This window comes from Aegilops tauschii, chromosome 4 (genome assembly GCF_002575655.3).
Source record: "Aegilops tauschii subsp. strangulata cultivar AL8/78 chromosome 4, Aet v6.0, whole genome shotgun sequence".
Taxonomy (NCBI): Eukaryota; Viridiplantae; Streptophyta; class Magnoliopsida; order Poales; family Poaceae; genus Aegilops; species Aegilops tauschii.
The window spans coordinates 490,404,502-490,475,764 of NC_053038.3; the positions used below are offsets into that span (position 1 = coordinate 490,404,502).

Consider the following 71,263-nt stretch of genomic DNA (forward strand, 5'->3'; position numbering starts at 1 on the left):
TTTCCTTAGACCATGAGATTGTGCAACTCCCGGATACCATAGGAGTGCTTTGGGTGTGCCAAACGTCACAACGTAACTAGGTGGCTATAAAGGTGCACTACGGGTATCTCCGAAAGTGTCTGTTGGGTTGGAACGAATCGAGACTGGGATTTGTCACTCCGTATGACGGAGAGGTATCTCTGGGCCCACTCGGTAATGCATCATCATAATAAGCTCAATGTGACCAAGTGTTTGGTCACGGGATCATGCATTACGGTACGAGTAAAGTGACTTGCCGGTAACGAGATTGAACAAGGTATTGGGATACCGACGATCGAATCTCGGGTAAGTAACGTACCGATTGACAAAGGGAATTGTATACGAGATTGATTGAATCCTCGACATCGTGGTTCATCCGATGAGATCATCGTGGAACATGTGGGAGCCAACATGGGTATCCAGATCCCGCTGTTGGTTATTGACCGGAGAGTCTTCTCGGTCATGTCTGCATGTCTCCAGAACCGGTAGGGTCTACACACTTAAGGTTCGGTGATGCTAGAGTTGTAGAGATATTAGTATGCGGTTAACCGAAAGTTGTTCGGAGTCCCGGATGAGATTCCGGACGTCACGAGGAGTTCCGGAATGGTCCGGAGGTAAAGATTTATATATGGGAAGTCCTATTTTGGCCACCGGAAAATGTTCGGGATTTTTCAGTATTGTACCGGGAAGGTTCTAGAAGGTTCCGAAGTGGGGCCCACCTGCATGGGGGGATCCACATGAACGTGGGTAGTGGGGGCAAGGCCCCACACCCCTGGTCAAGGCGCACCAAGATCCCACCTTAGAAGGAATAAGATCATATCCCGAAGGGATAAGATCAAGATCCCTAAAAAGGGGGATAACAATCGGTGGGGAAGGGAAATGATGGGATTTCTTTCCCCCACCTTTGACAACGCCCCAATGGACTTGGAGGGCAAGAAACCAGCCCCTTCCACCCCTATATATAGTGGGGAGGCGCATGGGAGCAGCACCCCAAGCCCTGGCGCCTCCCTCTCCCTCCCGTGACACCTCTCCTTCTCGCTGAGCTTGGCGAAGCCCTGCCGAGATCCCCGCTGCTTCCACCACCACGCCGTCGTGCTGCTGAATCTCCATCAACCTCTCCCTCCCCCTTGCTGGATCAAGAAGGAGGAGACGTCTTCCCTAACCGTACGTGTGTTGAACGCGGAGGTGCCGTCCGTTCGGCGCTCGGTCATCGGTGATTTGGATCACGACGAGTACGACTACATCAACCCCGTTCACTTGAACGCTTCCGCTCGCGATCTACAAGGGTATGTAGATGCACTCTTTTCCCTCTCGTTGCTAGAAGACTCCATAGATTGTTCTTGGTGATGCGTAGAAATTTTTTAATTTCTGCAACGATCTCCAACAGGGTTTTCATTGCTTCCGGCGATCCTCCATCCTGGAGGTCGCCGATATGTTCTTGGATCGTGTCATGTCATCATCTCCTTGGTCCATAGCTGATTCCGAGCTGTCCGGCTCCTGGTTATCCTTTACTGTCTTCGTTCTTTTATACTCCTTCCTCGGTGAAACATACACAGGTGGAAGGGGAGGGACCTGCACCTTATCCCTGATGATTAGTGCTTGCGTGCCCTCTGACCCTCCACCAACCACAGCAGCCTCCAAAACATACACATGTGGAAGGGGAGTGATTAGTGCTCTATTAGCCTCTCTAGTGTCACCCTTCACCTTGAGTCCAATCTCGAAAGAGACGGGGTCAACGTAGATGATTGTGCGCGATGGGCCAGTGAGCGGCAAGAATGGATCCTGCAATGCAAGCATAATAATCGTTTGGGGGCGACTTAATTAGTAACTATTTGTGACTGGGCCGTAGCAAATCGAATGCAATGTAACTGGGGGATGAGTAAAAGAGGAAGAGGAAGACACGTACATCTTGGGGGATGATCTGACAATTTTCCCTTGAACGGCCGAAGAGAAGGTTACGGTTACGGTCCACGCTGTCTCGGGCGCGACATCGCCATACACCTCCAAGGGAAATGAGAGAAGGCCGCGCCGCAGCTTCATGACTTTGATCGAGTAGATCTGCAGGGCGCTGAATACACCGGGCATTCGTGGCATGGGTTCTAATGTAAAAGTAGCTGCATGCACCAAACAAGCAAAATGCACGTCATATACCTAAATCTTGATCTGATCAGGTCTTGTAACAAATGCTTCTATCCGATCAAGCCCATGAATCATCTTATTGACTGGTTGATGGGTTTCTAGTTGTTCCATGGAGGGAGAATAAGGAAGAATATTACATGGAAATCAACATTCAATTTTTTTCATGGAAACCATATTTGAAAGTTTTTAAAAAATCTAAAAAACACAGGATGTTAAGAGGGCCATATTTTATTGCCATGCAAAATTCTAAGTTGAAACATATTACGAGACGTGAGGTATGTAAAAACGAATTCAACAATGAATAGTAATGTTACTGTTCGGCACTATTCAATGATAATTTTGTTATTTTCATATATAGCTCACTTCCATTAATGTGTTTGAACTTGGAATTTCGCATGTTAATAGAACATCATCCTCTCATATTTTTCTAAGATTTTTTCAAAACTTCAAAACATCTTTTATGTGTGGTTTTCACTGGTTTCACCAAATGTTGATTTCCATGTGATATTCTCTTGGAGAATAAGTATTTGATTCAGCTGGCTGTAAATAGTTATATAATGTGATGTTTGATTATACAATCTGAAAGATGAAAATCACATAGGATAGAAATAGTATCCTGACTCCTATCTTCGAAGTCGCCGGATCGGCTGCGCACTAGATATATCCGGTTCTCACGGTACTGTTCCATCTCCTCCAACTCCATATCCGTGACTGATTTCCACCCGGTTGTCCTCCACGATCGCCGATGGACTCCTCCGTGGTCTCCTCCATCGAGGTTTCCCCCTCGTCCGTCTCCTCCTTTCACTCCTCTATGTCTATATCCAGATCCGTCGTGGTTTTTTTTTTCGAAAAGGGGGGATTCCCCGGCTCTGCATCAGAACAATGCATACGGCCATCTTATTGAACAAATAAATAGGTTCCAACAAGGTCTTAAAGTCTTCAAATGAAAATAAAAAGGAGCTCACACAGGGCTAAAAGGGCTAGAAGACAAACTAGCCAAATAAAGGACGCCACAACCGGCTGGCAAAAGAGAGATAGGTAAACTAATTGCCTATCCTATTACATGACCGCCATCCAAACCGGTTGAAGATATCCCGAGCTACCATCTCCCAGCGAATAGATCCAGTAACCAAACGTTGCATGGCCTCCGTCGGAGTGAGTAGCGAACACGAACGGATCAACGCCGTGGCTCGGAAAATAACCTGCAAAAAATGAATGCGTGTTGTCCTGTTGAAAACCAAATCATTTCTGCAATTCCAGAGTGCCCACAACAAGGCACAGACTCCTACGCGAATATGTCTCGCTAATTCGGGCTCTATCCCGTTAAGCCACGTTCCAAATAACGTGTTGACAGAACTCGGTGGAGTAATATTAAAAGCAATATGGACCGTCCGTCATAAAACTTTGGCTAGCGGGCAATCAAGAAAAAGGTGTTTGATCGTCTCATCCCGATCACAGAAACTACACCTAGTAGGTCCTGTCCAATTACGCTTTGTCAAGTTGTCCTTGGTTAAAATAACTTGTTTATGGACAAACCACATAAACACTTTGATTTTCAAAGGGACTTTGACAGCCCAAACATGTTTGGAACTAGGAATCGAGCTTGAATTGATAACATCTAACTGTAAATACTCCAGACCTAGTAACTTCCAGCGTAATTCATCGGGTTGTTGAGAAAGCTGAACCTCCATCAGTCTACTTACTAGATCCGCCGTGGTTTATCCGCCGGTGTTGCTGGACAAACCGTGCTCCATTCGTCGGCTCTTCTCGCAGGCATCCAGGTCACCATCCTCTTCCATCTCGCTCGCTGCCGCAGTGTCGAGGTGCTAGGGATCCTTTTGAACAGAAAAATGTTTTTCTAAATCATTGCGAGAAAAACCAAACCCGGAAGAAAAAGGGTAAAACCCGAAAAAGCAAGAGAAAAAGAAAGGAAGAAAAAAGACGAAAAAGAGAAGCAGCAGCAGCGCAAGGAACCGCCTACTGGCCCGGCCCAGCTCACCTCGCCTGCGGGCGTGGCCTCAACTATTTGACGCCCGTTTGACGCCAACGGGCGTCAAATAGGACTTACCGTATCTGAGACGAGGTCTCGCTAGGAACTCTTGTCTGACACGAAGGAGGGGTGTCGATCGTCCGTGTCGCAAAAGCTAATCACCTGTTCATCTCGTCTCGCTGCTGCCATCGTCTCCCCCCGGCAAAATTTTCCGTTCGTCCAACTCCATCCCAGTCAGAGTAGAAAATCGAGTCTTTGCCCTCCTGCTCCAGGCGAGGGGGCTGCGAGATTGAAGGTCGATCCGTAATCGATTCCTACCGGTGGTACGGTACGGAAGCAAACCCTAGCCCGTTCGCATCAACTACCAGATCGATTTGCAGAAGTCCATGATTGTTACTGCGTGCGGAGAAATAGTCAGTTTCTATGATTATTTACTGAAAATATATATCAAATGATCATCGAGGTCGTCCACCGTGTGATGATTTTATTGCCGACCAATTGATCGATTCGAGTTGAGCCCTTTGGGATACGTACGTACACGATGAGTAGCAGCAAGAGGATGATGGCCGATGTATCCGGCGGTGGTTGGCTCCCGGACGAGATGATCATGGAGGTGCTGCTGCGGCTCCCCGCCAAATCCCTCCTCCGCTTCCGGGCCGTCTGCCGCTCCTGGGCGGCGCTCTTCTCCACGGAGCAGTTCCGCGGCCTCCACATGGCGACCCCCAAGGCAGCGCCGCCCAAGCTGCTCTTCGTCTCGCCCACAGCAACGTCCGACTCCTCGACGGAGGTGTGCTCAGTCTCCCTGTCAGCAGGCCCCGAAGATGACCTGAAGCTCTTCACCCTCGACTCTGCCTGCGGCGACTCGATGCAGCTGCTCATGCCGGCACCCTGCCATGGCCTCAACCTTCTGTTCGACGCCGTCGCGCCGGCCTACTACATCTGCAACGCGGCCACACGAGCCGTCACACGTCTCCCACCTTTCCCTCGCGGGTTCAGGCATGCATCTGCCGGGCTGGGGTTTGATGCCCGGACAAGAAGGTACAAGGTGGTCAGGCTAATCGGAGGGACACACGATGACATCGAGTCCGTCAGGTGTGAGGTGTACACACATGGAGACCACGTAGGTGGTGGTTCTCCTATGGATAGCTGGAGGCCGCCCGCCGGCGGAGGAGTGCCCCTTGGATTGCGCAGGTTCGCGGGTGCTGCTGTTAGTGATGCACAATTTCACAATCTACCGCCTGTGTTTGCAAACGGCTCCCTACACTGGTCGCTCCACCCTCTCTCCTCCAAAAGGCCAAGGGCTGCTGTGATATCATTTTCTCTTGCAGACGAAACCTTCAGTTTCATCGGACCGCCGCCGTTCTGGACATCGCCCGCACCCTTATTGGCATCAGATCCAGAGAGCATCCCCTATCGCAACGCGGAATTAGAAGGGCATCTTGTGCAGATGGATAACCAACTATGTATGGTCCGAGACCTTCGATATGATGGTAATACCGGTGGTTGCATTTTGGAGATCTGGAAATTGTCGGACCGTAGCTCCGGTGCTTGGTCACTGTATCATGCCGTTCATTTGTTCGGGCGTGTGGCGAGAGATCTATGTCGGCCGGAGGTTATGAGAGTTATCGGTTCCACTAGCGGCAATGGCAGGTTAGGGAAGAAGATAATCATCATTACTAGCGAGCACATAATGTACGATGAGTTTCGGAAGAAGGCTCACACCTATGACCTTAGCTCTGAATCTCTAGAGACCATTCTTTCAATCGAGGAGACACACGCATCACTTGAAGGCGTCACTCCAAGTTCAAGATTTAGTTTATTTGAAGAGAGCCTTGCTCCAGTGCATCGATTTGCTGAGCATGCTTGATCAATTGTCCTCCATACGACATCGCTTCTAGCCTTGAACCGCTTTCATTTTGTTCGAGGAAGGCCCGACCTCTCTATGATGTACACTTCTTAGCCAGAGTGCTCTCACACACATTTTGCAATGTTGAAGCTTTGGTACTTTGGTGCGTCCACACTACTGCTATGTGGTTTCCACAATTGTAGTCTTTGTTGTTGTACAATCATGTGAAAGATAGGTGACGTTCTGTTGTTTGGTTTAAGGTTGCCCCTAGTTGGGGAGACCGAGAAGAGAACCAATAGAAAAGCGATACAAATGGTTGTGACTGCTTATTTGATTATTAGTCATTCATTTCCAAAATCTTAGGCGCCTACGCTTTTTCAGAAACTTGTTATTTTATTCATTTAGCTACATGTTTTTGAAACCATACAAACTTGTTATTTTATTTGTTTTGTACCAGATAATTTCCTGGTCGTTCTTAATTAGAAAATAGTAGAAGAAAACCAAATCTATGAGACACCCACGATGGATCATCGTGTAACTGAAAATTTATGAAAATTTAGAGCACCATTGAGCAGTGGCGGAGCTTCATGGGGCCAACCTAGGAGGTGCCCCCCCAACTCAAAGAAAGATTGTGTATATATCATTGTTTTGGACCATTTTTTCACTAAAAATCAGCATATATTGATTTTGTTTGCCACGCAGCCAATGCCCCCCCCCCCCCCCCCCCCAATGATTTTAGCGCAAGCTCCACCACTGCCACTGAGAGATATGGATGGGAAATGCACGCTCACACCAACCAGGATCACCACAACTTTTTTGTCTCCATCACTTGCCATCGTCATCTTATGCCACACCATCACCAATTTCAATAAAGAAAGAAAAATATTCATGTTGAATGGTAGATTCAACAACTAACTGAAAAGGCTATTTGATATCTCTTGTTTTTTTATAACGGAAGAAACGCCTTGAGGGACCACACCTTATTATAGTTGTTGGTATGTTTTGTAAAAACATGAAGTTGAAGTTTAGTTCAACTTAGAAATTTATCATGGTCGAGGGGTAATTTTATCACCTCAATCAAAAGGTCATCACAACCTGTATCCGCTCCTCACCCCTTAAACCAAACACTCAAATAGTTATCCCCAACCACCTTTCACATCCTTCCAACCAAACAAAATATTGATTCATCTTACCCAGCCAATCAAAAGGAAAAAATGACTATCCTAACCAGTTGGTCGGGGATACCTACAACCATCCAAACATACCCCAAAGCAAACACAACCTTAATCCCGAAAGTTGATTGTACACAACATCTCACAACAGGATCATAGTAAATTGATCCATGAATTTTTTTTGTAAAAAAAGTAACCCAATAAGCGGATGAAGATTGCTATTGGGTCCCTAGCAGCTCCCTCAATAACCCGGTCTCGTCGTCCATGGAGACAACATTACTTGGATGGACAAACTTCCATAGCACCACACCATGGACTTTGTGTTGCCTCCCATCTGGTATCTTGGCCAAGAGGAAGAAGATTGGCCACCTTAGACGAGAAGATTCAATGGCATGTCATAGACAAACTGGCAATGGATCAATGCAGCAGGCGTCGTACCTTCTCTCAATGGCAAAATTTCAAAGAAAAAGTTGGGTAGGCCAAGGTAAAGAAGAGCATAAAATTTTAGGCATTAGTCACTACTGTACCTTTTGTTCTCACTCAATTTCCAGCCTATATACAAACAAGTTACCGGCAAGATAGTCATCTTCTTTGTTTCAGTGATCTTCATACACTCTTCTAACTTACTACACAAACTTGTTTCATTGATCTTCATACACTCAAACACAGTTAACAAAAAAAATAAGCATTAGGTGTGAATTCTCAAATAAAAAATATCTCTTTATAGTCTATTTCCACATATAAATTGGTAAAAAAATGCATTAATTATTATTAGTTTAACCAATGGACAACATAAACACACTACCCATGGAGTAATTAAAAATTACTAGTGGCACCATTGTCAAGAGGTGAACATCGAGATCTGCTCAGCGTTGTCAGCAAACTGGCAATCCTGGTTGGTAACACAACGGACTGCAGCAGTGAGGTAGGGGTCGGAGGCATCTGGATGGTACAACGACATGATCCCAAGGGCCAGGGACATGACTGGCCGACGCATAGGCTGAAGCCCGAAGAAAAGGGCGGGTGGCACCATGGCGAGCTCGCGCAGAGCCGTGAAGCAGGCATCAAGAAGCAAGCAGCCCCGGAAGGGCGGCGTCGTGGCAGTACAACACAGGAGGTGGCAGCGGATGACAAGGTCGAGAGGTGGCACGCGCATAGTCTTCCATGTGTGCATTTAGCTGCGAGGAGGCTGTGCGATCTGTGTGGATATGGGATGGTGGTTGGCTGCACGCCGCGATATTTGCGCCTGCTTGAGCTACCAACGGTGCTGACGTAGTCCTGGCCGGCTAGCGGCAACTGCTCCTGTGCACTCGTGCGAGACCTTGGAGGCTTGGCTCGATTTGTAGTGCAAAGTGATGGACTGGTTCAGTGCATATGTATATAAAAATCACAAAAATCATGGGCGGGCCATGGCCCGGTTCGGCCCCAATGAAGCTCCGCCCCTGCCTTATGTACAATAACCATTGATGACGAGCACCTTTCCCGATTTGTAGCCATCATATGTCCCTCTCTCCTATGCTCGTCTTTCACCACTATGTCGCCCTTGCGACCAGGGTGTGAGCCGATGATACTAATACAAATCAGGAACCAAACGTGTTTATTCAAGGAGTCGCCAACATTGACCTCCTGCGTGCGACTGACACTCAACCAACGCAACCAAGAATACAACCGTCGTTGCTTGGGTGTGGTTGTGCACTCTACACCGGCATAACGCTATTCAACATAGTATTTGCGGCTCCTCAGCACTTCTCTCACGTATCCACATTGGATGTACATCACTCTTGTAGAAGATTAGGGATCAAGAGGGCTCTGGTTCTTTAAAAAATAATTCCTAGTGGGAGAGCTGTCTCGAAGGGGTCCTTCCCCATACCCGAAATTGGAGACATTTACCATCTCATTGTTTTTATAAACCTCGTCAAATCGATCCTAAGGAGAACTAGATGGGTGAGCAGTGAAGGCATCGCGAGAGCACTGTTTACCAACCCTAGCTGCCACCACCACCAAAGGTCTCCCTCACGCAAGAGGAGTGTGGACGTGTCCATTTTTTCTTTATGTTTTTGTTTTCCCGACAGCATCGGCGATGTGGTGGAGACGATGACATGTTGGAATAAGGTATATCCGGCCTCTTCCTACCTCGACGATGTCCGATCTGGCATCAATGAGTTTGTGTCACCATATCTATTGGCTCTCTTATCTTGGCAATTGGTTTGTTTGTCGAAGATAGAAATTGACCGGCCATTGGTGCAGTGACATCGATGTCTTCCTTAGTGATGTTCGGTGGCATGGACCGGTTTCTCTAGCTCTCTAGACCGGTGGTGATGGATTGCAAACCTATACTGCATGGGGTGATGCTTCAACCGCTGTTTCTTCTGTCATTTCTAGACCCCGTCTCAAGAGGCGAATGATTATTACTATCTGTAAAATCTTGTACAATGATCACATTGTTGGAAATCGTAGCATAATTTTAAAATTTTCCTACGCTCACCAAGATGCATCTATGGAGTATACTAGCAACGAGGGGAAATGAGTGCATCTACATACCCTTGTAGATCGCGAGCGGAAGCATTCCAATGAACGTGGATGACGGAGTCGTACTCGCCGTGATCCAAATCACCGATGACCGAGTGCCGAACGGACGGCACCTCCGCGTTCAACACACGTACGGTGCAGCGACGTCTCCTCCTTCTTGATCCAGCAAGGGGGAAGGAGAGGTTGATGGAGATCCAGCAGCACAACGGCGTGGTGGTGGATGTAGCGGGTCTCGGCAGGGCTTCGCCGAGCTTCTGCGAGAGGGAGAGGTGTAGCAGGGGAGGAGGGAGGCGCCCAAGGCTGAGATGTTGCTGCCCTCCCTCCCCCCCTTTATATAGGCCCCCTGGGAGGGGGGGCGCCGGCCAAACCCATCTAGGGTGGGGGCGGCGGCCAAGGGGGGTGCCTTGCCCCCCAAGGAAAGTGGGAAGCCCCCCCCCACCCTAGGGTTTCCAACCCTAGGCGCATGGGGGGGAGGCCCATGGGGGGGCGCCCAGCCCACTAAGGGCTGGTTCCCTTCCCACTTCAGCCCACGGGGCCCTCCGGGATAGGTGGCCCCACCCGGTGGACCCCCGGGACCCTTCCGGTGGTCCCGGTACAATACCGGTAACCCCCGAAACTTTTCCGGTGGCCGAAACTTTACTTCCTATATATAATTCTTCACCTCCGGACCATTCCGGAACTCCTCGTGGCGTCCGGGATCTCATCCGGGACTCTGAACAACTTTCGGGTTTCCGCATACACATATCTCTACAACCCTAGCGTTACCGAACCTTAAGTGTGTAGACCCTACGGGTTCGGGAGACATGCAGACATGACCGAGACGCCTCTCCGGTCAATAACCAATAGCGGGATATGGATACCCATGTTGGCTCCCACATGTTCCACGATGATCTCATCGGATGAACCACGATGTCGAGGATTCAATCAATCCCGTATGCAATTCCCTTTGTCAATCGGTATGTTACTTGCCCGAGATTCGATCGTCGGTATCCCAATACCTTGTTCAATCTCGTTACCGGCAAGTCTCTTTACTCGTACCGTAATGCATGATCCCGTGACTAACGCCTTAGTCACATAGAGCTCATTATGATGATGCATTACCGAGTGGGCCCGAGATACCTCTCCGTCATACGGAGTGACAAATCCCAGTCTCGATCCGTGCCAACCCAACAGACACTTTCGGGGATACCCGTAGTGCACCTTTATAGTCACCCAGTTACGTTGTGACGTTTGGCACACCCAAAGCACTCTTACGGTATCCGGGAGTTGCACGATCTCATGGTCTAAGGAAAAGATACTTGACATTGGAAAAGCTCTAGCAAACGAAACTACACGATCTTTTATGCTATGCTTAGGATTGGGTCTTGTCCATCACATCATTCTCCTAATGATGTGATCCCGTTATCAATGACATCCAATGTCCATAGTCAGGAAACCATGACTATCAGTTGATCAACGAGCCAGTCAACTAGAGGCTTACTAGGGACACGTTGTGGTCTATGTATTCACACATGTATTACGATTTTCGGATAACACAATTATAGCATGAATAATAGACAATTACCATGAACAAAGAAATATAATAATAACCATTTATTATTGCCTCTAGGGCATATTTCCAACAGTCTCCCACTTGCACTAGAGTCAATAATCTAGTTACATTGTGATGAATCGAACACCCATTGCGTCCTGGTGTTGATCATGTTTTGCTCTAGGGAGAGGTTTAGTCAACGGATCTGCTACATTCAGGTCCGTATGTACTTTACAAATATCTATGTCTCCATTTTGAACACTTTCACGAATGGAGTTGAAGCGACGCTTGATATGCCTGGTCTTCCTGTGAAATCTGGGCTCCTTCGCAAGGGCAATAGCTCCAGTGTTGTCACAGAAGAGAGTCATCGGGCCCGACGCATTGGGAATCACCCCTAGGTCGGTAATGAACTCCTTCATCTAGACTGCTTCCTGTGCTGCCTCCGAGGCTGCCATGTACTCCGCTTCACATGTAGATCCCGCCACGACGCTTTGCTTGCAACTGCACCAGCTTACTGCTCCTCCATTCAAAATATACACGTATTCGGTTTGTGACTTCGAGTCATCCAGATCTGTGTCGAAGCTAGCGTCGACGTAACCCTTTACGACGAGCTCTTCGTCACCTCCATAAACGAGAAACATATCCTTAGTCCTTTTCAGGTACTTTAGGATATTCTTGACCGCTGTCCAGTGTTCCATGCCGGGATTACTTTGGTACCTTCCTACCAAACTTACGGCAAGGTTTACATCAGGTCTGGTACACAGCATGGCATACATAATAGACCCTATGGCCGAGGCATAGGGGATGACACTCATCTTTTCTATATCTTCTGCCGTGGTCGGGCATTGAGTCGTGCTCAATTGCACACCTTGCAATACAGGCAAGAACCCCTTCTTGGACTGATCCATATTGAACTTCTTCAATATCTTGTCAAGGTATGTACTCTTTGAAAGACCAATGAGGCGTCTTGATCTATCTCTATAGATCTTGATGCTTAATATATAAGCAGCTTCTCCAAGGTCCTTCATTGAAAAACACTTATTCAAATAGGCCTTTATACTTTCCAAGAATTCTATATCATTTCCCATCAATAATATGTCATCCACATATAATATGAGAAATGCTACAGAGCTCCCACTCACTTTCTTGTAAACACAGGCTTCTCCATAAGTCTGTGTAAACCCAAACGCTTTGATCATCTGATCAAAGCGAATGTTCCAACTCCGAGATGCTTGGACCAGCCCATAGATTGAGCGTTGGAGCTTGCATACTTTGTTAGCATTCTTAGGATCGACAAAACCTTCCGGCTGCATCATATACAACTCTTCGTTAAGGAAGCCGTTAAGGAATGCCGTTTTGACGTCCATCTGCCATATCTCATAATCATAGTATGCGGCAATTGCTAACATGATTCGGACGGACTTCAGCTTCGCTACGGGTGAGAAAGTCTCATCGTAGTCAACCCCTTGAACTTGTCGATAACCCTTAGCGACAAGTCGAGCTTTGTAGATGGTCACATTACCATCCGCGTCCGTCTTCTTCTTAAAGATCCATTTGTTTTCTATGGCTCGCCGATCATCGGGCAAGTCAGTCAAAGTCCATACTTCGTTTTCATACATGGATCCTATCTCGGATTTCATGGCTTCTAGCCATTTGTCGGAATCCGGGCCCGCCATCGCTTCTTCATAGTTTGAAGGTTCACCGTTGTCCAACAACATGATTTCCAGGACAGGGTTGCCGTACCACTCTGGTGCGGAACGTGTCCTTGTGGACCTACGAAGTTCAGTAGTAACTTGATCCGAAGCTTCATGATCATCATCATTAACTTCCTCCCCAGTCGGTGTAGGCACCACAGGAACATCTTCCCGCGCTGCGCTACTTTCCGGTTCGGAAGGGGTGACTATCACCTCATCAAGTTCCACTTTCCTCCCACTCAATTCTTTCGAGAGAAACTCCTTCTCCAGAAAGGACCCGTTCTTGGCAACGAAGATCTTGCCTTCGGATCTGAGGTAGAAGGTATACCCAATGGTTTCCTTAGGGTATCCTATGAAGACGCATTTCTCCGACTTGGGTTCGAGCTTTTCAGGTTGAAGTTTCTTGACATAAGCATCGCATCCCCAAACTTTTAGAAACGACAGCTTAGGTTTCTTCCCAAACCATAATTCATACGGTGTCGTCTCAACGGATTTCGACGGAGCCCTATTTAAAGTGAATGCGGCAGTCTCTAAAGCATAGCCCCAAAATGAGAGCGGTAAATCGGTAAGAGACATCATAGATCGCACCATATCCAATAGAGTGCGATTACGACGTTCGGACACACCATTTCTCTGAGGTGTTCCAGGCGGCGTGAGTTGTGAAACTATTCCACATTTCCTTAAGTGTGCACCAAATTCGTGACTTAAATATTCTCCACCATGATCTGATCGTAAGAATTTTATTTTCCTGTCACGTTGATTCTCAACCTCACTCTGAAATTCCTTGAACTTTTCAAAGGTTTCAGACTTGTGTTTCATTAGGTAGACATACCCATATCTACTTAAGTCATCAGTGAGAGTGAGAACATAACGATATCCTCCGCGAGCCTCAACACTCATTGGACCGCACACATCGGTATGTATGATTTCCAACAAGTTGGTTGCTCGCTCCATTGTTCCGGAGAACGGAGTCTTGGTCATCTTACCCATGAGGCATGGTTCGCACATGTCAAATGATTCGTAATCAAGAGACTCCAAAAGTCCATCTGCATGGAGCTTCTTCATGCGCTTGACACCAATGTGACCAAGGCGGCAGTGCCACAAGTATGTGGGACTATCGTTATCAACTTTACATCTTTTGGTATTCACACTATGAATATGTGTAACATCACGTTCGAGATTCATCAAGAATAAACCATTGACCAGCGGGGCATGACCATAAAACATATCTCTCAAATAAATAGAACAACCATTATTCTCGGATTTAAATGAGTAGCCATCTCGAATTAAACGAGATCCAGATACAATGTTCATGCTCAAAGCTGGCACTAAATAACAATTATTGAGGTTTAAAACTAATCCCGTAGGTAGATGCAGAGGTAGCGTGCCGACGGCGATCACATCGACCTTGGAACCATTCCCGACGCGCATCGTCACCTCGTCCTTCGCCAGTCTCCGTTTATTCCGTAGTTCCTGTTTTGAGTTACAAATATGAGCAACCGCACCGGTATCAAATACCCAGGAGCTACTACGAGTACTGGTAAGGTACACATCAATTACATGTATATCACATATACCTTTGGTGTTGCCGGCCTTCTTGTCCGCTAAGTATTTGGGGCAGTTCCGCTTCCAGTGACCACTTCCCTTGCAATAAAAACACTCAGTCTCGGGCTTGGGTCCATTCCTTGGCTTCTTCCCGGCAACTGGCTTACCGGGCGCGGCAACTCCCTTGCCGTCCTTCTTGAAGTTCTTCTTACCCTTGCCCTTCTTGAACTTAGTGGTTTTATTCACCATCAACACTTGATGTTCTTTTCTGATCTCCACCTCCGCTGATTTCAGCATTGAATATATCTCAGGAATGGTCTTTTCCGTCCCTTGCATATTGAAGTTCATCACAAAGCTCTTGTAGCTTGGTGGAAGCGACTGAAGGATTCTGTCAATGACTGCGTCATCCGGGAGATTAACTCCCAGCTGAGTCAAGCGGTTGTGCAACCCAGACATTCTGAGTATGTGCTCACTTACAGAACTATTTTCCTCCATTTTACAGCTGAAGAACTTGTCGGGGACTTCATATCTCTCGACCCGGGCATGAGCTTGGAAAACCAATTTCAGCTCCTCGAACATCTCATATGCTCCATGTTTCTCAAAACGCTTTTGGAGACCCGGTTCTAAGCTGTAAAGCATGCCGCACTGAACGAGGGAGTAATCATCAGCACGCTGCTGCCAAGCGTTCATAACGTCTTGGTTCTCTGGGATTGGTGCATCACCTAGCGGTGCTTCTAAGACATAATCTTTCTTGGCTACTATGAGGATGATCCTCAGGTTCCGGACCCAGTCCGTATAGTTGCTGCCATCATCTTTCAGCTTGGTTTTCTCTAGGAACGCGTTGAAATTGAGGACAACGTTGGCCATTTGATCTACAAGACATAGTGTAAAGATTTTAGACTAAGTTCATGATAATTAAGTTCATCTAATCAAATTACTCAATGAACTCCCACTCAGATAGACATCCCTCTAGTCATCTAAGTGAAACATGATCCGAGTTAACTAGGTCGTGTCCGATCATCACGTGAGACGGACTAGTCAAGATCGGTGAACATCTCCATGTTGATCGTATCTTCTATACGACTCATGCTCGACCTTTCGGTCCTCCGTGTTCCGAGGCCATGTCTGTACATGCTAGGCTCGTCAAGTCAACCTAAGTGTATTGCGTGTGTTCTGAGGCCATGTCTGTACAAGCTAGGCTCGTCAACACCCGTTGTATGCGAACGTTAGAATCTATCACACCCGATCATCACGTGGTGCTTCGAAACAACGAACCTTCGCAACGGTGCACAGTTAGGGTGAACACTTTCTTGAAATTATCATAAGGGATCATCTTACTTACTACCGTCGCTCTAAGAAAATAAGATGCAAAAACATGATAAACATCACATGCAATCAAATAGTCACATGATATGGCCAATATCATCATGCTCCTTTGATCTCCATCTTCGGGGCACCATGATCATCTTCGTCACCGGCATGACACCATGATCTCCATCATTGTGTCTTCATGAAGTCGTCACGCCAACGATTACTTCTACTTCTATGGCTAACGCGTTTAGCAACAAAGTAAAGTAATTTACATGGCGTTTATTCAATGACACGCAGGTCATGCAAAATAATAAAGACAACTCCTATGGCTCCTGCCGGTTGTCATACTCATCGACATGCAAGTCGTGATTCCTATTACAAGAATATGATCAATCTCATACATCACATATATCATTCATCACATCTTCTGGCCATATCACATCACATAGCACTTGCTGCAAAAACAAGTTAGACGTCCTCTAATAGTTGTTGCAAGTTTTTACGTGGTTTGTAGGTTTCTAGCAAGAACGTTTCTTACCTACGTATGACCACAACGTGATTTGCCAATTTCTATTTACCCTTCATAAGGACCCTTTTCATCGAATCCGTTCCGACTAAAGTAGGAGAGACAGACACCCGCTAGCCACCTTATGCATCTAGTGCATGTCAGTCGGTGGAACCTGTCTCACGTAAGCGTACGTGTAAGGTCGGTCCGGGCCGCTTCATCCTACAATGCCGCCGAAACAAGAAACGACTAGCAGCGGCAAGAAGAATTGGCAACATCAACGCCCACAACTTCTTTGTGTTCTACTCGTGCATAGTAACTACGCATAGGCCTGGCTCATGATGCCACTGTTGGAAATCGTAGCATAATTTAAAATTTTCCTACGCTCACCAAGATGCATCTATGGAGTATACTAGCAACGAGGGGAAAGGAGTGCATCTACATACCCTTGTAGATCGCGACCGGAAGCGTTCCAATGAACATGGATGACGGAGTCGTACTCGCCGTGATCCAAATCACCGATGACCGAGTGCCGAACGGACGGCACCTCCGCGTTCAACACACGTACGGTGCAGCGACGTCTCCTCCTTGATCCAGCAAGGGGGAAGGAGAGGTTGATGGAGATCCAGCAGCACAACGGCGTGGTGGTGGATGTAGCGGGTCTCGGCAGGGCTTCGCCGAGCTTCTGCGAGAGGGAGAGGTGTAGCAGGGGAGGAGGGAGGCGCCCAAGGCTGAGATGTTGCTGCCCTCCCTCCCCCCCTTTATATAGGCCCCCTGGGAGGGGGGGCGCCGGCCAAACCCATCTAGGGTGGGGGGCGGCGGCCAAGGGGGGTGCCTTGCCCCCCAAGGCAAGTGGGAAGCCCCCCCACCCTAGGGTTTCCAACCCTAGGCGCATGGGGGGGCGCCCAGCCCACTAGGGGCTGGTTCCCTTCCCACTTCAGCCCACGGGGCCCTCCGGGATAGGTGGCCCCACCCGGTGGACCCCCGGGACCCTTCCTGTGGTCCCGGTACAATACCGGTAACCCCCGAAACTTTCCCGGTGGCCGAAACTTTACTTCCTATATATAATTATTCACCTCCGGACCATTCCGGAACTCCTCGTGACGTCCGGGATCTCATCCGGGACTCCGAACAACTTTCGGGTTTCCGCATACACATATCTCTACAACCCTAGCGTTACCGAACCTTAAGTGTGTAGACCCTACGGGTTCGGGAGACATGCAGACATGACCGAGACGCCTCTCCGGTCAATAACCAACAGCGGGATCTGGATACCCATGTTGGCTCCCACATGTTCCACGATGATCTCATCGGATGAACCACGATGTCGAGGATTCAATCAATCCCGTATGCAATTCCCTTTGTCAATCGGTATGTTACTTGCCCGAGATTCGATCGTCGGTATCCCAATACCTTGTTCAATCTCGTTACCGGCAAGTCTCTTTACTCGTACCGTAATGCATGATCCCGTGACTAACGCCTTAGTCACATAGAGCTCATTATGATGATGCATTACCGAGTGGGCCCAGACATACCTCTCTGTCATACGGAGTGACAAATCCCAGTCTCGATCCGTGCCAACCCAACAGACACTTTTGGAGATACCCGTAGTGCACCTTTATAGTCACCCAGTTACGTTGTGACGTTTGGCACACCCAAAGCACTCTTACGGTATCCGGGAGTTGCACGATCTCATGGTCTAAGGAAAAGATACTTGACATTGGAAAAGCTCTAGCAAACGAAACTACACGATCTTTTATGCTATGCTTAGGATTGGGTCTTGTCCATCACATCATTCTCCTAATGATGTGATCCCGTTATCAATGACATCCAATGTCCATAGTCAGGAAACCATGACTATCCGTTGATCAACGAGCCAGTCAACTAGAGGCTTACTAGGGACACGTTGTGGTCTATGTATTCACACATGTATTACGATTTCCGGATAACACAATTATAGCATGAATAATAGACAATTACCATGAACAAAGAAATATAATAATAACCATTTATTATTGCCTCTAGGGCATATTTCCAACACACATTTGCATGCGTCTCCTTTGTTTGATGTTGGTTTAATGCAATTTTTAATCATCGGCAGACGAAGCACAAAGTGTGATTTTCAATATAATTTTATTTTGGATTTTCATATAAATATGTTGTCAGATTTTTAATCATGAAAAAATTGATGTTTATGATGGCAAATTATGTTGTCGGAAACATGGCAAATTCTTTCAGCGGACATGGCAAATTATGTAATCAGATTTTTAACCATGGCAAATCGAATATTTTTCATTACAATTGTAATTGTTTTTTTTCGCGAATACGCAAAGATTGCGTATCATTGCATTGATAGGAGGGGTGAAAAATACAGAGGGTGTATGCTACAACGGCCACGCGTACACAAGTTGGTGCGGGCTCAAGTAGCAGGAGCAGTTGGGGTAAGGGCTGCTCATCCCCGATACAACAAGCTAGAGCCTATCTCTCAGAGATCATCGTCGCCAAGCCGTTGGCGCCGGCGCTAGCCCATAGGCGAGCGTCTTCCTGAATAGACCGAAGCAAGCTAGCGATGGAGGGGTGCAGCTGATCGAAGACACACCCATTCTGGTGTTTCCAGAGAGCCCAGGCGGTGAGGGCAATGATGGAGTTTAGTCCCTTGCGTAGAGCAGCGGGCAATGTGGAGCACGCGTCGATCCACCAATCCACAAAGGGCGTGTCCGAGTCCGGGATCGTAGCGGTTGATCTGCACCAAGATAGAACCTCGTGCCAAATTTGGCGGGAGAAGGGACAAGCAGCGAATAGATGGTGCATGTCCTCTGTGGCCTGGTCGCAGAGCACGCACCGGTCGTTATGAGGCAACCCACGGCGGGCGAGGCGATCAGCCGTCCAGCACCGATCCTGTAGGGCCAGCCAGATGAAGGCTTTGATGCGGAGGGGGGCCCATGTCTTCCAGGTAAGCTTCCAAGATGCATCCGAGATAGAGCCGTGGAAGAGCGCACGGTAGCAGGTCTTGGCCGAGTAGGCGCCGGAGTCTGTCCACCTCCAGCGCAGCTCGTCGTGCCCGGCCGCGAGGGTCCTGGTCTGAAGAGCGCGCCAGAGGTCAATGTACTGGACAAGGGCGGCGGGGCCGAGCGCGCCGGCGATGTCTTGCACCCACGCACGCCCGGGAAGGCCCTCAGCCACCGTCCGGACGCGGCGATGCCGTCGAGAGACCATAGAGAAAACCAGGGGCGCAATCTCAGAGATGGACTTGCCCTCGATCCAGGGGTCTGTCCAGAACTTGCATGAACGCCCATCTCGCACTTCCCAGGTGGTGGAGGCTCTGAAAATCTGCGCGGCCATTGGGTCGTGGGGGGGGGGGGTGAAGCTGACTCCAGGGACGCGAAGCGTCTGTGCGCTGGAGCCATAGCCATCTGGCGCACAGGGCAACCCCAGTGCGCTGCAGGTCGCGGATCCCCATGCCGCCGAGGGAGGTGGGGCGGCACACTCGGTCCCAGTTGACGCGACACTGCCCGCCGCGCGCATCCTTGCGGCCAACCCCAATTGTAATTGTTACGATGATGGCGATTCTTTTAAGCAAGTATGGCAAATCCAAAAGAAATTGACTCTCCTCGCGATAACTATAATTGATACGAAAAATGTTTGATTTGCCATGGTCGAAAATCTGACGTTGGATTTGTAGCAAAGTCCTTGTATGCTTGCTACCGTTTTCTTTAATAATGGTCAGATCTGGAAACTAACCCAATGAAAACCTCTGTTTTTTTAGGGAAACCCAATGAAAACCTGTTTTATCCTTAGGAAGGCGTACTACAATAAGCGGCGCCTTTTTCGTCTAGCATCCCTCGTGTGTGTGTCTCCACGGTCAAATCGGGATAAAGCAACGGCGACGTCATGGCCTCGCCGGCGACGCCGAGGCCGGCGCTGATCCGGCCGCGGGCCTCGCGCAGCCGCTCCCAGTTGGGCGCCGTCAGCCTCGCTTCCGACCACGCCGCCGCCACGGCCTCCTCGGGCCGCCGCCGCGACTTCGTCTTCGTCGTCAACCCCTCCGGTACGCCCCACCCGGAGCCTCCCCCTCCACCCCACCCCGGCCACGTATTTCCACTCTAAACGCCATCCTCGTCGCGCGGATCCCGCTCTGCAGGCGCCAATGGCCGGACGGGCAAGCAGTGGAAGCAGCTGCTCCCCTTCCTCCACACCCGCCTCGCCGACCAATGCAACGTAAGCCTCCGAGAGCTCCTAGATCCCCGCAGACCACCTCACTCCACAACGGCAAGCTCCGATTGCCGTGCGAGACCACGCTTGGGCTCAGATCCGGCGGTAAATAACTCGGTGATCTCACAGAATATTTTGCTTTGTGCCTTTGTGGGTATCGATCGGGCGATCAGATTTGCGAGTGCATCACATCGGGCCCGTCGCACGCCATAGATGTCACGAGGGAGGTGTGTGTGCCTGGCTTCATACCAAATTCAATCATCACCTGTTAATTTTCCCACTATGGGGTTCCCACTGTTCTGTGAACACTGGTCCTCTTGTGCGTGCCTTAGGCTATAAAGGACGGCGCTGATGCTGTGATCGCCGTTGGCGGGGATGGGACGCTTCATGAGGTATTTGTGCGTCGCGTGTTGGTACGATATTGCTGCAAATTGTTGACATTTCCTGCAATTGATACTGGAAGCACATGTGCAGGTGGTGAATGGCTTCTTTTGGAAAGGAAGCCCGGTCCGTGCTCTTGATCGAGGGCCTGACCACTTGACGGCGCTTGGTGTGAGTGGCATACCTTGTTGCTTTGCTGAAAAAAAGGAGATTGCTCTTTTTGTCTTTTGAGACATAACTGTTAGGGTGTTCTGTAATGTTTACGTGCTGGAATTTGTTCGGTAGTGATGCACTTTGTTTTTCTTTTGCAGCTCATCCCACTTGGAACTGGCTCAGACTTTGCTAGGACATTTGGCTGGTAATTTTGTTTTCATTCTTGTATGTTCTATATATGCCCTTGTGGTTTGGTAACCTCCATTTTCATTGGAACATATTATTGCTTGTTAAACCAGGTCAAATGATCCCCGTCAGGCGATTGATCGAATTGTGAGAGGTTTCTTCCTTGCTACTTTATTCTCATATAGCATCTATGTTGATTCGTTCTCTGTTAGCAAGTAAAGTACACAGATATATAGTAACCGGATTAAACTAATTTCGTATCTTCTATCTCATCATTGCGGATAGCCATACAACAACAAAACAACAACAACAACAACAACAACAAAGCCTTTAGTCCCAAACAAGTTCGGGTAGGCTAGAGGTGAAACCCATAAGATCTCGCTGCGGATAACCATACCAGATGATAAATTTCTAGCCACTCTAAACTCAACATTTCAGTGACAACTTCCCCAGTTTTGTGACAATTATGAAACCACGACCAACATGATCAAATACCTGTGTACTCAGACTCGGTGGAATTGTATGCCCAACATCTCAGACTCACAGGTAAACCTTTCCTGCAGGAGTTAAATCAAAACTAGACATTGGCATGATGGAAGGTCCAAATGGAGATCCACATTTCTTTATAAATGTTGCTGATATCCATCTGTAAGTGGATAATGACAATTTGAAACATGAAATTCAGTGTATAGATTGGAATTTGAAAAATTACTATGCCTACAGGAGTGCCAAGGCAGGTTATTTTGCTTCTATGTACAAGAGATTTGGCAACTTATGTTATGTTCTGGGAGCTTTAAGAGGCTTTTGGGGACATAGTAATCGAGATTTGAGAATAAAGGTGAGCCTTTATCTAGTTTTTGCTTCGAAGTGAGTTGCACTATACAGCTTTTTCTGCCCATGTAATTTTGAATCTCTGCAATTTGATAACACGTATAATAGGTGAATGGAGGGGAATGGAGAACAGTTGATAAAGTCACTGCTCTATGCGTAGGAAATGCCAAGTACTTTGGAGGTGGCATGAAGATTACTCCAACAGTTGATCCTTTTAGCGGTGACCTTCAGGTGCCTAAGCCAGTCAAAATTAATTTTACAATTTAGAGTAAATGACACGCTTGTAGTAATTTGTAAGGTGTTTTACAGGTTGTTATTATACAAGATTTCAAGTGGTACAGTTTTCTTCTTAAGCTACATAGGCTTTATGGAGGCACACACTTAACGGTGAATGGCGTGTCATCAATAAGGTAAACAACATCGGGTCTTGTTAAGGTTCTTGCACTTGAGGAGTGAAAAGGACATTACTATCTAAAATGATTCTGTGAACTGGGATGATGTGCCTTTTGTACAAGTTTTACCTGCATGGGAAACACACAGATACTGCAGAAAGCATATTGCTTTTTATGCTCCCAAGGAAGGTAGTTTGTCCCTTAGAATGTTTGAACATATAGGCCAACCTCCTAACACATCTTTATGTTGATCGATTACTCTAGTATTTCTCTTCATTAGTACTGCTTGCTATAATATCTTAATGTCTGGCAAAGGTCCAAGAAAAGTTTGGTGTTCTATCTGAGCCCTCTGACCGTTTATGTAGAAACTAGCCAAACACGAAATTGTTTTGAATGGAAGCGCGTGGGTAACGTGAAAATGCTTTGCTAAGCGCATTTGGTTAGTTTTCAAAACACTAGTTCGGTCAGTTGAAGTAGTAATCGTGGTTCTGAGTTCTGAAACCTTCCCGAAACACAACCAGCACAGTTTAATTCAGAATTCTTGATAGATATCTTTATCTGACCAACAATATTGCTATTGCAGAGTTCAATCAATTGAAGTGGTAGAGGTGGTGCCTAACGGCGACGTCTTTGTGCAATCTGACGGGGAGCATTTCGGTTTTCTTCCGACCAAATTCTCAGTTCTGCCTGGTGCAGTAGATTTCTTCAGCTAGATCGCTGTGCTGTTTCTTCCTGTTGGATGTTGACAGACAGAAGATGCATGATCCTTGGCCGACTTGCTCTGTTCACCTAGATCACGACGTTCTTCCTCCTGTTACGCTAGCTTAAGATGACGCGGCAATCAGGTTGCTCCACTCACTCATCTTCTGGTCTGATATGGTAGTACGGACATGAAACAAATTACTGCTGTGCAGCGGCACCCACCATGTATTTCTATGCCTGCATGCAGCATACAGTAGCCGAGTCGTCGATGTTCATAGACAAGCCGTAGAGTCACAGCACAGCGGCCATGAGTGTAAATTTCACAATTGTTTCTTCAGTCTTGTGAGTACCGTGTGCAATGATACGGCTGCTTGTTGTTCGAACAGCTGAAGTGCCTGCAGATCCAGTGTGAAGTTGATGCATTTCCCAACCTCCAAGGTAAATGCTGTCGCGAAAGCTCTGTAACTTTTACTCTGCCCCCTGGTTGAGTGTACTCCACAAGTGTGAGAAAATAATCTAGTGCTTCTTTTGGAGTAGTAGTGATTTGATTCCGGGACATTTATCTGTGAACCTGGGCCGAACGGAGTCTTTGTTGTGAAGTGATTCTCTGACGGAATCTCCTGTGTTTGTTCCTCTCGTCGTAGTACGCAAGGAATATCGTGACTGTTGCTTGGAAATCCAACTGCCCATTGATAATGGGGAAAAAGATGGTACTAGTACTACTCCACTAGCGTGCCCCCTGGTGCCATGGCAGCAGACTTTATGCTCCTTTAACCTTGGGTATGATGACTTGACTTTATCCTCGTCACTGTCTGATGCATTCCCATCCCATACTACGTCTGAGGTCTGACCTTGTGGGAGACTCGAGGCAGCTCTGGTTTTGATTTTTGAGGGCATGTACAATGGAGGCAGCATCAACGTGCTGCCCCAGCCGTCACGTAGACTGACTATGACTGAAACCACCGAATGAATTGATAACCGTCCAACGCAGGCTGCAGTAGTATTTTACCGAAGTGGTGCTCTCCTTTGCACGTACGGCCTGCCTGACGATGGTAAATGACAGACAGAAACAAACCGGGAAAGCTGGCGCGTAGAATGTGGTGCAATTTCATTGTCATCCGTTTGGGCCTAGCAAAGTCAAAGCTAGAGCCGAACGGAAAAAGGAAACCTCGGCGTCGTACGGACGGACGGTGCCGGCGCACCTGGCTGGAACCAGGTCAGCCAGAGAGCAGCCGCGGCGATCGTCCGCTCACTCTCGCGTTCGTGGCGCGCGTCCGGCGCCGGCGTGCTGTACTGATGTTGGTGTCTCTACGCCGACGGGCGGGCGGGCGGGCGACGGCGATGGAGGCGAGTGAGAGAGGCAGTCGACCAAACGGGAAGCTGTCAAAGGGAAGAAGCAGCAGCTGGTGCGTGGGTGGTGGGCGAGCGGCCTTGATCGACGTCGTCCGTGGCGTGGCCGGAGCCGGACGCGGACGGGATAGGAAACATTCTGCACGTTCCGATAGGCATGGCACGGGATGCATGGGCCGATCCGATGGACTGCTCGCTCGCTCGCTCGCTCTAGTATTTAATTGATTATTATTATCAGTGCTAACAGTATATCTCCATCCGTGTGTGCTCATTCACAGTGTCCGATGGTTCTCCGCGTGTGTAGCTAGCATAGCATAGCATGTCATGATGGTTATTCTGTAATCGGCGAATCGATGGAGCCTGCCTGCCCTAACTTGCGTGTGGCTCGGGCAATTGCAATTCGCTCGTTCATTCGTCGCTACCAAACATGACTATGGACAACACTGCAACTAACCTCCTAAGCCTACTCACAGTCACAGACAAAAACAAAGCACCGAGCTGTCAAGGCAAAAGGCGTTGGTAGCAACCAGAGATGCGCACCCCTGGCTGGCCTGAGCGAGAAAGCACGGCGTATTCCTTTCCGCATCCTCCAAAACGCCCGCCGGGACCGGGAGCGAAAACGCCAGGTTTTGGAACCCTCTTCTCGCCGTCGCGTCGGCCACATGGGATGGGAACGCCAACCAACCGTCTGGCGCAATCCCAGCCCGGCTGGCTGGCTGCCCGGCGCGTACGCCCAGCTGTCCAACGGAGACAAGTGACAGGCAGCCCGTGCGGTGCAAATCTTGGAGGCGCGCGTCACCTAACTGGCTAGCCCGAGTCCAAATCCCACGGGGTCTTTGGATTGGAGTCCATCCATCCATCCATCCATCGGTCGAGGCCAGGGCCCCCGGGGAGCAGCACTACTTGTTGGGACATACATATCCAGCCAGCATATGATTGATTGTTGATTTTCCTTTTTGCTGGGTGCTGATATATGATTGATTGGTTGCAGATGTGCACGCGCGCTTAATTAGTTAGGTGGAGGGATGGATGGGTATTCCAGGGCTGGCTAATTAGATTGTTCATTCATGTGTAACTACAATGACACACACGCAAGTGGCGAAATGCGCATTGTCGGGATCGCGACTCCAAACTAAACTTGTTCGCGTGTCAGCCCGACCCCACCAACGAGCCCGGCTTTCGGGCCAGGCTCGGTCTTGACTTTCCCGTCCGAAGCCTGGCCCGAAATCCCAACCAAAGCCCAAACTTGCCAAAAAACCATCATTTTATTCAAAAAGAAACATGTGTAATATACCATCTTTGCACCTTGAAAGTAATCATTTTAAATGAGAAAACACGCTCTTCACATGTTTTGAGCCGGGCTGTCGTCAGGTTTACTCCAAACCATGTGCTTCAACCGGTGGAGATTCGAGATATCTCAATGAATAAGATTTTCCATTTCGAATTAATGAGACCTCCCCACTCACTAAATAAAAATACTCATATTTATTGTGCACCGGTATCTGTAAATGCATCTCGCAATCTCCACGATTATTTCTGGATCTATCAATATTTTTATCTACATCTACAACTATGCGGTGCCTATACATGTCCATCGTAAATGCATATACTTCTAACGATCTCGACCATTATTTCCGGATCTATCAATATTTTCATCCCCATCTACAACTATGGGGTGCCTATACAACTCTGTCGTAAATGCATGAGTTGTTTGTTTCCACATCAACCATATATAGCTCTTATTCATGCTGGACCGAGATGGACCGATAACCGTCAGTCGGAGAAAAAACGCTTGCCGGGCGATCAACCCGGTCTTCTCATATGATCACTAGCTATCGGTTTTGATCACATGTGTGGATCTGCATCTATAAAGTACTAGCACGGAGTAAACAAGATAGTCAGTTAGTTTCTATATCAACCATAGCAAGTCTTCATAATCGATCTACGTATGACAGTCGAATCAAGAGAAGTTCTAATCATCTTGACCAGACTATTGAATCGTTGATGAGTGCTGAAATATATCCGCATACCTCACTGAATAGAATATATACTTGTTTTGCACTGAATGCGTGTAAACATGTATAAGTCTTGCAACCTCAATAATCATTTCTCCATCTATAACTAAGTCTATGTCAGTCTTTCGGAGACGCAAGAGTTGTTAGTTTCTATGTATGGATGACTTGCATACATGATTGACCTATAACCTTCACAGACAAATACTACCACTAGTCATCAAACAGATCGTCTCATCCCATCATCATGACTTTTGGAATTGATTAAGGTTTGAGCTAAATTAAGAACATCACATCACTGAAGCTTTAATCCACACACCTCATGTGTATAAATCTAAATCTAAATCTACATCTATCTATATCTATAACTACATCTATTCCGGCAAAAAAAAATCTATATCTATATCTATACCAATATAAAAAGAACCAAAGAGGCAGATCCAACTAATCTCGACCGTCAAATGAGGTCAATCTAATGACCTAGACTGCTCTAATGGTGAGCGCTAAACATGTAATTGATATTATGCCAAATATAAACGTCAGAATTAATGACATAATTAACAAGCAGATGATACCCTACCTAATATCCACGTGCAATTAATATACTGCATACTAATATCAATGTGCATTCCACGTACACATTTACTAGTATCTATAAATCACACAGTCCCATTAATTAACACGCCTAGCAATATTCCTAGTGCCAAATTTAACATTTCATTACCAGTAAAAAAATCAACGATGGGAACGATTTTGGAACATATGGCACCCAACCACCAACCAACACAAATCCTATTTTCAACAAAAGATCCCTCCAGCATATCATCCAAGTGGTGATAAAGCACACTCTTTGATCCACAAAGCAAAAGACACAGACAACGAGGCAAAAATGAAATGTTGCAAAAGGTGATTACATGCATGATAACCCTAGCACTAATGCAACTATCATTGACAAAAGTTGAACTAGTAGTAGGAGTACATAATAAAAGCAGTAAATAATAAATCCATAAAAAATGGCACCATGCATGGCTTGGCTTTCACACATTCTTTTCCAAAAGAAAGATGATATAAAGACTGATCCCAAAACCATATCCGGCTTGCCTCTGGCCCCACCGCAAAGCGTCAGTGACCTCACTGCCCGTGGGTCCACTGTCATCCGGGCCCACGTGTCATGGAACGATGGCAACGGGCTGACAAGTAACGGCAGAACCCTGCGTCTCTACAAAATGCTAACCCCACACGGCAAAGCGTACCCACGCCGGACGCTCCCCTGCCTCCGAACCAATCTCCCGTCGAGTCAGACGCGCATGTAAGCGGCCGGAGAAGAATCCCAACCTCCCAAGCGACTCTGTCCCATCATCACCGTCGCCGCCGTCAGCAGCTAGAGCCGTGGCGATGGCGGCGGCAGCGTGGAGGAGGCTGCTGCTGCAGTCGGAGACGCCGCGGCGCCAGCAGCAGCAGGCGGCGGCGGCGTCGCCGTCGCCGTGGAGCGCGGGGTACCTCAACACGTGGCTGTCGCAGCGCACGCCCGTCTTCGGCCTCCGCCTCTGGGTGCTCATGGGCATCGCCGTCGGCGCCGCCATCGTGCTCGTGCTGCTGCTGCTCTTCCTCTGCCTCTCGCGCCGCCGCCGCGGCCGCCGCGCGGCCAATCTCTACCACCCCGCCGACGCCAAGCCCCTCAAGCAGCAGCAGCACTTGCAGCACCACCACGCGCCCACGCCGGCCAAGGACATCCAGGAGATCGTGCGCCGGCAGCAGCAGCAGCAGCAGCCGGCGCCGACCCCGCTGCCGCAGCCCGCCGCGGTGCAGATGGCCAAGGCGGAGCCGCCGCCGCCGCAGACGCAGGCGCAGACGCTGCAGCAGCAGAGGGCGCAGCTGCCGGCGATGCCCGCGGGGTCCAAGCGCTCGACGGCGGCCAGCGGCCTGTCGGCCACCACGAGCGGCGGGAGCGAGCGGGACCTGGCCACGCCGAGGAGCGCCGGCAGCGGCGCGGCCGGGCCGGAGGTGTCGCACCTCGGCTGGGGCCACTGGTTCACGCTCCGGGAGCTGGAGAAGGCCACCGACGGGCTCGCCGAGGAGAATGTGATCGGCGAGGGAGGCTACGGGATTGTTTACAGAGGCACGCTGCAAGATTCCACCATCATTGCCGTCAAGAATCTGCTCAATAATAGGTAACCTCGTGACCTCACATCTCGAAAGCTTCCGCCTCTTCTTTCTCCTTTCAGCTGTTCGATTTGAATCGAACAGAAATCTCCTACGTTTCGATGCTCCGGTGAGCGCTCGAGGGTCAAATTTCTGTGTTTTGGTCCGTTCATCAAAGCAAATCCATCGGCCAGAGTTATTTGATTTGGGGGAAAAAATCTTGCAAGCAAATCCATCCTTTGCTGATGAACTTGTTCCAGTTTTTTCATGAAATTGTTGTGCTTTGCTGATGAACTGTTGGATTGTGGGGCTCAATAAAATTTTCAAATTACTTTCTTCATTCACCCTCTTTCTGTGTGCCCATCTGCATTCGATTCTTCTCGTTTCCCGTGGCTCATTTTAAACACTGCACACATTTCGATGGCTCGATTCGCCGTTCCATTTCTCAACCCATACTACTCTGATATCCATGTCTCTGATAAAAATATCCATTTCTCTCTCCCTGCTTTTGCATCAGGGGCCAGGCCGAGAAGGAGTTCAAGGTGGAGGTCGAAACCATCGGCCGTGTCCGGCACAAGAACCTCGTCAGGCTGCTCGGCTACTGCGTAGAGGGTGCCTACAGGTAGAATGCATTGCAATCTCTTCCTCAATTTCTGAATCAGTTTCCGAATTTCTCTTCTAATGTGGTTGAACTTAACAGGATGCTTGTCTACGAGTATGTCGACAACGGCAACCTTGATCAGTGGCTTCATGGAGAGATTGGGGAGGAGAGCCCATTGACCTGGGATATGAGGATGAACATAATTATCGGAACTGCTAAAGGGTAATGCTTCTTCACTCAGAGTGCTGTTTCTTGGACTATAATCTTCCTCATTTTACAGTTTAGCACCAATCTGTATATACAGTGGTTACTGTGTGTGGCTAGGCTGTGACTGAAGAAACAAACCAAATATAGCTCATTAGCATTTTAGTTTCTTGGAAGACATAGGTGCTAGCTGGCATGTTTAGGCCTGTTCTGTTACGAGACATGCGTCTCGGTTAGGATGATGGAGCCGAGTTCTGGTGAGATTCGCTGTCCCAAGGAATTCAGATGCTTCACTCAGAAGTTGTTAGGACCTATTTCTTGACATGCACATATTCCTTTGTAAGAGGTTAGAGAAAGAGACAACTGATTGCAACCTATGTTTCGCAGATATGTAAATATTATGGTACTGGCGTTTCATTCTGCTTCTGAAAATAATTTGAATTTCATTCCCATATTTAAATAGGAGAAAAAGGTGTTTAGTTTCTGAGACATGGCATGTGCTTATCTTGCATGCCTCCTTCCCTTTGCTTTCCTGCGGCCAGCTTTATTTCAAACAGAGCACCCGGTTTGAGATAGTTTGACGTTCTCCCTCTAGCACTCTAATGTAGTACTAGTATTTGTTAATATTTTGTTTAGCTTGCGTGTGTTTTTAGAATAGAACATTGTGATTCTGTTTAGCGGTCAAAGCCTGAACTGAAGCATCATGTGCACTGGCAAGCACTCTAGCTGTTATATTCTTTGCCTGGAAGTAATATTATTGCCAGTGGTTTGCTTAAACAACCTCAACAGCTCTCTTCAATGCTGGATGTGATAGTAAAAATTCGTCACCTCTGACACCCGATTTTTCTTGCACAGGCTGGCCTATCTTCACGAAGGGCTGGAGCCGAAGGTTGTTCACCGCGACGTCAAATCTAGCAATATTCTCATCGACAAGCAGTGGAATGCTAAAGTATCGGATTTTGGGCTTGCGAAACTGCTGTGCTCGGAGGAAAGCTATGTTACTACCCGTGTTATGGGAACTTTCGGGTTAGTGTTGATAGTCTTTTAGTGCTCAGTGATGCAGCAAAGGTTGTTTGTATCTTGTCATGACTGAGCCTTTTTTCTTAATGTTGCAGCTATGTGGCGCCTGAGTACGCCAGCACCGGAATGTTAACTGAGAGGAGCGATGTGTATAGCTTTGGCGTTCTTTTGATGGAGATTATAACTGGTAGATCTCCTGTAGATTATACCAGGTCAGCTGGAGAGGTAAGCTTTTTTTGTGTGCCCATTTTTAGTAGTTTCTTTTCAGAAATGTGGAGGCGGCCCCGATGAAGCTAAATTCTTGTATTTTTCAGGTGAACTTGATTGAGTGGCTGAAGAACATGGTGGCTGAGAGGAAAGCAGAGGACGTAGTCGACCCCAAGCTTCCCGAGAGGCCTTCCCCGAAAGCACTGAAGCGGGCACTTCTAGTCGCCCTCCGCTGTGTCGACCCCGATGGCCATAAGCGGCCTAAAATGGGGCATGTGATCCACATGCTGGAGATGGAGGACCTAAACCCCCGCGGCGACGTATGTTCCTTCCTACTATCTCAGCAACCTTGCTATAATCTCTCATTCGCTCAGCATCAGTGCTCAGTTACTCACATTGTCAACTGCAACGAATGAAATGTGCAGGACAGGAAGCCCCGAAGGGATGCGGCAACGGACAGATCCAGCTCGATGGAGGACGGGAGCGTGAGCAAGCGCGAGAACCAACGGTACAGATGATGATGGGAACGGCACAAGAACGACGACGCCGAACCGGGACATGATCTGGGTGTGCGGATCGGATTGCCGCTTGCTAGATATGTACGTACTTACGGTACCATTAACCAAGCATGTCATGATTGCATTATTTTTTGGCCCCTGATTGGATCTCATAGTACTTATGATACATAACCAACTCAACCCCCCCCCCCCCCCCCCCCCCCCCCGTCATTGCTCTTGATTGTATTATATGTGAGAGCATCGTTCTATGACAGTTCTTGATATACTCACTTGTTGAGCCGCGCAAGTGTGGGGGCCTGCTGGTGTGGTGTTCTTCTGACTTGTGACTAACATGCCTTTCCTTGGCCACAGCTGACACTCATCAGAGTCTTAATGATAACCCACTGGCTAAATGCAAGTGCTGGAGTAGTTAATCCTCATGATTCCTGGCACTGGAAGATGAGGCACTGATCATGCATATGCATATGCATGCCTTGTTGCTGGCTGCACTGCACGCACGTGAGGTCACATGCCATTTGCGTTCTTTTTTCTCTGATGAAGATGCTGGCAAAGCCATTGCTGTTTATCATCGTCGCCATTGGTTTGGTTTGGCCGAATGCTCTTTTTGGCCGTCCACTATACCGCATCTGGCTGCTCGGTGAAACAGCATTTGGGCCGGCCCTTGTCGGCTTCGCCTTGTCCTGTCCTGGTCTTAACCATGCCCGTCGTCTTTACCTTTGCTTTTTCGTCCAGTTGCATATGGTGGGACTTCCCGGTCAATCATATCGCCAGTTCTTTCTTCTTCTCTTTTTTACTTACGGCTCACTAGCTGTGGATCATGCTGCTGTTTTGTACTCGTAGATCGTGGAAGAATGATCGCTGGATCTTGCGTCTGTGTAATTAGGGTTGATCGCTGGCTGACAGAGATGGTGAGCTCGCAGTAGCTTGGTGATGATCGGTACGGCCGGCCACGTGAGTGACTGAGCCAGCCACTGCTGCGCAGTTGCCCCGTGTTGCGTCCTCGTGCAGTGGCAGCTTGTTAGGCCAACTCCACCGCGCGACCCCATCCTGCCCGCGTGCGTCCGTTTGAGGTAGAACGGACGAACCAGACGGCCCAGCGCGCGGGCGCAAACTGACTTTTGTCCGTTTTTTGTCCGCTTTCGACCCATCCCCGGCCCAAGTTTGCGCAGGGTGAAACGGACAGCACACGGACTCGCAGGCCGTCTGCGCGTGTCCTCCCTTGGCCCGCCCGTCGGTGGCACATGGGCGCCTTTTTCTATCCGCCCCCTCCCTTCCTCCGGCCGCACGCCCTCCATTCTTCTCCACCCTTCCCCACTCTTCCCTCGCCGCCGCCGCCGCTGCCATTGTAGCTGTGCAGCTCGGACGCGCGCTCGCCCAGCCCCTTTCCCTCGGCACCCAACCACGGCCACCTGATTTGCCCACCCGCCGGCCGGATTTGGGGTGGATCCGGTCGGTCTTGAGCTCGCCCGGCTGTGGGAGGTCGCGCCGCGCCATGAACTGGCCGGGCACCGGGCCGGAAGGCCCTGGCAGGGCCGCAAGGCCACATGCAGGCAGTGGCTCCTCCTCTAGCCGCTCGGATCTACACCGTCGGTGGTCCGCCGACAGATACACGAATGGCGGGCGGTCGGGCTCGGTGCTAGCCCAAAAGCTCGTCGGCGCACCGTTGCCGCTCATTAAGTGCGACCACTGCCCAAAGAAGGTTGTGCGCCGCGTGTCTACAACGCCGGAACATCCCGGATGGGTGTTCATCAAGTGCTTAAACGATGGGGTATGTGCTTTTTTTAGCTTCGGTTTGTGCTCTAGATTTGACTAGTTGTGCTAACTTCAAATTTTGTTATGTAGAATGGATGCAAGTTTTGATATTGGGAAGAAGAGTACATCGATATATTGATAGAGCGCAATTTAGTAGATGTTCGTGCACTTCTAGCTAGCATAGAGGCTGTAGATGAGACAAGTGCACTTGTTGATAGATTAGAGGCTAGACACGAGTCTAGATGCGAGGAAGCAACCTCTACTTCTTTAGGCTCGAAGAAGAAGAAAGAAACACGCAAGATGGAGGCGGCTCCTTCACAGATCAACAATGAATGCATTGAGAAGGCACTAATCCAACTTACAGGAGCAGTTATGAAAGTTGGATATCTTCTAAAATGTATTCTTGTGGTTCTTGTTTTCTTTGGTCTTACTTTTCTAGTTAAAATTTGGTGATGTATTCCCATGTACCAAAAAATGAATGAAGAAAAAAGTTGGGCTTGCAAAGAAAATGGTATGCGGATAGGATGCGGCCGGGATGCGGCCGTGTGTTGGGCGCACGGCCACCGCATCCCAGAAACTGCCCGGACACGACCCCATTGCCCTACCCAAACGGACAAAATCCGGACAAACCGGACGTCCGTTTGGGGTCGCGCGGTGGAGTTGGCCTTAGGAGTGTTGGTTTTGACCATGTACACGTACAGTGCTTGTGTATCTAAGTAGTAGTAGTACGTATTTCAAAACAGTGTGTATCTAAGGAGTAGGAGAGAAGTCCCTTTGGTTTTACAACGGCTACCTAGCCGTGTGTCTGACTGAGCTGGCGAGCACCGCAAATGTCCGTTCACTCGGAGGAAGTAGTAGAAGCAGTGGTGGTGGTAGACTGGTACTGTAGTATACAATTATTGTGTGGGGCGGAAGCGTCCAAGAAAACGGCTTGGAGGGATGTGACTGACCTGGCCGGGTCGAGAAGAGAAGAAACAAAAGAGATGGCAGAAACAAAACATGGAAGGGCAACACTGGCTGGACTGTCAGTCAGACTGGCCCAGCGATTTGGCACGGGTCGAGTAATTTCTTTCTGCCGTTGGAGCTGCCTGGACACCACCCCGTCCCCATGGCCGTGGGTGGGGACTCCGCTCCGGCGTGTTGGCGCCGCCAGATGGAAGAATTTCACCCGTCTCCCTCCGTCTTGGCACCTGCCGACGCGACCACGCGTACAGTACAGTACGTCTGGATCCCTGCAGCTGGCCGAGAGAGACCCCCCGGATCAATCAATCAGTACCAGTCTGACACTCTGACTGACCAGGGTGTCCGTCGGACTGGACTGGCACGGGCTGGATCCTCCGCCGGCGACGGCGGCGGCGGCAGCGCCACATGGAGCCTGGCTGGACGATGTGGAGCCTGGCAGCTAAGCTACGCGGCCCGGTCCTGGTTTAACTCGCGTTGACGTTGGCTCCTTGGCTGGATTCCCGGGCGGTTTGACGGCGACGGAGCGAGCGTCGGTAGACACACACGGAAAGGCCAGGAAGCGCGACCACGGATGATTGAGGATGCTGCTAATTAATGCAATCCGACACACGAGATACTAGATGCATGGGATAATTACGGTAGAGGGGCTAATGATGGCGGCGACCACCGGAAAGGCTAGTTCAGCGACCGTTAATCACATCACATCAATTATTCATTCGCCAAAAGAGGGAAACCATCCATCCAAATATACAAAAGCGCTACTACAGTAGTAGTAGTACAAGTTGGTGTGCTGGTGCGGCCAGGCCACATTATTATCTACACAAAGGAGAAAGAGACTGGAGTGGTGCCATGCCGGTGTCACCCGCACTAGGCCTGGCCAACATGTACGTGCAGTGCATGCGTACACGCGTGCAAACACCTTTCTCAAAATCAAACAAATGAGGAGTTGTATAACCGACCGACCGACCATCACCAGCAAAGATTCAGAGATGCCGCGGTGGCGGCGCAAGACAAGAACACCAGCCCTGGTTTAGCTTCTCGTGCTCGACTGGCTTCCGCCATCCGCGGGGCTCCTCGCCTGCTTGCCGTTGCGCAGGGCGGCACTCTCCGGTGCGGCCCTCTTCGGCCTCGGCTGCACACATATATAAATACGTAAACACACGGTGTTGACAACACTGGCTTCCTTGCTGGCCTATCTGCTCTTCCTTAAGGTCTTTTGGTCAGCTCACCTTGTTCTCCGAGTTCTGGTAGAAATGCCTCAACAGGATGTTCCTGGGCTCTGTCGTGATCACTGCAGTTCCAGGGGTCACCGGTCAGTACAAAAATTACCACAAAAAAGGTGATAGAAAAGCGGTTCCGGTGCGAACGGATGCGCCTCAATGGGAAATTAATATACTTTTTAACATGTGTATCTATAAACTAATGTACTCAACTAGATATGCACAACGCACGACTAGCAGTTAGTTTCATTAGCGATCCCTAACAAATCTATGTGCCGGAAGAATAATTTGCCACACAACAAGTTCATAAGAAATATATATCGCAGAAGCTGGCAAAAAAGGAAGCAGCTCCATCCCTGTAATGAGCCAAATGAAGCAAGTGTTCAGTGCATTTCAGTCAACCAAAAGTTGTGGCACAACTCTGAAACTACCAAGTTCAGTGTTAAGGGTCTATCCAGATGATTTTTGTTCTTGTGTATTTCTCAATGTTAGCAGCTAATAACTTCTTCACATATATGCTCGCAGCGCCTAAAAAAGGCACGTAATATAGCAGGTGCTTGGTCGGTCATTGCATTCTGCGCTTAAAAATATCCTATTTTTGACTGGAAAACAATCCTATAGGTTTTTTTAATTTAAAATAACCTTTCTTTGTAGAGTTCATTAGGAGTATGCAATAAAGTTTTCACTGACATGAGCCTCCATCACCATCCAAGGACAAGCTGGGGACAAAACAAAGCATGCTTACCCCTGTCTCACACACTAGAGGTGAAGTGCTGGTCGCCGCTACCGGAGGCGACGCCAGCGAAGAAGGCCAGAACAGCTCCTGTTGCTGCGCCTCTGGTGGCACTCTGATCTTTGCATAGACCAAGACCACCTCTCTCAGTTGCAGTGTTTATCTTTCAGTGTGTCCTTCATGCTAGAGTTTTCCAACTTTTACTTTCTTCTTGTCTTTAGATTTTGGTAAAACCTTTCTTTGAGGGTTTACACCTGGATGTCTGTTTTGTACAAGACTCTGTTTTACTCTGGTTTCAATCAATGAAATCATCTAAAAAAAAGTTTTCACTGACCAGCTGGGCCGACATGTCAGGATTTTTGATAATTCAACCTCGCCTGGTAAATTTATTAGGCACCAGACAAATGGCTCATAAGCCTATGAACTGAAAACCCACCTATTTTCTTGATTCATCATTAGGCAACTGCTTGCCCCTTTCACTCAACTCAAACAATTCCTCTTAAGGACCGAGCGCTACAATATCTCCTTGTCGAAGGCACTCTTAATAGGAGTTATCTAAGAATTCAACTTGAAGGGAACCTTAAAGAATCTACCTTGAAGGTGTAAAGAATGTAAGTCTGACATCACTGTTATGTCCTGGCCCTTTAAGAATTTCTTAACTAAATCTCATCTTCCTGTTCCTCATGCTCCCAACTCCCAAGAGAAAACTAACTTGTAGACTAAGAATTCATATCAGTGCAACCTGCGGCTGCAGACCTGTATGAAATGCACAACATCCCTGGGACTATTTGATTTAGGAAAAGGGAGTGCTCTGCAATTATGGATTGAAATTAAACCAAGTAATCCCTCTGTAACGAAATATAATAAATGGCAAAAGGTAAAACCCAAACACACTAGGGTGTCCCTGCGACTGTGCCTGGGATCATGGGAGAAGGCATATGCCCATGGCCACTGCACTATCTCCTCTTGAACCATTATGGCCACATCCAAAGGCTGCAGGCCATGTTACGAAAGACACGGCAGTACCGTTCCTTCCAAACCACCCACACCATGTAAATCAGTGACATTTAACTGTTGCAAGCACTTCAGAGTTTGCTCAAGAAGTTCATCAATTACCAACAATGATAGTCAACTATGACATGAATCTCAATCCCATTAAGATACAGTATTTTAGATGAAAATAAAGTATGTAGTGGTTTGAAGCTTACTAATATGTCTCGGTATAATTGGGAAGCCTGCTTTCATAATCTTGAAATGTTTCAATGGAACATATAATATTTTCAAAGCGTGACTTTAATATTTATGAAGACCTAATATTGGACAAGGTCACATTCGAATGAAAAACTGTAGTACTAGATGAAATAAATTGAGCTCCAGTTAGGTAATCAAGGTGAGTAGTTCAGTCTTATACAGTGCTAAAACAGGTCTAACTGAATTATCATCCATAGCTATTTACTGGTAATCACCACTTATCGGCACTAACCTTGATTCTTACAGACCAGGGGCTCAATTGATGACGGGCGGAGACCACTATAAGCATATTAGGTGTTCAATCACTATTGGGCAAATAAGATTGCCACCATTTGTGTAGGACATGCAGAACATAGTACCTTGGATACAACATATGGGAGTTAATGTGGCATGGCAATGGGGAATTAAAAGTGCCTGAGTACATATCACATCTGGACATGTAGCATCATAATTTCTTGAGCACAGACCCCATGACATCGCCAACACCATTGCCAAACTAACATCATAAAAAAGGAGAGCCAAATTTAGGAACATCCTGCGAAATGCTTGGCCTAGCAGAATCAATCCACGCCCTTTCGACATTACTGGGAACATAATATGGACTCTCATGGCTAAACATGATGCCCTCCTGAAAGAAAAGACATCCATCGGCCTACATAGCTTTTAGTTCAGATCAATAAGTTGCTGAAACCTATTTTGTCACGTGGAATACTATTGTAAAGAGAATTTGATGCAGTGCGAAGGAGCATACATTCAATCACCCGCAAAAAGTAATGGGGAAATCAGGCAGGGTAAATTTGCACAAGTGAGAAACAGCACAGAGACATTGGTTGAGTAAATATGAGGCAGGGATTACCTTGATTTGCAGGTGGATCTGTCCTATGTGCTGCAATGTAAGTTGTTGGTGTGACATTCTGGTGAGAAACAAACACAAACGATGAGGATCAGCATTAGCACCGTGTCAACCAAATACTAACACACTTGCAACATTATAAGTGTTAGTATAATTTTTCCCCCTTCCGGTCTGCCCTTTATATTTCTGATGAATTCTACGTCACTGTGAAGAGAACCACAGGGAAACTAGTATACCTAGCAAGCTAGCACCACAGCAACTGAACATATGACCTGCAGTGCAGTACACATGGCAACAACCACGAGAACCATGACCAAAAGGGACCTAAACCTAAATGCTTAATTCAGTCTGCAAGATCCCTCTGAATATGGTCCAATCGCTCGACAGTTGGGCTGGAATCAACACACAGCTACAATCATTAGCCATGCAGTATACCACAATTCCAGTAGGGACGCACGCACAGGCACAATACGAGTAACTCCTAAATCCTGGCTCAGGTAGCAGACGCGAGCCCGCTCCCCTTTTGGGCACAGACAAACTCGTCACTCGTGCAAGCAGGAAGGAGGGGAGGGGAAGGGAAGGGAAGGGAGCTGACTGACCGTGGGCTGGGCGGAGGGGTCGGCCGGGACGAGCTGGCTGAAGTTCTGCGGGTTGTGGCTCGGCCAGCCGCCCAGCGGGCTTCCCATCGCCGCTGCCGCCGTCCGCGGCCGCGAGGTCTGTGCCGTCCCTGATGACTCCGGCCAGGCTCTCCCCTTTTTTGCCGACAGTTGGTAGCAGAGAGCATACATGTGTAAGCAGTGTATAATGGACCACGCCAAGAAACAAGTCGCCGAGAGACATGGAGATGGAGGCTTCTTCGGCCCACTCATCATCCAGGCTTCATTATGGCCCATTCATCCTAGGCTTCATTATGCGGCCCGCAGATGGGCCGGCCCAGTTCGCGGCAGCGTTCGCTGCTTCGTTTTGTTTTCTGTTGCTTTTTTATTTTGTCCGTTCACTAAAAGTTGGTTTTTTCTGGTCTTCATTTTCTTGTTTGGTTTGTCTAACTTGACCGGGTAACACGAGATCTTCTTATATTGGAAAGCCCGTGGGTGTCAAACAGGCAGGCTCCGCATGAAGCGTATGGAATTAAAAAAAAAACATTCATGGTTTTTTTTTCAAAAAAATTGAATATTAAAAAGTGTTTGTGAAATAAATGGTAGTCCACGAATCAAGAACACCAATTTGTTAAAAGTTCACGAATTCAAAAAATGTTCATGAAAAATTGAAAATAGTTCATGAATTTATAAAATATTCAAAAATTCGAAGAAGTTCACAAACTTGTTAAATATTTGGAAATTTGGACAAAAAAATCTCGATTTTGAAAGAAAACTTGTGGATTAAAGAAAATAAAAGAAAAAAATTGAAAATGTAGTAAAAGAAAAGATTGAATAAAAGAAGAAGGTTTTGTAGACAAAAAAGGTAACAAATAAAAAATACAGACAAATGACATCCTGGAAAAAACCATACAAAATGTCGCTCCAGAGGTAACCTTTTAAAAGATCTCCAAAACCAATGCCAAAGGAAACACAATATATGGGCTGGCCCACTATGGCAAGATCTGGAGCGTGTAGGCTCTGCGTACCAAATAGGCGATATTTGGTGTTATAAGTGCCAAATAGGATGTTGCCTAATTGGGGGAACCATGCAAGGGGTCACTTTCTGCATGTGGAAACGATCCAGCCGCTCCACATGGTGCGCCCTAGCGCTGACACATGACGCTTACCCCATCAAAGCGGTTTTATTTTACTTTCTCAGATTTTTTCTTGATTTCCAAGTTTTTTCATGTTCATTATTATTATTATTATTATTATTATTATTATTATTATTTTTCTCTGTTTATATTTTTCCCTATTTCCTTGGTTTATTCATTTTTTGTCCGCTAGGAACACAAGTGTGTTGTGTGCTCCAAGTGAGAGCACATGTGTGCTTCCCGCGGAAGCAAAATTGTGTTGTGCTTCCATATAGAGCACAAGTGTGCTTCATGCATAAGTACACAAGTGTACTTCACCGTGGGAAGCACAATTTATTTTACATGGAAAGCAGAGTTGTGCTTTCACGGGGAGCAAATGTGTGCTTCTTTGCAGGAGCACAAATTAATTTCATTTCAGAGAACTGAGTTGATACGATTTGGAAGCACATGTTAGTTCACTTTGGGGGCATAATTTTTGCATGAAAAAGTTCAGCGACATCTGTTAACATGGGATCTAATTTCAGAGATCTCTATGTAAGAGTATCTCCAGCCACGCCTCCAGAAAGGCCTCCTCAGGCGATTTTTTCGCGCCGGCGCCAAAAAAATGGCCCAGTCGCGCCCCCAGGAGCCCGATTTTCGCCAGCCTGGGCCGAAATCAGCGCCGGGGGACCCAGCCCGAACCCGGCGCGCTGGGGGGCGCCGGGCGAATCGTTTTTGGCGCGAAAGGGCTGCGGGCCCGCCGAGTCAGCGAGACGGGCGCTTCGTCGCCCTCATCGCCTCGGTTCCCGCAGGAATCAATGCAAAGGCTGCCGCCGCCGGTCAGCCTTGCCATTGATTCGTCATGGGCGGCGCGCCTCCCCTCCCCTCCCGCGCACGCGTACACACCGGCGCGGCTATATAAGCCGGCGGCCTCCCTCGCCTCTGGCCACACCAGCCCTAGCCGCCGAGCTCTCCCTCTCCCTCTCCCGTGCACCGCCGCCGAGCCCTCCCTCTCCCTCTCCCGATGGCTGAACGTTTCCCCGGCGACGAGGCGGCGGCCAACGGCTTCGGCCGCTGCTCTCTCCGCGAACAGGAGTCGTGGCTCCTGTTCGAGGCCAACATCCCGGCGCCGCCGGACATGCGCGCCGGGCCGACGGGGTGGAGGCTCAGCAACGGGGGAGTGCCCATTCCCCCGTTGCCCGACGCCGTGGCGCGCGCACCCTACTTCGCCGCCGAGGTGGAGATCGTGCGCTCCTCCCTCACCGACGAGAAGCTCGCCCTGCCCCAGTACGCCGCTGACAACCACGCGGCGTGGACGGCGTACTTCGAGCGCCGTCAGCAGCAGAGGCTGGCGTCCACCAACGGGGCGCCGGTGGTGGGCGGCACGAAGAACAGCGAGGGGTGCCACCTATGGTGGGGCGTCCCCGGCCGCACGCTCGAGGGCGTGCTGACGCACCTTGAGGGCGGCAACAACCCGCCGCTGGCGTACCCTCCCCCGGCGAGGACGGCCGCCCCGGCCCACCGCCGATGCACCGGGCAATGGATGCCCAGGAGGTTCGGCTCCTCCTAGTCTTCCTCCTCGGACTCTTCTTCCCACTCATCCGGCTCTCCGGCGCTGCTCGGCGTCAAGGCCGAGCCCGCGGCGGAGACGCCGCTCGGCCGGCGCACTCGCAGCGCCGGCATCGTCATCAACGAGGGCGGCCGGCGCGCCTCCTCGTCGGCTCCTCCGCGCTTCGTCAAGCCAAAGACGGAGCCGGGGCTCGCGCCGGTGAAAACGGAGCCGGGTCTCCCCGCCGTGAAGACGGAGCACAACAACGTGGAGCTCGACGACGACGCGACCCCGGAATGGGCGCGCAAGGACTCCCTGAAGATGGCGAGGGAGCGCCAGTGCGCCGCCCTGCGGCGGTTCGAGCAGCGCCGCCGGGGCCGCGACGAAGGAGTCGTCGTCGTCATCGAAGACAGCGACGACGACGACGCGCCGCCGCCACCAGTCCGCGTTGGCGACGCCGGTCAGGGGTCCACCAGGGACGGTCGCGTGAAGGAGGAGAAGGCCGCCGACGACGACGGTGGCGGCGACGACGGCGACTACTCGGCGTTCAGCGATTTCTTTTTTTAGTTATATTTGCTATGTATCGCGTCGCGAACATGTAATATATGCCAAAGTTTGCCGAAATTTAGCCGTGTTTAACCAAACTTCGCCGAGTGTTTAAAAAAAAATTAGACGCATCTGGGGGCGGCCCTGGGGCCGGCGACTGGGGACCAACTCGCCCCATGCCCTTTTTTTGCACCGGCTCGCCCCCAGACAGCGATTTTAGGCGCCCCCTGGGGGGCCAACGGCTGGAGATGCTCTAAGGTAGCAGAGGTGTGCTTCTTCGCGGGTTAGTTTTATTTTAGATAATTGAGTTGGTACGATTTGGAAGCACATGTTATTCACTTTGGGAGCATAAGTTTTGCGTGAAAAAAGTTCAATGAAATTTGTTAACATGGGATTTAATTTCAAAGATCTCTAAGCAAGGGATGCAACGATTAAAAAAAATCATGTTTTGAACACACGATTTAAGATATAAATTATTTTGAAAACTGTATGCAGAAGAAAAGGCACAAACAAACCCATCCACCCCTCTTGCACGTGGGAAGAAAATCCCAGCAAAACTCCTATGGCGCACATACTATGCGCTATTTGTCACTATCTGAGAGTGAGTGACCTCTGTAAGGGATACCCCTTAACTACTAATTTCTCTTTCTTTTTAGGGGTAGTATGGTGGTCTTTTACAAGAACCCCTATACAACAAACTGCGTCAAAATGATGGGGTGTTGCACAAGAGATGTTCGTGTGTCGGTGATCCTATTAGAATGTGGGTTCCTATTTTTTCCTTTCAACTTCCAAATTTTTTAGATTTAGAAATATGGTATTGCAAGATTAAACATAATCATTAAAAAATATTTTCATAAATTGTAAAAAAATGTTTCTTGAATTTTAAAAATATTTGTGTACTTCAAAAAAAAATCACGTACTTACAAAGAAGTGTTCTTATATTTAATTTTTAACAAAAATTTAAAACTCTTACAAATTTAATAAACGTCCTTTCGAGAAGAGAAGGCAGGCTTGTAAGTGGTGGCTGACTTCCGCTTTCGGGTTCGTGTTCAATGAGATAAGCACGCTAAAGTCATTAGAATGAAGTGGTGGAACCTTAAGGAGAAGACAACCCAGAGGGGAGGGCTATTAAGGTGGGCTCTGGGGAGGAAGGAGGTGATGCAAACACTATGTGAATGGAGATGGAGACTTACATTTGGAAAGTGGATTAAGGGAAGTTTTGGGTGACCAAGGGAAGTAGAAGCAAAGTGAAAGATACCTGGTGGTGGAGTAATGATGTCGTGAAGGTTATTAAGGAGAATAAAATTTGTTCCAGACGTCTACACCTGGATAGGTGTGCAGGAAACATAGAGAAGTATAATTTGACAAAGGAAACCGAAAAGCAAGCTATGCATAAAGCAAAGGGTCGGGCATATGAGGACGTCTATGAGCGTCCAAACACAAAGGAAGGAGAAAGATACATCTGCAAGATGGCGAAGATATGAAAGAGGAAGACGAGGGATGTCAACCAAGTCAAATGCATCAAGGATGGATCAGATTGATTGCTGGTGAAGGACGAGGACATGAAACATAGATGACGAGAGTACTTCGACAAAATTTTCAACAGAGTGATTGAGAGCTATACCATTGAGTTGTATGACATGTTTGATGATACCAACAGACAGTTTATGCGATGAATCTAGGAGTTTGAGGTCAGATAAGCTTTAAAAAAAGATGGAAGGAGACATGGCGATGTGCCTTGATTGTATCCCGGCTGAGGTATGGAGAGGCCTTATTGTGCACGTAGTGATAGTATGCTAACTAAGATTTTCAACCTTATTTTTCGGTCGGACAAGATGCCCAAAGAATTGGAGGCGAAGTATATTAGTATCAGCATTCAAGAACAAGGAGGATGTTCAAAGTCGTACTAATTTCCATGAAATTAAGATGATGAGCCATACAATGAAGCTTTGTGACATAGTCAAGAAGGATAAGCGTGACCAAAAATCAGTTTGGTTTCATGTCTAGGAGATTGACCATGGAACCATTCTCTTGGTACAACAACTTATGAAAGGATATATAGAGTAAACGAAGAATTTAGGTATGGTGTTCATTGAATTGAAGCAGGATTACAATAAGATACCACGGAGTGTCATGTGGTGGGCCTTCGAGAAGCACAAAATCCCAATAAAGTACGTTGCCCCCATCAAGGACATGTACAATAATGTTGTGACAAGTGTGCGAACAATTGATGTAGACCCCGATGACTTCCAATTAAAATAGGTTTGCACTAAGGGTCAACTTTGATTCCTTATCTTTTTTCTTTGGTGATGGATGTGGTCATAAGGGATAGAAAATGATATTCCCATGGTCTATTCTCTTTGTGGATGATGTGGTGCTAGTCAATGGTAGTCAAACGACGTGGGGGGGGGGGGTATAAAAAGTCATATTTGCGGAGACAGACTTTGGAATCGAAAGGTTTTAGGCTTAGTGAAACTAAAACTGAGTACATAAGATGCAGTTTCAGTACTATTTGTTGGAAATATGCCCTAGAGGCAATAATAAAATAGTTATTATTATATTTCTTTGTTCATAATAATTGTCTATTGTTCATGCTATAATTGTATAAACCGGAAACCGTAATACATGTGTGAATGGATAGACCACAACATGTCCCTAGTGAGCCTCTAGTTGACTAGCTCGTTGATCAATAGATGGTTGTGGTTTCCTAACCATGGACATTGGATGTCGTTGATAACGGGATCACATCATTAGGAGAATGATGTGATGGTCAAGACCCAATCCTAAGCATAGCACAAGATCGCGTAGTTCGTTTGTTAGAGCTTTTCTAATGTCAAGTATCATTTCCTTAGACCATGAGATTGTGCAACTCCCGGATACCTTAGGAATTCTTTGGGTGTATCAAATGTCACAACGTAACTAGGTGGCTATAAAGGTGCACTATAGGTATCTCCGAAAGTGTCTGTTGGGTTGGCACGAATCGAGACTGGGATTTGTCACTCCGTATGACGGAGAGGTATCTCTGGGCCCACTCGATAATGCATCATCATAATGAGATCAATGTGACTAAGGAGTTAGCCATGGGACATGCGTTACGAAACGAGTAAAGAGACTTACCGGTAACGAGATTGAACAAGTTCTAGGGATACTGACGATCGAATCTCGGGCAAGTAACATACCGATGGACAAAGGGAATTGTATACGGGATTGATTGAATCCCCGACATTGTGGTTCATCCGATGAGATCATCATGGAACATGTGGGAGCCAATATGGGTATCCAGATCCCGCTATTGGTTATTGGTCGGAGAGGCATCTCGGTCATGTCTGCATGGTTCCCGAACCCGTAGGGTCTACACACTTAAGGTTCGGTGACGCTAGAGTTGTAATGGGAATTGTATGTGGTTACCGAAAGTAGTTCGGAGTCTCGGATGAGATCCCGAACGTCACGAGGAGTTCCGGAATGGTCCGGAGGTAAATATTTATATATGGGAAGCCCTATTTTGGTCACCAGAAAATGTTCGGGATTTTTCGGTATTGTACCGGGAAGGTTCTAGAAGGTTCCAGAGTGGTGCCGACCTGCATGGGGGACCCACATGAACATGGTAGTGGGGGCAAGGCCCCACACCCCTGGTCAAGACGCACCAAGATCCCCCTTAGAAGGAATAAGATCATATCCCGAAGGGATAAGATCAAGATCCCTAAAAAAGGGGGATAACAATCGGTGGGGAAGGGAAAGGATAGGATTTCTTTCCTCCCACCTTTGCCAATGCCCCGATGGACTTGGAGGGCAAGAAACCAGCCCCTCCACCCCTATATATAGTGGGGAGGTGCATGGGAGCTGAACCCCTTGCCCCTGGCGCAGCCCTCCCCGTCCAACTCCTCCTCCTCCTCCGTTGAGCGTAGCGAAGCTCTGCCGGAGAACCACGAGCTCCACCACCACGCCGTCGTGCTGCCGGAGTTCTCCCTCAACTTCTCCTCTCCCCTTGCTGGATCAATAAGGAGGAGTCATCCCCGGGCTGTACGTGTGTTGAACGTGGAGGCGACGTCCGTTCGGCGCTTGGATCAGATCTTCCACGATTTGAATCGCCGCGAGTACGACTCCATCAACCGCGTTCTTGTAACGCTTCCGCTTAGCAATCTTCAAGGGTATGAAGATGCACTCCCTCTCTCTCGTTGCTAGCTTCTCCTAGATTGATCTTGGTGACACGTAGATTTTTTTTGAATTATTACTACGTTCCCCAACAGTGGCATCATGAGCTAGGTCTATGCGTAGATTTTCTATGCACGAGTAGAACACAAAGTAGTTGTGGGCGATGATTTGGTCAATTTGCTTACCGTTACTAGTCTTATCTTGATTCGGCAACATTGCAGGATGAAGCGGCCCGGACCGACCTTACACGTACGCTTACGTGAGACAGGTTCCACCGACTAACATGCACTTGATGCATAAGGTGGCTAGAGGGTTGATGTCTACTACGCAACCTTCTTCTTGTAGACGTTGTTGGGCCTCCAAGTGCAGAGGTTTGTAGGACAGTAGCAAATTTCCCTCAAGTGGATGACCTAAGGTTTATCAATCCGTGGGAGGTGTAGGATGAAGATGGTCTCTCTCAAACAACCCTGCAACCAAATAACAAAGAGTCTCTTGTGTCCCCAACACACCCAATACAATGGTAAATTGTATAGGTGCACTAGTTCGACGAAGAGATGGTGATACAAGTGCAATATGGATGGTAGATATAGGTTTTTGTAATCTGAAAATATAAAAACAGCAAGGTAACTAATGATAAAAGTGAGCGTAAACGGTGTTGCAATTGTAGGAAACAAGGCCTAGGGTTCATACTTTCACTAGTGCAAGTTCTCTCAACAATAATAACATAATTGGATCATATAACTATCCCTCAACATGCAACAAAGAGTCACTCCAAAGTCACTAATAGCGGAGAACAAACGAAGAGATTATGGTAGGGTACGAAACCACCTCAAAGTTATCCTTTCTGATCAATCTATTCAAGAGTCCGTAGTAAAATAACATGAAGCTATTCTTTCCGTTCGATCTATCATAGAGTTCATACTAGAATAACACCTTAAGACACAAATCAACCAAAACCCTAGTGTCACCTAGATACTCCAATGTCACCTCAAGTATCCGTGGGTATGATTATACGATATGCATCACACAATCTCAGATTCATCTATTCAACCAACACAAAGAACTTCAAAGAGTGCCCCAAAGTTTCTACCGGAGAGTCAAGACGAAAACGTGTGCCAACCCCTATGCATAGGTTCATGGGTGGAACCCGCAAGTTGATCACCAAAACATACATCAAGTGGATCACGTGATATCCCATTGTCACCACAGATAAGCACGGCAAGACATACATCAAGTGTTCTCAAATCCTTAAAGACTCAATCCGATAAGATAACTTCAAAGGGAAAACTCAATCCATTACAAGAGAGTAGAGGGGGAGAAACATCATAAGATCCAACTATAATAGCAAAGCTCGCGATACATCAAGATCGTACCATCTCAAGAACACGAGAGAGAGAGAGAGATCAAACACATAGCTACTGGTACATACCCTCAGCCTCGAGGGTGAACTACTCCCTCCTCGTCATGGAGATCGCCGGGATGATGAAGATGGCCACCGGTGAGGGATCCCCCCTCCGGCAGGGTGTCGGAACAGGGTCCCGATTGGGTTTTGGTGGCTACAGAGGCTTGCGGCGGCGGAACTCTCGATCCATTCTGTTCCCCGATGGTTTTAGGGTATATGGATATATATAGGCGAAAGAAGTTGGTCAGGGGAGCCACGAGGGGCCCACGAGGGGCCCACGAGGGTGGAGAGCGCGCCCAGGGGGGGTGGGCGCGCCCCCTGCCTCGTGCCTTCCTCGTTGCTTCCCTTACGTACACTCCAAGTCTTCTGGATTGCTTCCATTCCAAAAATAACTCTCCCGAAGGTTTCATTCCGTTTGGACTCCGTTTGATATTCCTTTTCTGCGAAACACTGAAACAAGGGAAAAAACAAAAACTGGCACTGGGCTCTGGGTTAATAGGTTAGTCCCAAAATAATATAAAAGTGTAAAATAAAGCCCATAAACATCCAAAACAGATAATATAATAGCATGGAACAATCAAATTATAGATACGTTGGAGACGTATCACGGGTGTCTGTGTCTCCCACTTTAGTCGGATCGGATTCGATGAAGAGGGTCCTTATGAAGGGTAAATAGCAATTGGCATATCACCGTTGTGGCTTTTGCGTAGGTAAGAAACGTTCTTGCCAGAAACCCATAGCAGCCACATAAAACATGCAACAACAATTAGAGGACATCTAACTTGTTTGTGCAGGGTCTTCTATGTGATGTGATATGGCCAAAAGGATGTGATGAATTATATATGTGATGTATGAGATTGATCATGTTCTTGTAATAGGAATCATGACTTGCATGTCGATGAGTATGACAACCGGCAGGAGCCATAGGAGTTGTCTTAATTTATTGTATGACCTGCGAGTCAATATAAACGCCATGTAATTACTTTACCTTTTGCTAACTGTTAGCCATAGTAGTAGAAGTAATAGTTGGCGAGACAACCTTATGAAGACACGATGATGGAGATCATGGTGTCATGCCGGTGACGATGGTGATCATGCCGCGCCTCGAAGATGGAGATCAAAGGCGCAAGATGATATTGGCCATATCATGTCACTTTATGATTTGCATGTGATGTTTATCCTGTTTACATCTTATTTGCTTAGAACGATGGTAGCATAAATAAGATGATCCCTCACTAAAATTTCAAGAAATGTGTTCCCCCTAAGTGTGCACCATTGCGAAGGTTCGTTGTTTCGAAGCACCGCGTGATGATCGGGTGTGATAGATTCTAACGTTCGAATACAACGGGTGTAAGCCAGATTTACACATGCGAAACACTTAGGTTGACTTGACGAGCCTAGCATGTACAGACATGGCCTCGAAACACGAGAGACCGAAAGGTTGAACATGAGTCGTATAGTAGATGCGATCAACATGGAGATGTTCACCGTTGATGACTAGTCCGTCTCACGTGATGATCGGACACGACCTAGTCGATTCGGATCATGTGTCACTTAGATGACTAGAGGGATGTCTATCTAAGTGGGAGTTCATTAAATAATTTGATTAGATGAACTTAATTATCATGAACTTAGTCTAAAATCGTCTTTACAATCTATCCCGTAGATCCAATGGCCCACGCTAATGTTGCCCTCAACTTCAACGCGTTCCTAGAGAAAACCAAGCTGAAAGACGATGGAAGCAACTATACGGACTAGGTCCATAACTTGAGGATCATCCTCATAGCTGCCAAGAAAGCATATGTCCTTGAAGCACCGCTAGGTGACACACCCATTTTCCCAACAACTCAAGACGTTACGAACGCCTGGCAGTCGCGTAGTGATGATTACTCCCTGGTTCAGTGCGGCATGCTTTACACCTTAGAACCGGGGCTCCAAAAGTGTTTTGAGCAACACAGAGCATATGAGATGTTCCAAGAGCTGAAAATGGTTTTCCAAGCTCATGCCCGGGTCGAGATATATGAAGTCTCCGACAAGTTCTACAGTTGTAAGATGGAGGCAAATAGTTCTATCAGCGAGCTATAGTCAAAATGTCTGGGTTGCACAACCGCTTGTCTCAGCTGGGAGTTAATCTTCCAGATGACTCGGTCATTGACATAATCCTCCAATCGCTTCCACCTAGCTACAAGAGCTTTGTGATGAACTACAATATGCAAGGGATGGAGAAGTCCATTCCTGAGTTATATTCAATGCTGAAATCAGCGGAGGTGGAAATCAAAAAGGAACATCAAGTGTTGATGGTGAATAAGACCACTAGTATCAAGAAAGGCAAGGGTAAGAAAAACTTCAAGAAGGACGGCAAGGGAGTTACCGCGCCCGGTAAGTCAGTTGCCGGGAAGAAGAAGCCAAAGAATGGACCCAAGCCTGAGACTGAGTGCTTTTATTGCAAGGGAAATGGTCACTGGAAGCGGAACTGCCCCAAGTATTTAGCGGATAAGAAGGTCGGCAAAACCAAAGGTATATGGGATATTTAAATTAGTGCCCCTGGTTCCTTAGTTGTGCTCACTTTTCCCCACGCTCCAAACTTTTGCTCACTTTTCCCCTCTTCCTTAGCTGAAACTCTCACAAATGCTCATAGCGGGCGTTTGCCGTCTTGACCGTCCATTGACCGTTAATTGCTGACGAGTGGGGCCGAGTCTTCGTCTGACTGTTGCTTGCTGACGGGTGGGACCGCAAGGAGACACGTATTGGGCAGCTTGTCTGAATCTGAAACAAATCTAGATAGGCCGCACTGCACCGCGCCGCCCCTCCCCCTCCGCCGGCGTCGTGCCGCGTCCACCGCAGTTGTTTCCTCCACCCTATGCCCCTATTCAGTTCATCGGCGACGCCACGTCTCCGCCAGATATAGCCCACCTCCCCACCTGGGATTACATAGCGATGTTGAGTGAGGATGGCCGGAATGCAGTCGACCGTGGAGAGGATTGGGTGGAATCTGCGGCAGATAATTCATGGATTAAACCTGGGTAAGCATTGTTTCCTCTCGAATTGACGTTCTAAGTCGTATTGTAGGCCGTATTTGACTTCTGTTTGCTTGAATCGTTTGAATTTGTGCTCGATTTTACCCGGCTAACTGAAGCCTTTGTTTCCTTCAACAAAATAGGATTGATCCCGCGCTGGCTTTCCGGCTGGCGATTAGAATGGAAACTAGTGTGCTGCGTGGTACTAAACCGCATTTGATTTCATCATTTTTCTATCCCAAAGTGGTAGAAACCAGCATATCTTTCAAAGATTTGCGAGCTGAGCTCCGAAACACCTATCCCTGGAGTGATGCCGATGCTGTTGAACTGAATTACTTCAGCAGTGACGAGCAAAGATTTCTCCCACTAACTTGCGACGATCATATGCCGTTGCTTTTTGCTGGGATTGCTGGCTGCCGATTTGGTAAACTCCAAATCGATGTGCTTCAGCCACGCGCAGAACGGGCGAAGGGGAAGGGAGTTCAGACATCATCTGTCTGTGCTAATAGCCAGCACCCCGGCAATCCTTGTAGGTCGACACCAAGTAAAGCAAGTGGTTCATGGAGCCAGAACATGCCTGCTGCCAATTCTGGTTCCGATTCAGCTGCTGCTTCTCGTGTACCTTCTGCAGTTGGTGTAGAAGAAGATGCAGAACCTGACGAGGCAGTGCCTACAAATGATGATGAAGACGAGATGATGTTTCCTGAACTGGTCGATGTAGCCAGTCAGCAAGCAGTGGATGACGAATATATGGAGGAGCCCATCAGCCAAGCTAGGTTTGATGACACTGACGATGAAGAGAAGGTGGAGAACATGGAGAGCTTAATCGAGGATGAATACGATGGTGATGACATGCCAACAATTGAGTGGAACAGGGAAAAACCTGAGCTTAGTGTAGGTACCATTTTCCAATCAATGGTGGACTGTCGGAATGCAGTGACAACATGGTGCATTATATCTGAAAACACCTATAAGATTAAAAGGAGTGAGCCAGCAAGGTTCACAGTATTTTGTCCATATCCTAGGTGTAGGTGGAAGTTGCATGCATCTCGTATGATCAAGAGCAAATATATTCAGGTAATCCAAGTTCAGTTAGTAATTTAGTTTCAGATCATTGAGTAAGGTTTCTCAACTATTTTTTACCCTTTTTATTTTGTTTCAGATAAAGAATAACCCACACAAGCACACATGTCCACCTGGAGGGGGAGGGGGGAAGGCCAAAACCAAGCTAGCAAAAACTAGGTGGGTGGCAGATGCTATATTGGATTGGCTGAGAGAAGAACCTGGACTTGGTCCAACAGCACTCCATGGGAAGCTTTTTGAGAAGTACAAGATAGAAATTCCTTACATGAGAATTTTCAATACTAGGGAAAGGGCTCTTGACAGAATTAATGGTCAATGGAATGACAGTTTTCAGCTGCTTTACACTTTCAAAGCTGAAGTGGAGATGGCAAGTCCAGGGAGTGTTGTAGAGATTGACAAGCATACAGTTCCATTCAAAATAAATGGGAAGTCATTTCAGAAGGAGTGCTTCAGAAGGGCTTTTGTTTGTTTCAAGGCTTGCTGGCAGGGGTTTCTAGATGGTTGCAGGCCCTATTTGGCTGTAGATGCTACACATTTGACTGGAAGATGGAGAGGACAACTAGTAGCAGCTTCTGCAGTTGATGGACACAACTGGCTATTCCCAGTTGCATTTGGTGTGGTGGAGGCAGAGTCTGAGGAAAGTTGGGTCTGGTTTCTGCAGCAGTTGCGCAACATTATAGGCACACCCCCAGGTTTAGCTATACACACAGATGCTTGCAAGGGTTTAGAGAGTGCAGTGGAAATTGTATTCCCTAGAGTGGAGCATAGGGAATGTATGCGACACCTAGCGCATAATTTCAAAAAGAAGTTCAAAGGTAAAGTTTATGATGAGAACTTATGGCCAGCATCATACACATGCAGCAAAAGGAAGCATGAACACCATTTGAGAGTGTTGTATGCTCAAAATCCTCTTGTGAAGGAGTACATGGATGCACATCATGGTAAGGTGTGGTCAAGAAGCCAATTCAACGAAATCTGCAAAGTAGATTATGTGACCAGTAACCTTGCAGAATGCTTCAATTCAAAGTTCAAGTCAGTGAAAGGGCTCTTATTGTGGCAAGCATTTGACAAGATGAGGCAAATGATCATGATAAAGATGGCTCTTCGCAAAAGAATTGCAGAAACACAATATGTTGGTCATCAAATGCTCCCATCACTGATTAAGGCATTGCACTTGAAGGCAAGAGGACTGAAGATGAAATGTATTCGATCTGGTACATATGAGGGAGAGGTTACATATACTGACACTAAAAATAGGGTATGGAGGTATCCTGTGAACCTAAGTACTAGAGAATGTACTTGTAGGCAATGGCAGATCCGTGGGAAGCCATGCATACATGCCCTACATCTGATGACCGTTATCGGGGGTGCAGATGGTGAAGTTGATCAATATTGCTCTGAGTATTTCTCTGTTGCCAAATTTATGTCTGCTTATGCTGACAATGTGCCTGCACTATTGGGGAAAGATCAATGGAACATAGTAGATCCAGGGTTCAAACTCCACGCTCCTGTCATTACTAGACCACCAGGAAGACCAAGGAACCAGAGGATTAGAGCAGGTGAGGAGGGTCGTCTACCAAAGAAGCGTGCTTGCAAAAAATGTGGAGTTCTGGGGCATATTGCTAGGCTTTGTACCAATGCAGTGGATGCATCATTTGAAGAGGAGGAAAGATGGACAGCAGCCAATGCTGAGGAGAATGCAGCAGCAATGGAGACTGAAGATGCAGTGGAGAATGCAGCAGCAATTGAAGCAGTGGAGAATGCAGCAGCAAATGAAGCATCTTGGTATGTGTTTGCACCCTTTGTAGAATGCAGCTACCCTTTTGTTTGCATTTGTTGTCTTTTTGCCTATGGCTTATAATTTTATTTACCAGCTCTAGGGAGAAAAGGCCAAGAGATGAAGAAGCAGAAGATTTTGAAACCATGGCCTTTGATGGTTTTGAAGCTATAAGAGAGGAAGAGGAGGGGGTAATTTTTCCAACTGTGCCTTTAAAGATTATTGAACCCATAGATGACCGTCAAATGGTCGTCAAGTGCTCGGCGAGTGGAACTACTCCATCAACACCTCCACGGGGAAAACCCCAAGTAAAGCCCAAGATCAAAAGGAACAAGAGTCTGAAAGAAAAGAGCATCTCAACTAGGGAAACCAGGAGCAAGACGGTGAAATGTTTGTGTTGTCAATTTGAATTAAGTTGTTGGGAAATGTTTGTGTTGTCAATTTGAGGGCGAGTCGATCGCTTAAAACTTGGTAGATTTGTATTAAGATGTTGGCATCTTAAAACTTGGTATATTTGAGCTACTGTGAAAACTTATCAGTTGTAATAAGGGATCCCTTGTAATAATGTTTCTTCTACTTTGGTTTCTTATTTGTGTCAGAATTCAAATTTCCATCAAAATTTGAATTTAAATCAATATTTTAATTTGGGCCAAAATTTGGATTCGAGCCAAAGTTGAAGTTGAACATTGGAGGTTCATTGCTCTGTGTGGTGTATTTGATCGAGCATTTGAAGCCCAATATTCGTAGGTGAACAGTCCGAATGAGAAATGTGCTGGAAACAAGCTCGAAAGCTAGGGTAAACAACCCTATTTGAAATCAAGTTTTTTTTACCTTGGCTAAATGAGGCATATATATTTTTATGAACACTTGTTCCACATATATATGGTAAAAACGAAGTCTCACTATTTATTGATTAATATTCATATTACTACATTTTTTTTGAAAAAATATGCTTTTAATTCTAAACCATGAAATAACACGTTTTAGATATGAAAATGAAAAAGTAAGTTCAGATCCTTCTTATTCACTCGAAAATGAAGCTATGGAGATTTTTTCTGATGTTTTTGAATTTTTTGATTTTTTTTCAAACCCTAAACCCTCTCTCCCTATTATACGAACTCTGAACATGTTCATAGGTGATAGCTCATTTGTGTGAAGCCTTTTTTCATGAAAATGACTTACACCAAGTTTATATTTTTTTCTCATAACCTTGTCACATATGACGGCTATGTGCACAAGAATTACAACATTTTGAGTTTTTTTGAATTTTTTAAAAACATTTGAACTTGATTTTGACAGATCACTTCAAAAAATGATTTTTCAAAAAAATGCCCCTATACCGAGTTTATATTTTTTTAGGGTAACTAGGTCTCATAAACGGACGAACTACGTTTGTTTTATATTTTTGCGATTTTTTCTAATTTAGTTATGGCCATTTGAAATCTGGTCAAACCCTAATAACCCCGTTGACTCGCTCATAACCCCGCAGAAATGCTCCAAACCCTAGTGTCGAACGTCCGTCGTCGGATCCTACCAAGCGCCAAACACCACCCGTCAGATGTGGGCAGGCATGCGCGATCCGTGTGATGCATCCTGATTGGTTACTGCACTGTCCTTCTCGGGTTTTTACGATTTGCCCCACTTTACATATGAAATTGTATTTTTCGCACATGACCACCACATGTCAGTGTTAAGAGTTGGTTCAAATATTCAAACTACAAAATACAATGTGGCAAATCGTCAATATAGCTTCCCCTTCTCCTCTTCTCCATCTGACAGACAAAGGCATCGAGCAGATAGGGCAATTCCTCTATTTCTTTCCCCATCTTCTCGTTCTTCTTCCTCTCGATCAATTCCTCTGTTTCTTTCCCCATCTTCTTGTTCTTCTTCCTCTCGAGCAATTCCTCTGTTTCTTCCTCTCGGGCGATATGTCGACCTCCTCGTCAGCCCCCCGTTCCACGTGGCCGGTGTATGGTCCAGTGCCGATGACTCGATGCACTGACTGCCCACGGACTGCGCCACTGAAGCGGTTGACTTCGAAGGAGGAGAAGAATGGGAACTTTGGGCGCGAGTTCGTCAAATGCGAGAGCAAGCCGGAGGGGCAGGTTAGATCTGAGTTTTCCTCGCATCCTTTATCTCTAATTTCTCAAAAAATCTATCACATTTCGTTTTCAGATCGTGAAGAAATGCCACCATTTTGAGTGGATGGATGATTACATCCAGAGGCTTCAAGGGTTGGGCTTGCTGGATTCGAGGGGGAATGCAATCCGCTAGTTCAATCTGCCCCATGACAGTGCCGCTCCGGCAGCAGCAGCGCGTCCGGAATACCCGACGGTGGTAGATGTCGAACTGAAGACGGAATTGAAGAAGATGAACAAGAACTTCAAGCAGCTGATTGAGTTGAAGAAGCAATTCAATCTGATAGCTTTAGGAATACTTGCTCTAGGAATTTTTTACTTGATGGCCATCTCTCGTTAGAGATGTTTGTCTACTGTTGTTGCCACTGTTTAGCAATCCAAGTCTGTTTATCTCAAATGCAACTCTGTTTAGTGCAACTGTCGATCTCTGAATGTATGCAGTTTACTATTAAGTTTCGACACTTTCAGTTTCGGCAGAAGACAAGTACCAGTTCAGTGATAGGATTATTTTGTTAGCAAATAACCTTGAGTGTTGGATCATACCCTAGCTCATCAGATGACAGTAAGCAGTACTTGAGCAGCACAAGGGATATACATCAAGTTCATCTCTTCTCTCTCGCACTTGCCAAACTTTTGTCCTCGAGTTCGTCAGTTCTGCTAGAAACCTAGTTCGCGGGCCCAAAGAGAATCAAGCTGCAATAGGCCCACAAAGGATAAATGAGGCCCAGAAACAAGCGATGTTTCTTTTTTTTGTTTAGGAACGATTGCTTTGTCCTTTTTTGTTTCTGATTGCTTTTTTCATTAATTTGATTGCCCAATCTCTTCTATCTCATTGAGGATTTTTTTTGCTTTCCTTTATGGGTCCCTTCATTTTTTAGAATCAAAGTATTTGCAAACCGCAGTATTATTATGCCTAGAGAACCAATACTTCATGATTGGAAAAAGAGGTCCAACCCTCTTTTTTATATACTTCAAACATAGTGTAGTTTTCTACATATTAAAGTATATAAAACTACACTTTTGACTAAAGCCAAACATCTCAAAGTATTTGATACTTCAATATTTCTGAAAACCAAAGTATTCATGGAATACCTAAAAAATACAGAGCTCTCAAACCAAAGCCGTGTACAAATGTACAATATGTTCTTATTTTTAGAAGGCATCTATGAACACATCATTTTTAGTTAGTTTGGTTAATTTTCCCCACGCCAATTAGCCATGTCTAAACTTGGGACAAACAAAATACAAAGGGAAATACAAACATAACAAAGCATTAATATAACACACATAAATTAACTTAGATAGTAGGGTTGCTAGGGCAACAAACATAACAAAACATTAATATAACACACATAAATAGATAAGGTTGCTAGGGCAACATAAGTTCCCAAGTTCTTACATAGCTAGGTCGGGCAACACGCACACTACATAGTAGATAGGGATAGGGTAGCTAGGGCAACACGCACACCACCGGCTTCACCGTCTTCTTCGCCGTCGGCTTCAGTACTCCTCCTCCTCAAGGCCGTTGTCGCCGACGTAGTACGGGAGGCTGTGCATGCGGTTGCGAGCGGGGAAGACGCTCTCGAAGTCCGTGAAGATGTTATGGGTGGTGAATGCGATGAACTCGCACCCACACCAATACACCTTGCCGAGCAGGTAGTAGGCATCGAACCTGTTGGTGAAGTGGACGACGAGCCCTACCACTGGAGCGTTGGCGTGGGGACGCTGCTCCACGAGGTTGAACATGGGCGGCGAGCCCGGCGGGAGGTGGTGGAAGCCCGCACGGAGGAACCCCCGTGCAAGCTCAGTGCTACCCCTCCAGCGTGAGATCGCCCACACGCGGAGCGATGCCTCGACGACGACGTTGGCGGGGTACCGCCGTTCCGGCACGGTGGGCGGCACTTGGAACGTCGGCCCGGTGTACTGCATCTTGAAACGCTTCGCTGAGTGGAACGGCTTTGGCTTTTGGGGGAAGAAGAGAAGTGGGAGGCGCAGATGGATCTGTAGAAGAAGAGGCAATGAAGGGCAGTTTAAATAGCCAGGAGAGACGAAGTGGGTACACGCGCAAACGGCGTAAAGATCGTGACTCAGTGCGTGCGTGAACCGATGCGATCATAAATGTGTGAACGTGAATCCATGCGAACGTGCTTTGCGTGCTCTGCGTTGGCGGCTGCCTGCCTCCCCCTTCTGCGTGCTCTGCGTTGGCGGCTGCCTGCCTCCCACAACTGAATCGAGCGGCACTCATGCGGCGTGAACCGATGCCTCGACATAGACGCGAGCGTGCGTGCAGCCTGCCCCTTCTGCCACCGGCACGTATGCCTGCGACGCGTGAAACGACGCTGCAGAGCGACTAAATCCACCGGCAACCGGGCGGCAAGGATCGATGCGTGCGTCTCGGCGTGCATGCATGCGTTTAGGTCTAGGTCACTAGATGCGTGCGTGGCGGTGTTCGCATGCATAGCAGGCTAAATCGATGCCAAAGCCGGGCATGCATAGCAGGCTGCATCCATCGATAGAAGGCCCAACCAGCATGCATAGCAGGCTGCATCCATCGATAGAAGGCCCAACAGGCTAAATCTCCCTTTTTAATTTATTCCCAACAAACTAACGGGCCCGTCCTATGAACACAAACACGGCCCAACCAGCGAAGCCACAACCACAGTCAACAGAGTCCAACGTGGCCCCACAAGTCAGTTAACGGCCAAGACGGCAAACGTCTGTTATGAACATTTGTGAGAGTTTCAGCTAAGGGAGTGGGGAAAAGTGAGCAAAAGTTTGAAGCGTGGGGAAAACTGAGCACAACTAAGGAATTGGGGGCACAGATGGAATAAGCCCAAGGTATATATGATATACATGTTATTGATGTGTACCTTACCAGCGCTCGTAGTAGCTCCTGGGTATTTGATACCGGTGCGGTTGCTCACATTTGTAACTCAAAACATGAGCTGCGGAATAAGCGGAGACTGGCGAAGGACGAGGTGACGATGCGCGTCGGGAATGGTTCCAAGGTCGATGTGATCGCCGCCGGCACACTACCTCTACATTTACCTTCGGGATTAGTTTTAAACCTAATAATTGTTATTTAGTGCTAGCTTTGAGCATGAACATTGTATCTGGATCTCGTTTAGTGCGAGATGGCTACCCATTTAAATCCGAGAATAATGGTATTTATATGAGAGATATGTTTTATGGTCATGCCCCGCTGGTCAATGGTTTATTTTTATTGAATCTCAAACGTGATGTTACACATATTCATAGTGTGAATGCCAAAAGATGTAATGTTGACAATGATAGTCCCACATACTTGTGGCACTGCCGCCTTGGTCACATTGGTGTCAAACGCATGAAGAAACTCCATGTAGATGGACTTTTGGAGTCTCTTGATTATGAATCATTTGACACGTGCGAACCATGCCTCATGGGCAAAATGACAAAGACTCTGTTCTCCGAAACAATGGAGCGAGCAACCAACTTATTGGAAATAATACATACTGATGTATGCGATCCAATGAGCGTTGAGGCTCGCGGTGGCTATCGTTATGTTCTCACCTCATTGATGACTTAAGCAGATATGGGTATGTCTACTTAATGAAACACAAGTCTGAGACCTTTAAAAAGTTCAAGGAATTTCAGAGCGAGGTAGAGAATCAACATGATAGGAAAATAAAGTTCTTACGATCAGATCGTGGAGGAGAATACTTGAGTCACGAGTTTGGCACGCACTTAAGGAAATGTGGAATTGTCTCACAACTCACGCCGCCTGGAACACCTCAGCGTAATGGTGTGTCCGAACGTCGTAATCACACTCTATTGGATATGGTGCGATCTATGATGTCCCTTACTGATCTACCGCTATCATTTTGGGGTTATGCTTTAGAGACAACCACATTCACTTTAAATAGGCCAGCGTCTAAATCCGTTGAGACGACATCGTATGAATTATGGTTTGGGAAGAAACCTAAGCTGTCATTTCTGAAAGTTTGGGGATGCGATGCTTATGTCAAGAAACTTCAACTTGAAAAGCTCGAACCCAAATCGAAAAATGCGTCTTCATAGGATACCCTAAGGAAACTATTGGGTATACCTTCTACCTCAGATCCGAAGGCAAGATCTTTGTTGCCAAGAATGGATCCTTTCTAGAGAAAGAGTTTCTCTCGAAAGAAGTAACCGGGAGGAAAGTAGAACTTGATGAGGTACCCCTTCTTGAACCGGAAAGTAGCGAAGCTCAGGAAGATGTTTCTGTGGTGCCTGCACCGACTAGAGAGGACGTTAATGATGATGATCATGAAACTTCGGATCAAGTTGCTACTGAACTTCGTAGGTCCACGAGGACACGTTCCTCACCAGATGGTACAGCGACCCTGTCCTGGAAATCATGTTGTTAGACAATGGCGAACCTTCGAACTATGAAGAAGCGATGGCGGGCCCGGATTCCAACAAATGACTTGAAGCCATGAAATCCAAGATAGGATCCATGTATGGAAACAAAGTATGGACTTTGACGGGCTTGCCCGATGATCGGCAAGCCATAGAGAATAAGTGGATCTTTAAGAAGAAGACTGACGCGAATGGTAATGTGACCGTCTATAAGGCTTGGCTTGTTGCTAAGGGTTATCGACAAGTTCAAGGAGTTGACTATGATGAGACCTTCTCACCCGTAGCGAAGCTGAAGTCCTTCCGAATCATGTTAGCAATTGCCGCATTCTATGATTATGAGATCTGGCAAATGGATGTCAAAACGGCATTCCTTAACGGTTTCCTTAAGGAAGAATTGTATATGATGCAGCCGGAAGGTTTTGTCGATCCTAAGAATGCTGACAAGGTATGCAAGCTCCAGCGCTCCATCTATGGGCTGGTGCAAGCATCTCGGAGTTGGAACATTCGCTTTGATGAAATGATCAAAGCGTTTGGGTTTATACAGACTTATGGAGAAGCCTGTATTTACAAGAAAGTGAGTGGGAGCTCTGTAGCATTTCTCATATTATATGTGGATGACATACCATTGATGGGAAATGATATAGAACTTTTGGAAAGCATAAAGGCCTACTTGAATAAGTGTTTTTCAATGAAGGACCTTGGAGAAGCTGCTTACATATTAGGCATCAAGATCCATAGAGATAGATGGAGACACCTCATTGGTCTTTCACAAAGCACATACCTTGATAAGATACTGAAGAAGTTCAATACGGATCAATCCAAGAAGGGGTTCTTGCCTGTATTGCAAGGTGTGAGACTGAGCGCAGCTCAACGCCCACCTTGGCAGAAGAAAGAGAAAAGATGAGTGTCATCCCCTATGCCTCGGCCATAGACTCTATTATGTATGCCATGCTGTGTACCAGACCTGATGTGAACCTTGCCATAAGTTTGGTAGGGAGGTACCAAAGTGATCCCGGAGTGGAACACTGGACAGCGGTCAAGAATATCCTGAAGTACCTGAAAAGGACTAAGGATACATTTCTCGTTTATGGAGGTGACAAAGAGCACATCATAAAGGGTTACGTCGATGCTAGCTTCGACACAGATCTGGATGACTCCAAGTCACAAATCGGATATGTGTATATTTTGAATGGTGGGGCACTCAGCTGGTGTAGTTGCAAGCAGAGCGTCGTGGCGGGATCTACATGTGAAGCGGCGTACATAGTTGCTTCAGAAGCAGCTCATGAAGGAGTCTGGGTGAAGGAGTTTATCACCGACCTAGGAGTGATTCCCAATGCGTCGGGCCCGATGACTCTCTTCTGTGACAACACTTGAGCTATTGCCATTGCCAAGAAGCCCAGGTTTCACAAGAAGATCAAGCACATCAAGCGCCGCTTCAACTCCATTCGTGAATATATTTAAGATGGTGACATAGATATTTGTAAAGTACATATGGATCTGAATGTCGCAGATCCGTTGACTAAACCTCTTTCACAAGCAAAACATGATCAGCACCATAACTCTATGGGTGTTTGATTCATCACAATGTAACTAGATTATTGACTATAGTGCAAGTGGGAGACTATTGGAAATATGCCCTAGAGGCAATAATAAAATAGTTATTATTATATTTCCTTGTTCATGATAATTGTCTATTGTTCATGCTATAATTGTATTAACCGGAAACCGTAATACATGTGTGAATGCATAGACCACAACATGTCCCTAGTGTGCCTCTAGTTGACTAGCTCGTTGATCAATAGATGGTTGTGGTTTCCTGACCATGGACCTTGGATGTCGTTGATAACGGGATCACATCATTAGGAGAATGATGTGGTGGACAAGACCCAATCCTAAGCATAACACAAGATCGCGTAGTTCGTTTGCTAGAGCTTTTCTAATGTCAAGTATCATTTCCTTAGACCATGAGATTGTGCAACTCCCGAATACCGTAGGAATGCTTTGGGTGTATCAAACATCACAACGTAACTAGGTGGCTATAAAGGTGCACTATAGGTATCTCCTAAAGTGTCTGTTGGGTTGGCACGAATCGAGACTAGGATTTGTCACTCCGTATGACGGAGAGGTATCTCTGGGCCCACTCGGTAATGCATCATCATAATGAGCTGAATGTGACTAAGGAGTTAGCCACGGGATCATATGTTACGAAACGAGTAAAGAGACTTCCCGGTAACGAGATTGAACAAGGTATAGGGATACCGACGATCGAATCTCGGGCAAGTAACATACCAACGGACAAAGGGAATTGTATACGGGATTGATTGAATCCCCGACATCGTGGTTCATCCGATGAGATCATCGTGGAACATGTGGGAGCCAATATGGGTATCCAGATCCTGCTATTGGTTATTGGGCGGAGAGGCATCTCGGTCATGTCTGCATGGTTCCCGAACCCGCAGGGTCAACACACTTAAGGTTCGGTGACGCTAGAGTTGTAATGGGAATTGTATGTGGTTACCGAAAGTTGTTCAGAGTCTTGGATGAGAACCCGGACATCACGAGGAGTTCCGAAATGGTCTGAAGGTAAAGATTTATATATGGGAAGTCCTATTTTGGCCACCGGAAAATGTTCGGGATTTTTCGGAATTGTACTGGGAAGGTTCAAGAAGGTTTCGGAGTGGGGCCCACCTGCATGGGGGACCCACATGAACGTGGGTAGTGGGGCAAGGCCCCACACCCCTGGTCATGGCGCACCAAGATCCCCCTTAGAAGGAATAAGATCATATCCCGAAGGGATAAGATCAAGATCCCTAAAAAGGGTGGATAACAATCGGTGGGGAAGGGAAATGATGGGATTTCTTTCCTCCCACCTTTGCCAATGCCCCAATGGACTTAGAGGGCAAGAAACCAGCCCCCTCCACCCCTATATTGTTGGGGATCGTAGCAAAATTTAAAATTTTTCTACGCATCACCAAGATCCATCTATGGAGTATACTAGCAACAAGGGGAAATGAGTGCATCTACATACCCTTGTAGATCGCGAGCGAAAGCGTTCCAATGAACAGGGTTGATGGAGTCGTACTCACCGTGATCCAAATCACCGATGACCGAGTGCCGAACGGACGACACCTCCGCGTTCAACACACGTACGGAGCAGCGACGTCTCCTCCTTCTTGATCCAGCAAGGGGGAAGGAGAGGTTGATGGAGATCCAGCAGCACGACGGTGTGGTGGAGGAAGTAGCGGGGTCTCGGCAGGGCTTCGCCAAGCTTCTGCGAGAGGGAGAGGTGTTGCAGGGGGAGAGGGAGGCGCCAGGGGCTGTCATCCTGCTGCCCTCCCTCCCCCCACTATATATAGGCCCCCTGGGAGGGGGGGCGCCGGCCCTGGATCCCATCTACAAGGGGGGGGGGGCGGCCAGGGGGGGGGGGGAAACTTGCCCCCCAAGTCAGGTGGGGCTCCCCCACCCCTAGGGTTTCCAACCCTAGGCGCAGGGGGAGGCCCATGGGGGGCGCCCCAGCCCACTAGGGGCTGGTTCCCTTCCCACTTCAGCCCATGGGGCCCTCCGGGATAGGTGGCCCCACCCGGTGGACCCCCGGGACCCTTCCGGTGGTCCCGGTACACTACCGGTGACCCCCGAAACTTTCCCGGTGGCCGAAACTTGACTTCCTATATATAATTCTTCACCTCCGGACCATTCCGGAACTCCTCGTGACATCCGGGATCTCATCCGGGACTCCAAACAACTTTCGGGTTTCCGCATACTAATATCTCTACGACCCTAGCGTCACCGAACCTTAAGTGTGTAGACCCTACGGGTTCGGGAGACATGCAGACATGACCGAGACGCCTCTCCGGTCAATAACCAACAGCGGGATCTGGATACCCATGTTGGCTCCCACATGTTCCACGATGATCTCATCGGATGAACCACGATGTCGAGGATTCAATCAATCCCGTATACAATTCCCTTTGTCAATCGGTATGTTACTTGCCCGAGATTCGATCGTCGGTATCCCAATACCTTGTTCAATCTCGTTACCGGCAAGTCTCTTTACTCGTACCGTAATGCATGATCCCGTGGCTAACTCCTTAGTCACATTGAGCTCATTATGATGATGCATTACCGAGTGGGCCCAGAGATACCTCTCCGTCATACGGAGTGACAAATCCCAGTCTCGATCCGTGCCAACCCAACAGACACTTTCGGAGATACCCGTAATGCACCTTTATAGTCACCCAGTTACGTTGTGACGTTTGGTACACCCAAAGCACTCCTACGGTATCCGGGAGTTGCACGATCTCATGGTCTAAGGAAATGATACTTGACATTGGAAAAGCTCTAGCAAACGAACTACACGATCTTTTATGCTATGCTTAGGATTGGGTCTTGTCCATCACATCATTCTCCTAATGATGTGATCCCGTTATCAACGACATCCAATGTCCATGGTCAGGAAACCGTAACCATCTATTGATCAACGAGCTAGTCAACTAGAGGCTTACTAGGGACATGGTGTTGTCTATGTGTCCACACATGTATCTGAGTTTCCTATCAATACAATTCTAGCATGGACAATAAACGATTATCATGAACAAGGAAATATAATAATAACCAATTTATTATTGCCTCTAGGGCATATTTCGAACAGTCTCCCACTTGCACTAGAGTCAATAATCTAGTTCACATCACCATGTGATTAACACTCACAGGTCACATCACCATGTGACCAACATCCAAAGAGTTCACTAGAGTCAACAATCTAGTTCACATCATTACGTGATTAACACTCAATGAGTTCTGGTTTGATCATGTCATGCTTGTGAGAGAGGTTATTAGTCAACGGGTCTGATCCTTTCAGATCCGTGTGTGCTTTACGAATATCTATGTCATCTTGTGGATGCTACCACGCGCTACTTGGAGCCATTTTAAATAACTGCTCTACTATACGAATCCGGTTTACTACTCAGAGTCATCCGGATTAGTGTCAAAGTTCGCATCGACGTAACCCTTTACGGCGAACTCCTTTTCACCTCCATAATCGAGAAAATTCCTTAGTCCACTAGATACTAAGGACAAGTTCGACAGCTGTCATGTGATCCGTTCCCGGATCACTATTGTACCCCTTGACCAACTCATGGCAAGGCACACTTCATGTGCGGCACACAGCATAGCATACTGTAGAGCCTACGTCTAAAGCATAGGGGACGACCTTCGTCCTTTCTCCCTCTTTTGCTGTGGTCAGGTCTTGAGTCTTACTCAATACTCACACCTTGCAACACAGCCAAGAACTCCTTCTTTGCTGATCTATTTTGAACTCTTTCAAAATCATGTCAAGGTGTGCGTTCTTTGAAAGTATCATCAGACGTCTTGATCTATCTCTATAGATCTTGATGCCCAATATGTAAGCAGCTTTATCCAGGTCTTCCTTTGAAAAACTCTTTTCAAACAACCCTTTATGCTTTCCAGAAATTTTACATCATTTCGGATCAACAATATGTCATTCACATATACTTATCAGAAATGTTGTAGTGCTCCCACTCACTTTATTGTAGATACAAGTTTCTAACAAACTTTGTACAAACCCAAAAACTTTGATCACTCCATCAAAGCGTATATTCTGACTCCGAGATGCTTGCTCTAGTCCATGGAAGGATCGCTGGAGCTAGCATACCTTTTAGCATCCTTAGGATCGACAAAACCTTTCTGATTGTATCACATACAACCTTTCCTTACGAAAACTGGTAAGGAAACTTGTTTTGACATCCATCTGCCAGATTTCATAAATGCAGCTAATGCTAACATGATTCCGACGGACTTAAGCATCGCTACGGATGAGAAAATCTCATCGTAGTCAACTCCTTGAACTTGTGAAAATACTCTTTGCCACAAGTCGAGCTTCATAGACGGTAACATTACCATCCACGTCCGTCATCTTCTTAAAGATCCATTTATCTCAATGGCTTGCCGATCATCGGGCAAGTTCACCAAAGTCCATGCTTTGTTCTGATACATGGATTCTATATCGGATTTCATGGTTTCTAACCATTTGTCGGAATATGGGCCCACCATCACTTCTCCATAGCTCGTAGGTTCATTGTTGTCTAACAACATGATATCTAAGACAGGATTACCGTACCACTTAGGAGTAGTACATATCCTTGTCGACCTACGAGGTTTGGTAGTGACTTGATCCGAAGTTTCATGATCACTATCATAAGCTTCCACTTCAATTGGTGTAGGTGCCACAGGAACAACTTCCTGTGCCCTGCTACACACTAGTTGAAGTTATGGTTCAATAACCTCATCAAGTCTCCACCATCCTCCCACTCAATTCTTTCGAGAGAAACTTTTCCTCGAGAAAGGACTCGTTTCTAGAAGCAATTACTTTTGCTTCCAGATCTGAAATAGGAGGTATACCCAACTGTTTTGGGTTTTCTATGAAGATGCATTTATCCGCTTTGGGTTTGAGCTTATCAGCTTGAAACTCTTTCACATAAGCATCGCAGCCCCAATCTTTTAAGAAACAACAACTTAGGTATCTCTAAACGGTGTCGTCTCAACGGAATTGTGTGGTGCCCCTTTTAAAGTGAATGCGGTTATTGAAGGAAATATGCCCTAGAGGCAATAATAAAGTATTATTTATTTCCTTGTATCATGATAAATGTTTATTATTCATGCTAGAATTGTATTAACCGGAAACATAATACATGTGTGAATATATAGACAAACAGAGTGTCACTAGTATGCCTCTACTTGACTAGCTCGTTAATAAAAGACGGTTATGTTTCCTAGCCATATACATAAGTTGTCATTTGATTAACGAGATCACCTCATTAGGAGAATGACGTGATTGACTTGACCCATTCCGTTAGCTTTGCACTCGATCGTTTAGTATGTTGCTATTGCTTTCTTCATGACTTATACATGTTCCTATGACTATGAGATTATGCAACTCCCGTTTACCGGAGGAACACTTTGTGTGCTACCAAACGTCACAACGTAAATGGGTGATTATAAAGGTGCTCTACAGGTGTCTCCAAAGGTACTTGTTGGGTTGGCGTATTTCGAGATTAGGATTTGTTACTCCAATTGTCGGAGAGGTATCTCTGGGCCCACTCGGTAATGCACATCACTATAAGCCTTGCAAGCATTGTGACTAATGAGTTAGTTACGGGATGATGTGTTACGGAACGAGTAAAGAGACTTGCCGGTAACGAGATTGAACTAGGTATCGAGATACCGACGATCAAATCTCGGGCAAGTAATATACCGGTGACAAAGGGAACAACGTATGTTGTTATGCGGTCTGACCGATAAAAGATCTTCATAGAATATGTGGGAGCCAATATGGGCATCCAGGTCCCGCTATTGGTTATTGACCGGAGACGTGTCTCGGTCATGTCTACATAGTTCTCGAACCCGTAGGGTCCGCACGCTTAACGTTACGATGACAGTTTTATTGAGTTTTGATGTACCGAAGGAGTTCGGAGTCCCGGATGAGATCGGGGATATGACGAGGAGTCTCGAAATGGTCGAGACGTAAAGATCGATATATTGGACGACTATATTCGGACTTGGGAAAGGTTCCGAGTGATTCGGGTATTTTTCGGAGTACCGGAGAGTTACGGGAATTCGTATTGGGCCTTAATGGGCCATACGGGAAATGAGAGAAAGGCCTCAAAAGGTGGCCGCACCCCTCCCCATGGTCTGGTCCGAATTGGACTAGGGAAGGGGGGCGCACCCTTCCTTCTTTCTCCTTCCCCCTTCCCTTCTCCTACTCCCACAAGGAAAGGAGGAGTCCTACTCCCGGTGGGAGTAGGACTCCCCCCTATGGCGCGCCTCTCCCCTTGGCCGGCTGCCTCCCCCTTGCTCCTTTATATACGGGGGCAGGGGGGCACCCCAGAGACACAACAATTGATCCTTGAGATCTCTTAGCCGTGTGCGGTGCCCCCCTCCACCATATTACACCTCGATAATACCGTTGCAGAGCTTAGGCGAAGCCCTGCGTCGGTGGAACATCATCATCGTCACCACGCCGTCGTGCTGACGAAACTCTCCCTCAACACTCGGCTGGATCGGAGTTCGAGGGACGTCATCGAGCTGAACGTGTGTAGAACTCGGAGGTGCCGTACGTTCGGTACTTGATCGGTCGGATCGTGAAGACGTACGACTACATCAACCGCGTTGTGATAACGCTTCCGCTGTCGGTCTACGAGGGTACGTGGACAACACTCTCCTCTCTCGTTGCTATGCATCACCATGATCTTGCGTGTGCGTAGGAATTTTTTTGAAATTACTACGTTCCCCAACAGTTATCTCTAATGCCTAACCCATAAACGATAGTTGTAATTTGATAAGAGACATCATGGTATGCACCATATCCAATAGGGTGCAGTTATGATGTTCGGACACACCATCACACTGTGGTGTTCCAGGCGGTATTAATTGTGAAACACTTTCCACAATGTCTTAATTGTGTGCCAAACTCAGATATCTCTATGATCATATCATAGACATTTTATCCTCTTGTCACGACGATCTTCAACTTCACTCAAAAATTACTTGAACCTTTCAATAATTCAGACTTGTGTTTCATCAAGTAAATATTCTCAGCATCTACTCAAATCATCTGTGAAGTAAGAACATAACGATATCCACTGCATGCCTCAGCACTCATTGGACTGCATACATCAAATGTATTACTTCCAATAAGTTGCTCTCTTGTTCCATCTTACTGAAAACGAGGCCTTTCAGTCATCTTGCCCATGTGGTATGATTTGCATGTCTCAAGTGATTCAAAATCAAGTGAGTACAAACGATCCATTTGCATGGAGTTTCTTCATGCATATATACCAATAGACATGGTTCGCATGTCTCAATCTTTTCAAAAAACGAGTGAGTCCAAAGATCCATCTACATGGAGCTTCTTCATGCGTTCTATACCAATATGACTCAAATGGCAGTGCCACAAGTATGTGGAACTATCATTACTATTTTATATCTTTTGGCACGAACATGTGTATCACTACGATCGAGATTCATTTTAGGTGCAAGACCATTGGAGGTATTATTCAAATAAACAGAGTAACCATTATTCTCCTTAAATGAATAACCGTATTGCGATAAACATAATCCAATCATGCTCAATGCAAACACCAAATCTCGATGGTAGAGGGAGCATGCGATGCTTGATCACATCAACCTTGGAAACACTTCCAACACATATCGTCATCTCACCTTTAGCTAGTCTCCGTTTATTCCGCAGCTTTTATTTCGAGTTACTAACACTTAGCAACCGAACCGGTATCTAATACCCTGGTGCTGCTAGGAGTACTAGTAAAGTACACATTCATTTAATGTATATCCAATATACTTCTGTCGACCTTGCCTGCCTTTTCATCTACCAAGTATCTAGGGTAGTTCTGCTTCAGTGACCGTTCCCCTCATTACAGGAGCACTTAGTCTCGGGTTTGGGTTTAACTTTGGGATTCTTCGCTAGAGCAGCAAATGATTTGCTGTTTCATGAAGTATCCCTTCTTGCCCTTGCCCTTCTAGAAACTAGTGGTTTTACTAACCATCAACAATTGATGCTCCTTCTTGATTTCTACTTTCGCGGTGTCAAACATCGGGAGTTGCTCAAGGATCATCATATCTATCCCTGATATGTTATAGTTCATCATGAAGCTCTAATAGCTTGGTGGCAGTGACTATGGAGAACTATCACTATCTCATCTGGAAGATTAACTCCCACTCGATTCAAGCGATTGTGGTACTCAGACAATCTGAGCACATGCTCAACGATTGAGCTTTTCTCCCTCAGTTTGCAGGCTTAAGAAACTTGTCAGAGGTCTCATACCTCTTGACGTGGGCACTAGTCCGAAATCCCAATTTCAGTCTTCGGAACATCTCATATGTTCTGCGACGTTTCAAAAACCGTCTTTGGTGCCACAATTCTAAACCGTTAGCATTACGCACTGAACTATCACGTAGTCATCAAAACGTGTATGTCAGATGTTTCGCAACATCTACAGACGATGCTGAGGTTCAGGACACCGAGCGGTGCATTAAGGACATAAGCCTTCTGTGCAGCAATGAGGACAATCCTCAGTTTACGGACCCAGTCCGCATAATTGCTACTACCAACTTTCAACTAAATTTTCTCTAGGAACATATCTTAACCAGTAGAACTAAAGCGCAAGCTATGACATAATTTGCAAAGACCTTCTGACTATGTTCATGATAATTAAGTTCATCTGATTAATGAACTCCCACTCAGATAGACATCCCTCTAGTCATCTAAGTGATACATGATCCAAGTCAAACTAGGCCGTGTCCGATCATCACGTGAGATGGACTAGTCATCATCAGTGAACATCTCCATGTTGATCATATCTACTATACGACTCATGTTCGACCTTTCGATCTCTTGTGTTCCGAGGCCATGTCTGTACATGCTAGGCTCGTCAAGTCAACCTAAGTGTTTCGCATGTGTTCCGAGGCCATGTCTGTACATGCTAGGCTCGTCAACACCCGTTGTATTCGAACGTTAGAATCTATCACATCCGATCATCACGTGGTGCTTCGAAACAACGAACCTTCGCAACGGTGCACAGTTAGGGGAAACACGTCTCTTGAAATTTTAGTGAGGGATCATCTTATTTATGCTACCGTCGTTCTAAGCAAATAAGATGTAAACATGATAAACATCACATGCAAATCATAAAGTGACGTGATATGGCCAATATCATCTTGCGCCTTTGATCTCCATCTTTGAGGCGCGGCATGATCACCTTCGTTACCGGCATGACACCATGATCTCCATCATCATGATCTCCATCATTGTGTCTTCATGAAGTTGTCTCGCCAACTATTACTTCTACTACTATGGCTAACGGTTAGCAATAAAGTAAAGTAATTACATGGCGTTTTCATTGACACGCAGGTCATACAATAAATTAAGACAACTCCTATGGCTCCTGCCGGTTGTCATTCTCATCGACATGCAAGTCGTGATTCCTATTATAAGAACATGATCAATCTCATACATCACATATATCATTCATCACATCCTTTTTTGGCCATATCACATCACATAACATACCCTGCAAAAACAAGTTAGACGTCCTCTAATTGTTGTTGCATGTTTTACGTGGCTGCTATGGGTTTCTAGCAAGAACGTTTCTTACCTACGCAAAAGCCACAACGTGATATGCCAATTTCTATTTACCCTTCATAAGGACCCTTTTCATCGAATCCGATCCGACTAAAGTGGGAGAGACAGACACCCGCTAGCCACCTTATGCAACTAGTGCATGTAAGTCGGTGGAACCTGTCTCACGTAAGAGTACGTGTAAGGTCGGTCCGGGCCTCTTCATCCCACGATGCCGCCGAATCAAGATAAGACTAGTAACGGCAAGAAGAATTGGCAACATCAAGGCCCACAACTGCTTTGTGTTCTACTCGTGCATAGTAACTACGCATAGGCCTGGCTCATGATGCCACTGTTGGGGATCGTAGCAGAATTTAAAATTTTTCTACGCATCACCAA

General features: G+C 47.0%; 5 protein-coding genes across 5 annotated transcripts; 4 read left to right on the top strand and 1 right to left on the bottom strand.

The window, feature by feature from the left end:
* Positions 1–4,688: 4,688 nt before the first annotated feature.
* Positions 4,689–6,014, top strand: LOC109787136 (F-box protein At5g49610-like). The gene has a single exon (XM_020345697.1). The coding sequence runs from the start codon at positions 4,689–4,691 to the stop codon at positions 6,012–6,014; it is 1,326 nt and encodes a 441-aa protein (XP_020201286.1).
* Positions 6,015–20,036: 14,022 nt separating this feature from the next.
* LOC109772176 (sphingoid long-chain bases kinase 2, mitochondrial) lies at positions 20,037–23,695 on the top strand. The gene is made up of 12 exons (XM_020330864.4): positions 20,037–20,328; positions 20,422–20,498; positions 20,666–20,719; positions 20,825–20,884; positions 20,967–21,044; positions 21,185–21,231; positions 21,326–21,366; positions 21,776–21,860; positions 21,936–22,050; positions 22,152–22,274; positions 22,353–22,453; positions 23,019–23,695. Exons 1-12 carry the CDS (start codon positions 20,172–20,174, stop codon positions 23,146–23,148), a joined length of 1,068 nt encoding a protein of 355 aa, XP_020186453.1. The 5' UTR covers positions 20,037–20,171; the 3' UTR covers positions 23,149–23,695.
* Positions 23,696–27,748: 4,053 nt separating this feature from the next.
* On the top strand, positions 27,749–31,477 carry LOC109772174 (probable serine/threonine-protein kinase At1g01540). The gene is made up of 7 exons (XM_020330863.4): positions 27,749–28,670; positions 29,159–29,263; positions 29,342–29,464; positions 30,302–30,472; positions 30,562–30,691; positions 30,781–30,993; positions 31,099–31,477. The coding sequence occupies exons 1-7, from the start codon at positions 27,895–27,897 to the stop codon at positions 31,189–31,191; spliced, it is 1,611 nt and encodes a 536-aa protein (XP_020186452.1). The 5' UTR covers positions 27,749–27,894; the 3' UTR covers positions 31,192–31,477.
* A 3,119-nt stretch (positions 31,478–34,596) lies between these two features.
* On the bottom strand, positions 34,597–38,768 carry LOC109772173 (DET1- and DDB1-associated protein 1). Its single transcript, XM_020330862.3, has 4 exons — positions 38,563–38,768; positions 37,967–38,024; positions 35,136–35,197; positions 34,597–35,038 (listed from the first exon to the last, which is right to left on the bottom strand). Exons 1-4 carry the CDS (start codon positions 38,749–38,751, stop codon positions 34,937–34,939), a joined length of 411 nt encoding a protein of 136 aa, XP_020186451.1. The 5' UTR covers positions 38,752–38,768; the 3' UTR covers positions 34,597–34,936.
* Positions 38,769–51,723: 12,955 nt separating this feature from the next.
* LOC141021386 (uncharacterized) lies at positions 51,724–54,291 on the top strand. Its single transcript, XM_073497117.1, has 2 exons — positions 51,724–53,208; positions 53,298–54,291. The coding sequence occupies exons 1-2, from the start codon at positions 51,788–51,790 to the stop codon at positions 53,644–53,646; spliced, it is 1,770 nt and encodes a 589-aa protein (XP_073353218.1). The 5' UTR covers positions 51,724–51,787; the 3' UTR covers positions 53,647–54,291.
* Positions 54,292–71,263: the final 16,972 nt, after the last annotated feature.

Excerpts from the sequence above, each read along its gene's own strand:
- LOC109787136 (XM_020345697.1), top strand. The coding sequence starts at position 4,689 with ATGAGTAGCAGCAAGAGGATGATGGCCGATGTATCCGGCGGTGGTTGG.
- LOC109772176 (XM_020330864.4), top strand. The coding sequence starts at position 20,172 with ATGGCCTCGCCGGCGACGCCGAGGCCGGCGCTGATCCGGCCGCGGGCC. Across the intron at positions 20,499-20,665 it reads GCCTCGCCGACCAATGCAAC|ATTTGCGAGTGCATCACATC; the intron begins GTAAGCCTCCGA and ends TCGGGCGATCAG. Across the intron at positions 21,861-21,935 it reads AATGTTGCTGATATCCATCT|GAGTGCCAAGGCAGGTTATT; the intron begins GTAAGTGGATAA and ends CTATGCCTACAG.
- LOC109772174 (XM_020330863.4), top strand. The coding sequence starts at position 27,895 with ATGGCGGCGGCAGCGTGGAGGAGGCTGCTGCTGCAGTCGGAGACGCCG. Across the intron at positions 30,473-30,561 it reads CGTGTTATGGGAACTTTCGG|CTATGTGGCGCCTGAGTACG; the intron begins GTTAGTGTTGAT and ends TTAATGTTGCAG. Across the intron at positions 30,692-30,780 it reads ATACCAGGTCAGCTGGAGAG|GTGAACTTGATTGAGTGGCT; the intron begins GTAAGCTTTTTT and ends TGTATTTTTCAG.
- LOC109772173 (XM_020330862.3), bottom strand. The coding sequence starts at position 38,751 with ATGTATGCTCTCTGCTACCAACTGTCGGCAAAAAAGGGGAGAGCCTGG. Across the intron at positions 35,198-37,966 it reads AGATCCACCTGCAAATCAAG|TGATCACGACAGAGCCCAGG; the intron begins GTAATCCCTGCC and ends CTGGAACTGCAG. Across the intron at positions 35,039-35,135 it reads ACCAGAACTCGGAGAACAAG|CCGAGGCCGAAGAGGGCCGC; the intron begins GTGAGCTGACCA and ends ATATGTGTGCAG.
- LOC141021386 (XM_073497117.1), top strand. The coding sequence starts at position 51,788 with ATGGCAAGTCCAGGGAGTGTTGTAGAGATTGACAAGCATACAGTTCCA. Across the intron at positions 53,209-53,297 it reads GCAGCAAATGAAGCATCTTG|CTCTAGGGAGAAAAGGCCAA; the intron begins GTATGTGTTTGC and ends TTTATTTACCAG.